The sequence below is a fragment of the Carassius auratus genome, chromosome 32, assembly GCF_003368295.1.
Source record: "Carassius auratus strain Wakin chromosome 32, ASM336829v1, whole genome shotgun sequence".
Classification (NCBI taxonomy): domain Eukaryota; kingdom Metazoa; phylum Chordata; class Actinopteri; order Cypriniformes; family Cyprinidae; genus Carassius; species Carassius auratus.
In genome coordinates, this window is record NC_039274.1 from 16,746,190 (window position 1) to 16,818,278 (window position 72,089).

At 37.0% G+C, this 72,089-nt stretch overlaps 1 protein-coding gene across 4 annotated transcripts; it reads right to left on the reverse strand.

The window, feature by feature from the left end:
* Nucleotides 1–16,846: 16,846 nt before the first annotated feature.
* LOC113051705 (peroxisome proliferator-activated receptor gamma coactivator 1-alpha) lies at nucleotides 16,847–56,333 on the reverse strand. 4 transcript variants are annotated; one of them, XR_003276943.1, is made up of 14 exons: nucleotides 55,875–56,333; nucleotides 52,545–52,724; nucleotides 38,359–38,553; nucleotides 37,156–37,278; nucleotides 35,307–36,471; nucleotides 34,442–34,487; nucleotides 34,185–34,258; nucleotides 30,240–31,263; nucleotides 29,064–29,156; nucleotides 28,131–28,251; nucleotides 24,059–24,180; nucleotides 22,518–22,669; nucleotides 22,218–22,352; nucleotides 18,300–18,387 (listed from the first exon to the last, which is right to left on the reverse strand). XR_003276943.1 is itself a non-coding variant. In XM_026215671.1 (13 exons), exons 1-13 carry the CDS (start codon nucleotides 55,920–55,922, stop codon nucleotides 18,284–18,286), a joined length of 3,444 nt encoding a protein of 1,147 aa, XP_026071456.1. In that variant the 5' UTR covers nucleotides 55,923–56,333; the 3' UTR covers nucleotides 16,847–18,283. The 4 variants fall into 4 exon arrangements, 3 of the variants coding, with proteins under 3 accessions (XP_026071456.1, XP_026071455.1, XP_026071457.1); XM_026215671.1 differs by lacking the exon at nucleotides 22,218–22,352 and having other exon boundaries at nucleotides 16,847–18,387; nucleotides 38,359–38,550; XM_026215670.1 differs by lacking the exon at nucleotides 22,218–22,352 and having other exon boundaries at nucleotides 16,847–18,387; nucleotides 55,875–56,331.
* Nucleotides 56,334–72,089: the final 15,756 nt, after the last annotated feature.

A 72,089-nucleotide genomic window follows, 5' to 3' on the forward strand; every position in this document is an offset into this window, starting at 1 on the left:
CATTCTAATATTTCATAGCCTCGGAGAAGGAAAGAATTGCTGAGAATTATTCATTTTCCGCTGTGTGAAAAGTTCAGCGCATGAATTTCTCCACAGCTCATGCGGTCGCAGTAGGAAACTATGACAGGATTTGGGCTCTCTGCTGAAGACGATTGCTGAAAGCCCATTATTTTTAGGCACAAGACGAATGCGGCATCAAGATTACATTGTCATGCAATCATACAACATTGCATTTGTCATGTAAGAATAGAGAACGGCAGGCTAATAAATAAGACCTGAAGATGCAGAAAGGATTGATGCTGAATGAATGGAGCTATAAATGTCCTGTTGAATGAGAGCTTTCAGAGTGAACTCCGATCAGTCACAAAAACCTCAACACGTATTAATTGAAGCAGTGTTGATTACTACATTTATTACTATGACAGATCATGGTATTGACTTCTCGACACAGTTTTTAAAGGGATAATTTACTGAAAACAATATAATAATAATAATAATAATAATAATAATAATAATAATAATAGTAAGATTTTTTTTTAAGTCACCACTTACCAACATGTCATTCCAATACTGTTTTTATAATATAATATAATATAATATAATATAATATAATATAATATAATATAATATAATATAATATAATATAATATAATATAAAGTTAACTAAAACTATATATAAAAAATAGGTGATTGAAATAAAATATAAATATTAAAAAAAAATTAAGGAAAGTAAAGTTGAAATACTAAAATTACAAAAATACAAGGTAAAAGAAGATTAAATGAAGGCAAAATTTAAATATAAAAAATAAACTAAATAAAAACACATAATTCAACTGCTAAAACATAAACTATATATATATATATATATATATATATATATATATATATTTTTTTTTTTTTTTTTTCAATGATTAGTTGAAGCTGCTCTTTAAGCTGATAAGTGAAAATATGTTAGTATAAAATAAATATACTAAAATGTATTTGAAATACATTTATTTAATGTTAAGTACGCTACAAATATTTTTTAATATTTAATCAAATACCCAGCAATTGTAATTTTAGTATACTAAGTCTGCTAAACAGGTACAACACATTTTATTCTTAATGCATTTTAATTGTGGAAAGTAGTGCTGCATTCCAACTGTAGAAAAAAATAACAAAAATAGCTTTTAAACTGTGAATATAAAAATAAAGGCTAATTATAAATATGAATAAATATAATAATAGCAAATATTAAACACAATAAGAAAAACTAAAATTATTACAAATATTTTTCTTTGAGTAAAACTGAAATAAAATATAAATATTTGAAAAAATTTATGTTACAAGCTCAGTTGTTGTTGTTTTTCGTTCTGATGTTTATGTATGTGTTTTGTTTTAACCTTCTTCAGGAGCTTTTTTGAACCCTCACCTAGATGTTTGGTTCAGTTTCTCTTTTGTTATTTTCCTTTGTTTTTGTTTATTTCGTATTTGCTTTGTGTTTATGTTTGTATTTTTTGTTGTTGTTTGTAGTATTTGTTCATACTTTGTAAATTCTTGTAAATATTGGTTTATTTGATTGTAGGTATCCGATACCATTTGTTGTTGTTGTTGTTGTTGTAATTTTCTTTGTCTTTGTTTGAAGCTCTAGCTAGGGAAGATAATTTTATATTTGTATTTTATTTTGACGAGGTTAAAAAGAGGGATGTTTAGACCCAGGATTGTTTATTGTTTTTTGGAAATGGGATAACAATTTAAAATATGTCTAAAACAACCCAGAAGATTCATAAAAGTGACCAAAAAAAAAAGCTAAATCGTATACTAAAATGCCATGATATAACTGACAACAGTTATAAGAGTCATGCAAAACAACATGAGGATGAGGTAATGGTGTTTGATTTTTGTCTAAATTTTAATCGTCTCACTCCAGCTCATCCCCCTGTAGAGATCTTCATCTGCATTCAAGTGTTGACATTTGAGTCTTCCGAACTTTCAAACAGAAAGGTCTGCAATGTGTCTGTGAGAGCAGAGCAGTCACATGCCAGCCATCAATCAGGAAACATTTGCTTATTATACACCCGCCATTAGTCTGACAGCCACACCTGCCATCAGCGTTAAAGCAGAGAAATGTAACAGACACAGATGTGTTTAAAACTGTCTTCATCATGCACCATGAATACAAATGATTATTATCGTGTCCTCATGAACTGTAATGGTAATACACCACACAATACTCAATGCATGCGTGCACATTGGTTCCTTCAGCTCAAGTAGGTCATGGAGAATCATCCACTCTTGAAATAATAATAGAGACTGACCCAGCTTTGAACAGGTATGAAGACTGGCCAGTGGAACAGTGGAGAAGCACACAATGAATTTAGCTTTTAGCCTTTATTTGTGATATTGGTAAAACCCTTGTTAGAAAGTAAATTATACAAATGTAGTAAGGCTTTTATTAAAAACAACTAAAAATTACAATGTGTAGGCTATATTGCTTTGTTTTGCGATCTAGAAACTGTTTAGAAATTTTTCAAATATATTTATAACATACATATTTTTTATATTTTATTTAATATTTACTTTTACTTTTCATATACTACAGGTGCATCTCAGTAAATTAGTTACAATTAGGAAAAGTTCATTTATTTCAGTAATTCAACTCAAATTGGTAAACTCGTGTATTAAATAAATTATATGCACACAGACTAAAGTAGACTAAGTCTTTTGTTCTTATAATTATAATTGTGGTGATTTTGACTCACATTTAACAAAAACCCACCAATTCACTATCTCAACAAATTAGAATATGGTGAAATGCCAATCAGCTCAAAACACCTGCAAAGGTTTCCTGAGCCTTCAAAATGACACACTTCACAATGAGTGTAAGTCACAATAATTCATTGCCAATAATCTGGCTGTTCACAGAGTGCTGTATCCGAGCATGTTAACAGAAAGTTGAGTAGAATGAAAAAGTGTGGAAGAAAAAGACTGGATTCAAGAATTTCAGTGACTTCACAAGGAATGGACTGAGGCTGGGGTCAAGGCATCAAGATCCACACACAGATGTGTCAAGGAATATGGCTACAGTTGTCGTATTCCTCTTGTTAGGCCACTCCTGAACCACAGACAATTTCAGTAGCATCTTACTTTGACTAAGGAGAAGAAGAACTGGACAGTTGCCATTGGTGGGTTTTTGTTACATGTGAGACAAGATCATCACATTTAAAAGAACCGAAGACTTCAGTCTGTGTGCACTGAATTTATTTAATACACAAGTTTCACAATTTGAGTTGAATTACTGAAATAAATGAACTTTTCCCCAACAATGTTATTTATTGAGAAGCACCTGTATATATATATACATGACATGAGATGTTTCAGATATATGTCAAATATTAAAATAATAAAGAGATGCATTGCCATCTTTTTATTATTTTTTATTCAGATGTTTTAAGGATTATAGAATATAGATTTTACTGAAAAATATGTTTATTGTGCAGTGGATATGACATATATACATCATTTATATATACACATAATTGAATATGTATGGACAGAAAAAAATAATACAAGTAATAAAAAGAATGGTTGCATGGTGTTTGTTTGTTGTGTTAAATATTGACAATAGTTTATTTTTATGAATTAGAAGATGTCTATTTATCTGCAGAGGTCAGGAGTGGAGCTTTTCTGTAACTTTCGCTTTGAATATTGTATGACTCTAAAGATTTTTATTTTATTTTTTTTAAGCACAAAAGCAAAAGTGGCCGAAAAAGTTGCAAGCACAAGCTTCTGATAGCACTCAGTGAAACAGCAGCGTTGTGTGAATCCCAGAGTTGTTGGCCTGCTCTCCCCCGTACAGAGAGTGTGTTCTCTGGTGTGATGTCCAGAGACTCGGCTTCATGCACAGTTAATGTCTCTGCTGTCTGGATGATTAACGTGGGCCGTTTCACTCTCCCATACGGGCCCCAAAAACTTGGTCCCACCTCACCTCACCTGCTCTGCCCGCTGCACTCCTGGCCTTGGTAAAAATAGACCCATCCAATATGTGAGCTGCCTTTTATTCCGCTTTCTAGGCAGGAACATACAGCCTGTTCTTACAGAATATATGATGGACAAGGACATATAATAAGGTGCATTTGATATTTAAAGGGGGGGGGGGTGAAATGCTCGTATTCACTAAATTTCCTGTTAATCTTGAGTACCTATAGAGTAGTACTGCATCCTTCATAACTCCAAAAAGTCTTTAGTTTTATTATATTCATAATAGAAAGATAGTCTGTACCGATTTTTCCCGGAAAAACATGACCGACTGGAGGCGTGACGTGTGGGCGGAGCTAAAGAATCACGAGCGCGAGTAGGCTTTTGCGTTGAGAGCGTTTGGAAGCTGTGACATTACCGTGAGGAAAAAAACATCATCCAAAATAAACCATGGCTAATAGTCAGATTCAGCCGTTTATTTATGATCCAGAATCAGATCCCGAGGCTGAAACTGAACGAGAGCAGCATCAGCAACGACTCGCTCCGAGCGGAGCTCGAACCCGGGTCTCCGGCATGGGAGGGGACTCACTAACAAGGAGGCAGAGATATTTGAAGCAGTTTTACTCACCGCCTGTGGTTCCAACACACATTGCATCATCCTTAAGAAATAAACAATACGCAAATCTGTCGTCAAACTGGGCTTTGTTTGTAAAACAAGCATTTTCGAATTGCAGGGAACAAACACAAACACTTGCACAACTCCGTTGATGCTCTGTAAAAATAAACTCCATCCACTGGTCCCTTAATGCTGTTTTTTCTTTGGTAATCTGTGCAGGGTTGTCTTGCCCTGGCAACCAAAAACACACTCCTGTGACATTTCTCGACGCTCTCACTCTGATCAGTGAATGTCTGTTGTGCTCTCAGTGCTCTGCTATACGGGAGCGATATAAATATATATATATATATATATAGATATATATACACTTAGGACCCATATAAGGAAATTCCGCTCCATCTAACGTCACACAGAGCCATACTCGAAAAAAACTTTCCGAAACTTGTGACAAACCGAGTATTTTGGGAACAAAAATACTCCTTCAAATGTACAACTTAATTTTTGAAACTTTGTCCATGTTTAGCATGGGAATCCAACTCTTTAACAGTGTAAAAAACTCAGTATGCATGAAATAGCATTTCACCCCCCCTTTAATTATACATCTAAATAGAACTTTGATACACAAGTTATACATTACTTTATGATTCTGGCCTCTAAAGTAAGTAAGTTTATAGAATTAACAGTTTTCCTGTCTAGTTTAGAAATATAAAATTGTGACTTTAAAGGATATTTATTTGTTTATGCACATTGCCGGTAAAAAGTAAGAAATATTTTTATTTTGTATTATTATTATTATCTTTTATGTTAAAATAACTCTAAGTAATCCAGCAATTATTTAACCAAAAATACAGTAAAAACTGTAATATTGTGAAATGGTATTACAATTTAAGAAGAACTGCTTTCTGTTTGATTTTTCAGTACTGAAATATATTTATTCCTATGATCAAAACAGAATTTTCAGCATCATTACTCCAGTCTTCAGTGTCACATGATCCTTCTGAAATAATTAATATGCTGATTTACTGCTCAAGAGACATTTCTGATTATTATCAACATTGAAAACAGTTTTGCTGCTTCATATTTGTCCAGAAACTGTGATTCACTATCATTTAAAAGGTTAATATTTAAATAATCTAATAATAACATAAATGTAGTAAGGTTTATATTTACAGCAACAGATATATATATTGACAGGTATTGTATGATAAATAATTTTGTCTCTTTTTGGTCGCAATTGATGCTCAGTATAATGGTACTACAATATTGCATAATGTAATTACATCTACAGACGAACTGCTCAGGAAAAAAAGACACTCCTGTATAACCTTGTCTATCAATACTAATTAGTAGCACACTCACTTTTGCAGTCCACGGTATCGATCTGACATGTCAATAGCAAGTCCCAAGCTGTAGCATTAATAAAACACTTTATTGAATCAAGCCATGGACCTGAGGGTGTGATAAAAGTGGTTTGAGGACAATTAATTTCCCTGATAGCGCAGAAACAGCGAGGCCTGCGCCTGCTGCGGCTCCGTCCTTCACACTGTCTGATCTGCTCGCCAACCGCATTCAAGTCTGATGCTAATTTGAATGACACCGATGGAAATCTTGGCTCTCTTTCAGGGGACTAGATTTGGGCTGGCCTGGCGACCTTCTCCAGAAGAACATGGAAAACGTCTTTGCTCAATATGTCACAGCGGCGGTAATAGAGGAAGACAAGAACGACGCAGGGATCATTTTAAAACTGCAGCAGGACAGTTTGGAAAAACTAAAAAAAAAGTGTGGGATGATACGGCGTATGCTTGACAGTTGTAAGATGAGATATAAAAGTTACCCTTCTTATTAAGGTGTCCTTGCTAAAGAGTAACTGTGCATTTAAGTACTAAGGTTTGGGTTGGTTGCTTTAGAGTTACTCTATTAGTAAAAATTCTAATTAATGATTTTATAATAAAAGGATTTTGTCTAAATGTTACAGCCCCACAAACAAGCAGATCAAACACAGAATTTTTTAAATCACAATTACAATTTTTATTGGGAAAATTACATTTTCAGATTTTCCCCATCCATCATAAACCAGTGGCTATATATATATATATATATATATATATATATATATATATATATATAAAATTATTATTATTTAATAGCCATATAGTTATATAATCACAAAATGATGGGCCAAATTGTGCAGCCTTACAAAAAACAAACCTGCACTTTTTTTAAATACATTTTCAATCACAGTTGCAATTTCAATAATCAAAAATAAATAAATAAATGCATAAATAGCTGTTATTACATTAGTAATTATATGTACCATATGTAATAAGGACACTGCAAAACACTATAGTGTTACCAAAGTATGATTTAATTTATTATCTCGAAGCAGCAAAAACCTGAATGAATTACTTTACCATATACAGTGAAAAGTATTATTATAAGTAGTAAAAAAAGAAAGAAAGAAAGAAAGAAAGACAAAAAAATGACAAAAGAAATGTAAAAGTACAGAGGTGCCTTTGTGTTGTCACTCATAAATAAATAAATATATATAAATGCAATAACAGGTAGTAGGTAAACACTGTCAAATTATTTTTTTTTTTTTATTATTTTTTTTTTTTATTTTTTAAGTAAAATGTAAGATTTATTGTGTAAAGTAAAGTTAAAAGCAGTAAAAGGACATTTTTACCACTGCTTGACACATCGTATGATTATATTTTATTTAAATACTTCTCATTTTCGCTTATTAATATATTTTAAAGGTAAAAATCAGATTATGGTAGATTGGTACATTATTATTTTATTATTAATAACATATATTATTATAATTAAAACACCGTCACTGCATTTTTATGGTGAATTTCTGGCAAACACACCCATTACAGATTTAACAGGATGTCTTTAAATCGCACCTGCTCTTATTGAAGCATTTACTTTTGTTTATGTATAATTTAGATTAATTTACGATTCCTTTTGATAATTCGGAGGTTTTAATATGGATTTAATTTCAAGAAATCTTACAATATAGACATTTTGCCATCACGTATATTAGAAAGCAAAGCAAATCAGTGTGCTAAAGACATAAACATCCTATGCTTTAGCACTTAAAGACCAAATTATTTTCGAATCTTAATTACATTGTGGAGTTAAATCTGAAGCAAATTAGCCTTCTAAACACAGTTGAAACAAAAGTGTTCAGAGGGGGTTAATTGAATTTTAAGCCTTGTCAGAGAAGATTACGAAGTCCGTGAAACCCCACTTAAATTATGTCATTAGCATGTGGATTAAGGTCACCAATATTTTTAACATGCAATTATGGTTTAACTGTCTATGTATTCACAGCGGTTTGTATATTATGGCTTTCTGTTTGCTGTTTTGCCATGCTAAACATTTAGCATAATGTAGAATATAAGGCTTTTTTTTTTTTTCTAAAACAACTATGAAATGACAGATCATCAATGAAATGCAGTAAAAAGCGTCTAGTGAAGTGGCTGAAACGTCAATCAAGCGCAGGAAGTCAGTGTGATATTTTCTCTCGTCCTTGGATGCCAACTCATACTGACAGAAAGCTAAGGATGTAACCATGTCAACGAATTATTCATGTCAAAGTGTTCAAGTTATGACAGTCTGGAAATATTCACATTTTTTAAAAGCTCTGCAGCATGTTGTTGTATATATGGATGGATGGATCCTCTCGGTCTGAAGCCAACTTTCATCCCGTAGTGGAAGTGAAGTCATTTGGCCTGTCATTTGAAATGCGACTCTCGGCTTTTACATTAATGAGTACTGATGATGGTTGATAATTACCAAATTAAACCAAATTACTGATGATATGGAAAATAATTGCACATCATTACATTTGCATGTTTTATTCAAGAGGAGTGGATCTGGCACCAACATGAAATGTTCCGTTGTTTGAGAGCTGCATGATTAATCAAAATAAAACCAGGATCACAATATGGATTATTATTATTATTGTGATTATTTAACTGCAAAGGCTGTAATTTCATCAAATAAATGTATGTGTGGTGTGCTTCAGAGGAAAGTGCAGCACTGTGTCCTTTTACATGAGCTTTCCATGAAAATACAACAAGTAACAATAACAATAATAATTGATTTTTAGTTTTAATTTAGTTTTGATATTTTCATAGTGTCTATAATTTTACCACTAAATGTATTATTATTAATATTTAATTTTTCTCAAATACTTATTTCTTATTTTAAAATAAAATACACTAATAGTCATAAATATTTGTGTTGTAATTTTACAGTTGTGACGTACTATTATTATTATTATTATTATTATTATTATGTTTGACTTACTCAACGTTTTATTTCACATTGAAATATTACAATAGTAATGTCACATTATACATATATAATGAAAGCTCTACCAACAAGCACAACAAAGACGGATTTTCTTTTCAAAATCTGAATCGTAACATTTCTCCAAATCGTACCACCCTACATTGTCCATTGTAGTAAATCTTTTCCTTACAATTATGATAAGTGATTATCAACAAAATTAAATCTTTAAGGGCTCCCTGCAGTTTTCCACCGGTTTAATGTTTAAAAATCAAGGAATTTAGTCAGCCATAGATATTAGTAATTTCATATTTTAGATTATAGATATATTTTTTTATTATTATTATTTACAATGAAATATTACAAGACAAATAATGCTTTTATTTAGAATTTTTCATAATTGACTACAAATATTGTTATATAACAATAATCATGACATTGTTATTATTATTACACCTTTCTGTAAATCTCTCATTCCCATCCTATTGTTCCCATCATGCTCCCTCCCTCCATCCATCCATCCATCCATCCATCCGTCCCCCATCGTGCCCCAAGGTAAAGCATCCCATCTATTAACCGACTCTGACAGCGCCGGTCCCCTCAGAGGTCCCCTCGGTCAGCAATCTGAAAGGCCTGTGTTTGCCTCAAGGCGTGATGCTTCCCGCCGCTGGACACTTCAAACCCATATGCCTATAACCCTTTTTATTTTAACTTTTAATTAATAAAGGCATCTTAAGCGCACTCAAGGTAATTAGCGCTGTGTTGCGTTGGTGCTGTGGAGCAGATGGTGATTGACAATCAAGGCAAGTTGCTCAATCAGCCGCCATTAGTCTGGTGTCATTAATTATCAAGCGAAGTTTACGTTTGGTCCCCAAAGTTGATAGAAACATTAGACGGAGAATGAAACATGAATTCATGAAACATTGATTCTCCATCTCCATCCACACGCTGCCAACGCATGCTTTAAAGAGTATATGGAGATGGAGAACGCCTTTTGTTGAGCAGCTGGCAGAAAGCAGCAGAAATCACACACTCAGCCTTTTGCTCAATACTTCACTAACTGTTTGGTTTTGCATATCGCTTTATCTGCTTATTTAACACACTTAGTAAAATATTTGATGTGGACTTAAATCAAACTTTGCCAATTTTGTCAAAGCAGTGTTATTGTTGTACTTTATTTGAATACTATTATAATTGTATTATTATTATTATTATTATTATTATTATTATTATTATTATTATTATTATTATTATTATTATTATTTAAGGTTTATTTTTATTTATTTATTATTTCTTTGTCCTTACAATGTTTTAAATGAACTTTTATTTGTAAGTTTTATTTTTTATATAGGCTACTGTGTTTTAAGTTTATGTTTTAGTCAAGCTTTTGTAAATTGTATTATTTGTAATAATTTGTTTAGCTTTTTTGTAGTACTTTGAGGACTTTTATATTATATTTAAACATTTTGATTTTTTTTATATTTTAAGTTTTTCATTTAATTCAATTTTACTTTACATTTTAATCAATATTGTCATTTTCAGTTATATATCTATTTAGCTTTAATCTATATTTATTTTTGTTTTAGCAATTATTTATTTTTTGTTGTATACTATTGTATTTTATATTTTCATATTTCGAATTTTAATGTTTTGTTTTTATTTTAATTTCTAAGTGTATGTTTTTATAAAAAAAATTATATTTTTAGGTTTATTTTGCTTTATTCATTCTTTTTTTCTTAGTAATTATACTTTAAATTGTTTCTTCAAAAATTATCTATTTTATGTATTTTTTCTTATTTCTTATTTTATTTTAATAATTTTTGACCATTTACCATTCTGACTTTCCCCATATAGTTAATAATAACAACACTGTATCGAAGAACATTGAGAACAAGTCAATCGTCCGTTCATTATCTGGCTCGGCTCGGTGTTCATCTTCAGTTCTCTCTTCACAGCAGTTCAGTCAGTGTACTGTTTGAGTGTATGCATTACTCCGGGATATTGGTTTATTTTAACTCAGAGGGAGTGTCAGCCACATTACAAAAGTGAACAGCTTAAGTCATTTGTGGATTAATGCATATTGGAGACGCGAACCGTTTAAAACAATTCAGTTGGATGTGGTGAACTGGTTCAAAAAGATCCGGTTACATCGAATGATTTGTTCGCAAAATGGATATCACAAACTGCTTTGTTTTGAACTGTTTTTACAACAGACACGGAAGAGAAGGCAATGCTGAATAAAGTCGTCGTTTTTGCTATTTTTGGACCAAAATGTATTTTCGGTGCTTCAACAAATTCTAACTGACCCTCTGATGTTACATGGACTACTATGATGATGTTTTTCTTACCTTTCTGGACATGGACAGTATACCATACACACACTTTTAATGGAGGGACTGAGAGTTTCCGGACTAAATCTAAAATATCTTACACTGTGTTCTGAAGATGAACTGAGGTCTTACTGGTTTGGAACGACATGAGGGTGAGTTATTAATGACATCATTTTAAAATTTGGGTGAACTAACCCTTTAATTATGCGAATCTGGTGACATTTCTGAAATGTTTACATTGGCTATGTTGTAAACAACGTAAAACCCTTGTGACAATAATCTGGTCCCTTGTCCACCTTAATGTGGTTTTTATTTTATCCATTAGACATCATATTTGCTACCCTCAGTGTCATATCAAAGTTTTCAAAGTTTATATTGAGTAAACATCCAACATGTTCCTCATACACTCATTTCTAAAGATCGTGATTGGCTGAACGGCTGGGGACTTGCAGCTGTAGCCCTACATGAGAAAATAAATCTGATAGACCTTGAGACAATGGAACTGAGGCACTTATAAAGTTTTCTAAAAATAACCAGAGAGAAGAAGATGGAGCATGACGCTGGGGTCAGTTTCGATGATGCCTCAAAATACCACACTGGCGAGCTCACTGATCCTGAGTATCAGCTCACTGTTCCTTTGATATTACATCATCATCATCAATAGCAGTTTCTGAACTCCATCCTAATAAATCTCACAGTGAATTCAGTTAATGTCGCCTGATTCCTGCCGCCATTATTTGTTTTCAGTGCAGCTGAAAGGAGAATATGTATTTTCAAGTAAAACACATTATAAGAGAACTCAGAAAGGTTGGGGTCAGTACAACATATATTTGTAAAGAAATTCATATTTTAATTCAAATTATCAAAAGTGACAGTGAACTTTTTTTTCAAACAAAAATTGAATACTACTAATAATAAGTTTCATCATTTGAAATAACTACTGTTATTTTGAAATTTCTACAATGTTGTTGTTAAATAACATAAATATATTAAAATAATTTCAATAATTACAATTAAGATTTATAAAATAAAATAAATATTCTGGGAAGATCAATTTAAAATAAAATAAAATAAAATAAAAGCTGGAAAATATGCCTTGGAAACTGAAATAAAAATAACCTCTCAGTTATGTATGGTAACAAATGTGTAAAATGACATTCACACAAAGAAAATGACATACACAAATGTTTACGACATATTTACTTTTGCACTTTACCTCAGTTTCGCTGCACAAACATCAAGTCAGCAATTACAACCTCTCAGACTGTACAAGTTCAAATCCTAGCGCTTTGACTTTTGCTACACATTTTTTGGGTCAATGCTCGACCAATGAACAACGCCACCCATCGCGACTTGCCAAGAAAGAAATGTGTGTTTTATGCATACGTATCAGTTATTTGTAAAACACTGCAAACTATTTTCACTGAATATCCTTAGCCTTTACAGGATTTTAAGAAACTGCATTCAGTTTGTCATTCAGGTATTATCTGGTAGACAAATAATGCAACATATTTCATATGTATATCCTATTGCAGATTTGTGAGTGTGCAATTTCAACTTACAAATACAAATGTTATTATCATAAGGTCTCACATTCATATTTTCAACCTCTCGAGTTAAGCTATTAATTTACCTCCATACTTTTCAGTTTCAAATGAATTTGAATTTGTCAGACATTTGACTGTAAGTGTAGAAATACACCATATTACAAATACAGTCACATATACTGTATTTAGGACAGCAGGTAGAAATAAATGCTCAAAAACGGCAGACATGGGGATTTTCACCAATGGCTGTGTGAAATGAAAGATGAGGACAGATTGCCGGAGTAAGTACCTGTATCACACAGAATGACAGAGGTGAAGTGAAGCTCTTGAGCTTCCAGCTTCATTGTCTGGGAAAGGGCAGATGCCGAGAGACCTCCTGCCTGCGCGATTGTGATGGCAAAATGAAAGAAGTGTCTCTTTTCTCCGAGGCTAAACCCAAGCATTAATGAAAAAGATAAATAAATAAAACCCACAGTTGAATCCTCTTCTTTTAAAATTTAATGTTCAATCCTGCCACATCTCTCCAGAAGAGAAAAGGTTTTTTTACCTCCTCTACCATTTCACAGGCTGAATAGTAATGATACAGTATTACATTTCAGCTGGACAGATGTGGCGTCAAACTCTTGGGGCCCCTTTACAGGCAATAATGTACATGCAAAACCCGTCAGAAGAGTTTATGAGAATTAAGAAACAAGCTCCACAGGATTATCATCACTCATTTTCCAGGTTCGTGTGGAGCAGGCAAAAATACGAGCATCGGCCAAAAATAACTGAGTCTGCAAGTGAGTCATCCAAAACAATGTGCTGTGATGATCCTCACAAAACAGCAGGGCTCGCATGATGTTCGTGCTTCAACGTCAGAAGTCTGGAAACATTATGAATTTTAAATGTTTGATGGAGTCTCTTATGCTCACCAGGACTATATTTATTTAATTAAAAATACAGTAAAAACTGTGAAATATTGTTACAATTTTAAAGAACAATGTTCTGTTTAAATATATTTTAAAATGTAATTAATTCCTCTGATCAAAACTGTATTTTCAGCATCATTCCTCCAGTCTTTAGTGTCACCCTTCAGAATTAATTCTAATATGCTGATTTGCTGCTCAATTATTATCAGTGTTTGGTTATTAATAATGGATCTTAATATTATCAATGTTAAAAACATTTTTTGCTGCTTAATATTTTGTGGACACTTTTTAGCAGGATCTTTTGATGAATCGAAAGTTCAAAAGAACAGTGTTTCCCTATCTGTCGGTCACTACGAGTTATGTCGACCGACAGATGGGGTCTCACTTGGGAGGCCAATCATCTCTTAATTTAGGAGAAAACGCCAATGAAAATTGGCTAGTGGATTAACATACCTGAGCCACTCCCCGTGCCAACGGGTATAAATAGGGCGACAGGTGCATCCACTCATTAGATTTTTGCTTCGGAGCCGAGTGTTTGTGTGAAAACGCTGTCTTCCGTGTCTGCGCATTCAGCACGCTGAAGGCGCGTTCGTGGATGGTTCATGCACGCACTGCGTGTGTGACCATGGCAACGCTGTGATCGCGTCTCCCCTTTCTTAAAGGGAAGGGAGCAGACCCCTCTGTCACTACCCGTTCTGGTTTATCTGTCTCGAGCAGAGGACCACCGGCTAGTGCTCTGGGAGATTTGAAGGTGACAGTGAGTCTGGATTGTGGATGCCATAACCCTGGCTTATCATGCTCAGGATGTGCCCTGTCCTTTCAGGTTGGGAGCTCACTCAACTAGAAGTGTTGCATCTTCCTGGGCGCTGGCTCGTGGTGCCTCACTGACAGATATTTGTAGAGCTGTGGGCTGGGCGACCCCTAACACGTTCGCTAGGTTCTATAGTCTTCTCGTAGAGCCGGTATCCTTCTGTGTTGTCACCTAAAACGGGTATTGGCACTGAGAGGCCCCGGTTGGTGTTGGCTTGCTTAAACTGCTCCAGAGTGTCCGTACTGTAGACCCTGTTGAGATCCTCCATCACCTTAAGTAGCCGGACGCGGCGGAACGTCCGGCGCCAGGCTTTCATGATGTGAGAACCATGGAAGGGTGGTTTCTATAGAGAGACCTATGTGGTTCTCGTATGTGAATAGTCCATGGTATAGCCTTAGAGCCCATGTTTCCGCAGCAGACTTCTGCCTTCCCAAGAGGGTTTTTAATCACCTCAATTTTCTCAGTATACTCCTAAATGGATGCTATATGTGTATTTGCCTCCGAGACCTCCTTCCCTAAGGGTACCCATGGACGTTTTGATAGGGATCACATATTCGGCGGTCACCAACGTGGCTTCAAGAGTGACCGACTGAAAGGGAACATCTCAGTTACGTATGGTAACCCTCGTTCCCGAAAAACTGGAATGCATTGCACCTGCTGCCTTCTTATACTCACGCAGTGATCAGCGGCAGCTGGATGCAATAATTGCATGCCAATGTGCATTGGCTCGTTTAGTTTACACTCGAAGTAGATTGGTCTATCGAAGCGATATCCCATATTTGTGACGTCTCCGTTCCCTCCTTCAGGGAACGAGGGTTACCATACGTAACCGAGACGTTTCTGTATGAATAACATAAAAATTTTTAAGAAATGCATATTAGAATGATTTCTGGAGGATCATGTGACACTGAAGACTGGAGTAATAAGGCTGGAAATTCAGCTTTGCATCACATAAAAAATAAATTTTTACAATATATTACAATATTAAACAGACATTTTGAATTATAATAATATTTCACAGTTTTTATTGTATTTTTTGCATATAAATGCAGCCTTGGTAAGCAGAATAGACATTAAAATCATGATGAAGCTGAAACACATTTGAGCGACTACTAATTGTATTCGATTTGGATGCACAAGAAAAAGAAGGGAAAGAGTAAATTAGACAGAATTCCCTTTATTGGCATGGTGAGGCTGATGAAACATAAAGAAAGTTCACAACAAAGATTGTACAATACGTACAACTACAAAGGCATTGGTTAGGACTCAGCAAAAGGCAACATGGACAGGAGACAAAAGAAGATAACAGCCAAACACAGTCTCCTTGACCCCCAAAACACACACACCCACACATTATCAAATCCACACACGGAAACACACACACAGCCCCATTTAGATAGATCTGCTTCTTCATGGAAACACACACACACACACACACACAAACACTATCAATTCCATACACAGAAACACACACACCGCATCATTTAGGTAGATCTGCTTCTTCATGGAAACCCTTCAGTAGTTTTTACTATGGTAAAAAGTCTCCCACTACAAAAGATACACCCCATCATGTGTTGTAACATATTGCTACAGCAATTTACAAAGCAGATTTGCAACAGACACAATGCAATGATTAAAGCCACACATAATGAACGCGACATACCCAAGCTCTGTGCAGAAAATGATGCTCTTTCAGTTCCTTAAACTGGACATTTACACTGTGAATATGGGTTTCTCATTCAAAAACAGATCAGCACAACATCAAAACCTGCCACTAAATGACAAAGAAAGGTTACTCTAAGTGTCACTGACAAGGTCCTGTTGTGGCCGTTTTGAATAATTTACAGTTCCTCTGAGGTACCTTCAAACCACAGCAAAGACAAAAATAGCTCTCGCTTTGGAAAGAGACTTGATCTCATAGATGCAATTTTTGGCTTTTTAACCCTTTATGTCATTGCTTGTTTCAAATTCTGACTTCTTTCACTCGATCTCACACACAAGCTGCATTCACAAAAAATTTCTCTTTCCAGCGGTGGTCTTTCGATCCGTGTCGAGGCACTGGAATAAACAGAGTCTGGGTAATTTGTCATGTCTAAAACCATACAACAACATGAGCTAAATACAGCTTTGTAATTAAAAAAAATAATTTATTGCTTTATTGTTATTAGCATTTTTTTTATTCACATTTTCATATTCCATTATTACTTTTCATTATTTTGAGTTATTGTGAGTAATGTCAAGTTTAGCATCATCATATATATATATTTTTACATCAAATACATTTTTGTTTTTAATATATATATATATATATATATATATATATATATATATATATATATATATATATATATATATATATTTAAAAAATTCAGGAAAGAAAATTGTAAACTTTAGTTTGGCATTCACATAATCAACAGTGTGGAGCAAAGACAGATTTTCTGTGGTACAACAAAATACCTGCAAAATTATTTTATTGCTTCATGTAATAAAAGTGTTTTAGAGCTAGAAAAACAAGTTTGGAGCAGCAAAATTCATTATGAGCCTATACAATATGTTCTTTTTGTTCTATCTCTGAAGGCATTTATAAAAAAAAAAAAAAAAAATACATTTCTTAGAACTTTTAAATTTACATCCTTTCCAGTCATTGTTGAATAACAAATAATATAAATAGCAAAATTTGTAAGGCGCATCACGTGAGATGGCTGCCATAAATATTTAGATTAGAATACTGAGATAAATACATAAATAAGCATGAGTAATTCTGTGTTAAAAGAGTAATTATCTCTTTGTGAAAGTGTATAATCAAACAAGAACAATAAAAATGATTCGTGTGCACAGAGAAATTAAATAAAAGCTCTTAATTCCTTCAAGATATAAAGGATAAAAAATATATCTTGGGGCTTATCTGTTTTTTTTTTTTATACAATAGTGAACATAAACTCTATCTTACACACTGCATGTATATAGGGAAAACACCTAATAGTTAATAGTTATTAACTTAAAAGTTAACAACTTCAAAATCAGATAAAACTTCACATGGAGTTTTGAAATGAAAAAAGAAAAATAAGAAATGAAAAACAGAGACAATTGTTGCATGCTAACCCAAAAAAGAGTGATAAATCTCCATATGTATTTTTACAATCAAATCACTTCTAAACACTATTTAGGTTATACATCATCTACAGATCAACATTCTCGATTAAGAAAAGTTCATCTTAAAAAGGCTGCATTTTACAGTGCATAGCTGTAACAAACAAAGAATGCTGATATGCACATCAAATAAAAATATTTGTTTTGTAAATAAGCGATAAATGTAGAATGTCACCTTCTGAGAGATCTTCCCCAAACCAAACCCTTCTCAACAGTGTAACACCTCGACCAAAAACCAGATAAAAAAGGAAAAAGCCCACAAAAATAAACTCCAAACAATTAAAACAGACTGAACGAGCTGAGTTTTTCACCTCTCGAAAGTGCCGAGGATGATGTGGCATGTGGAGCGAACTCTGATGAAGATTCGTGTCTCTTCCAGAGTCTCACGCGGCCCACATATCTGTGTAGTCCACTAAAGTAGTGTCCGCCACTTCACTGGCTATTCCCACAGGGAAAGTTTCTCCTCAGCGTTGCAGCAGCTAGGTTCATGTAAACTTTGCTTGTAGATATACATATATATCCCTTCATATACGTAGAGCTTTTTCATCCACATATACTCTTTCCACTTTGATAAAGTGTAAAACGTCTTGTAGTCTTGTATTCAAAGAACAGAAACAACAGTGAGGTATTGCGAATCCCTCTCTTTGCAGCGGTGCAGCTCATTACCTTCTCAGGCTATACTGGGCCTCCTGCAACAAGCTGTCGAAATCCATGGAGTCGTACTTGCTTTTAGTGGAGGCTGGATCAAAGTCCTCAGAATGGGAATCTGAAAGAAGAAAACAGCACATTTGAACATCGGTGGAAATCACGGTCGCTGGCCTCATTTTAAAAGGTGCTATTGATTTACTCATTTTGTAAGAGCCGTGTTGTATGGAAGCCTGTTTCTGCCACATGCATAACAAAACTTGCTTAGGTAAATCAAGTTATTTTTTATCTATTATATTATCTTTCTCTGCTTTAAAACACAACTTTTTGTTGTGTTTATTTGTGCTATATAAATAAATGAAATGAATTATGAGATTAAACGTCATAATTATGATTTTTTTCATAATGAATAGCTCAATTTAAACATGTCACGGTTATGCATTATCTCATAATTTTGATGTCAGATTATGCATCATATAATTTGGATTTCCAGTCAGATTATGCATTAGCTCTTAATTTTGATTTTATGTCAGAATGTCAACTATTTATCTCATTATTGTATTAAAGTAAATTTCAATTTTCTGTCATATAATTATGACTTTTTATCTCATAATTTCAACTCTTATTTTAACGTCTTATCTCATTTTTATGATTTAGTATGTCAACCTTGATTTCAAAATTAAATGAATTTTTGTCATTTTAGACTTCTCATAATTATCTGAATACCTTTGGCCTCAACCCGTGCTTTTGAAATGAACGCTAATGTTCTCATTATTTGAGCAAAAGTGCTCTTGTTCCTTTCCATTGAGCTGCAGCACCATCAACGCCACTGAGATGGATCATCCCAACGTCCTGAGCATTACACGGCCCTGACCTCACATTTCACAGAAGTGGAGCATTGCCTAAACATTGAAGTGCACACCGTTCACATAATTTATTACTTATGTCAATTATGCATTATTATTTCATAACTGACTATTTATATCAGAATAAAATGAATTTATTATATTGCGTAATGCCATAATATTGGCAACATAATTATGCTAACATTATGCTAACATAATTATGACCTTTGTCAGTTTAGATTAACTAAATTTATTTTTTTTCAATTTAGACTTGTACTTAGTCAATATATTCTTACATCATCATTTTGACGTTTTATGTCAGAATCTTGACTTTTTATTTCATCATTAACGTAATGTCAATTTAACTTGAAAAAGAAGGTAGACATTGCAACATTGGCATTCTTTTATTTAAAAATTTTTGGTGCACATTTTTTTTAGATTAATTGTAGCATGACATCTTACATATATTTTAGTTTGTATCTCCAGTGTAAAATGTTCAGTTTAAATAAATCTCTGTACCATTAGCATCACCAAACAGAACTGCATAAACAATGACTGTTTCCAAACAGGTTTCTGTCTTTGTGAAAGTTAATTCACTTTTAAGTTAATTTTCAATCTCTTTCTTTTTTTTTTTCTTCTCGATTTGACTGATACTGAACTGGAAATTGACACTATTTCTTCAGCAGAGCTTTCTTTCATTCTTACTTTTGCAATATTGATACGGTTACTGAAAAACAAAAATCTGAATAATCTAATTTGAATAATGTCACTATTGTCTTCTTTAGAGCTGCTTTACACCTGGATTCAATTTGTTTCATAACTAATGAACTTTTTAACATTGCCATTGAACTCAATCGAATCAAACATGAATGTCTACCTGAATAATGATATTATTATCTTATGTAGAGCTGCTTTACAGCTGATACAGACATAATTTTATGAGTTTACATTTTACAACATTGCTTTTTTATTTCTGTTTTCTTTTTTTAAAAACTTGACACATTTGTTTGAAACTAAAACTTTTAAAATATTTTGTCACTTTGTATAAGCATTATTCCACATTATATATTTGATATAAAAAATCAGTCTTCTAGCCCTGCTGTAATATACCTCACCACTGTCTTGAACCACTTAGTTTAATAATTAAACAGGCAGGAGCAACTTCCCGAACTTGAGAACCTTATGACCATTATACATACAGTTTGATTTGCATCCAGGATAACAAATATGGCTGTCTTTTTTGTCTTTATTTGGCAGACAGCTTCACAAATAGTGCCCCCATGTACAGCAGTGCAGTGGGAGTGTGTGAAAAATGAGAATGACCATGACGTGCAGGATATGCCAGTCGTGATCTAATACTATGGCGAAGGAGAGAGCGGTGTCATGCTGCGCACCTTGAAAGATGAAAAATGCCCCTGCGCTCTACTTAGAGCTAATGGACGGTGTCTCGGAAAACAAAGAGGAAAGAGGAAGAGAAAGGCAGAAGATTGAGAAGAAGGTTCTGAGGCTGCTGTGGCTTGGCATTATTCTAGTCGCTTGCCTCTTTTTCCGGCCATTTCCTCTCCATCTGAACCTATTGCTGTGTTTCAGCCTACATTCCCCGTTAAACCCAGAGTATAGTGAAAGGCTTTAAGAAAATGAAGGTCAAGCTATTTACCTGCCTTGAAACGGGGATAGATTCCCTACAATGACTCTGCTATATGACCCTTAACCAAAGCTTCCTCGCTCACCTTTGGAGAGCGTATTATGTCCACAATCTGAATACCTTTGGCCTCAACCCGTGCTTTTGAAATGAACGCTAATGTTCTCATTATTTGAGCAAAAGTGCTCTTGTTCCTTTCCATTGAGCTGCAGCACCATCAACGCCACTGAGATGGATCATCCCAACGTCCTGAGCATTACACGTCCCTGACCTCACATTTCACAGAAGTGGAGCATTGCCTAAACATTGAAGTGAATGCCATTCCCCAGCATCCCATTTTTCCTGTTATAATAGGAAGTAATAATCTCTCATTGCATGTTGCCGCATCTCCCCTTCCCTAACAAGTAAAGGTGCTGCCCTCAGGATTCAATTCCTTTGCCTCCTATCTCATCCCTTCCTCCAAAAGACACTTTTCCCCATTGGGTGGAGATGATGCCTATTACTGCCACAATCCTATCACAGGCATCATGGGTAGAAAAAAGCCCCATCACATTTTACAGAGGAATTTGTCCCTCACAGATCCATCAATCTGATCTACAGTAGATTGTCACCTCGGAAATCCTGGACAGAGGACTCGGTGCATATGAAACGAAAGCATGGGTGTCTAAAAAGCCTTTGGGGAAAAGGGTGATGGGATCAGCATGAAATGAATATTTTAGCATTATTTTATACTATTATATTAATTATTAATATTTTGGATTATCTTTTACATTGTCAGTTTTCGTTTTAATTTCAGTCATTTTATTATGCACTTTTGTTGCTTTTATTAGATTTGTTTTCTTTTCTTATTTAGCTTTATTTTTTACTTGTGTTATACTTTTAGTAATTTTTAGTATTTTTATCTCAAAATTACTTCATTTTAATTCTATATATTTTTTAAACCTAATATTTATATTGTATGTCATTCTATTTTATTTCAGCTTTGAAATTAACCAAAACTATTTATATTTTATTTTAAAAGTATTAAGTATTAAGTATTCTTTTTAGCTTTATTTTTTTTTCAGTTTTAATTTTGGTAATTTTAGTACATCATCTTAAATGTATTTTATTTCAGTTAGTTGCAAAGGCTACGTCTATTTTCTTAAGTTAACATTTTTTTTTTTTTTATCTAATACTAATATTTAATTTTATTTCAGCTTTGCAATTAACCAAAACAGTATAATATCTATATTATATTTTTATTTCAGCCTTATTTCATTGGACAAAAATAAGTTTAGTTCTATTTAACAGTAACAACTTTGAAGACGACACAGGAAAAGACACAAAAAATTGGCATGTATTCCAGTTCTGATTCCAGCTGGTGGATTAATCCAAAACTGCTGGTCAGCCGGCATGGCTTAGAATAGGAGAGAATAGAGACTGGACAGAGGCGGATGGAGATAAAGCTGTCTATGAATCACTCACTTGCTGAGAGAGCTCTTGCTCTTACTTCCGTGTTTTTTGTGTTTTTTTCTATCTCTTTCTGCAGGCTGCTCACTCTTCAGTGTCATGCTGAGGTCTTGCTCCTGTTCAACATCCCAGTAGTGGGCAGAAGGAAGCCTGTTTTGGGAGATGAGGCTGATGGACAGTGACCGTGCTCTCCTACCTAACCTTATTGTTTTCCCATTTTAGTTCTGCATTACGGTATTGTATTTTTTTTTTGCTTTTTTTTATCTGTTTATCTCTAGTCAGTTGTGTAGACATGCAGCCAGTCTTTGTACTTACCTAAGTCAGTGTAATTCGATTTACTGTACTGCTTTTGTCCACCAAGGCAGAGCTCAAAGTGAGGCTCATTCGACCTGCGCAAGGTGTGTCCATTCTCAAGGGCAGCGAGCGCATCACAAGTGTAGCGGTAGGTGATGAAGCCAAAGTTATCCCTGCGTTGTAAAATAGAAAATGAAATGTCAGTCGAAGAGAGTACTGGAACTATGTGTGCTTGTTTCAGCTGCCTTTCAAAATATATAAATGCAAAACTGGAATCAGTAAGGGGCCAGATTTACTAAACAGGGCAAATTAGTGTGATATTGCAGTCCCATAATAGCACAGATGGGAATGAAAGTTTTCCGGGTGATTTAATGATCTACTGACAATGTGCAAATTAACCCTCGGAAGCTTCTAACATGGTGGTCAGAAATGACAGGGTTTTTTTTTTTCCCCCAATGAAATGAATGTACTATATTTTGATGAATATCAGACTATAGTTTGATCATATATATATATATATATATATATATATATATATATATATATATATATATATATATATATATATATATATATATATGTTTTTTTTTTCAAAGCCGTGAATCAAATCATGTTGTTTTCCAAATTTAAGTCTGATATCTCAACAAAAATGCACTTTCAGTAAAATTTTGATTGGGCTCAGAACCAAACGTTTCCACTAGATGAAATTTGATTCTCATTAATTTCCAAAGTGGTCAGTTTTCACCATTTTCCTTTCTAATCATGTCCATGATTATTTGTATTTATTTATTTTCATTTTTTTCACATAGCAAGTGCCTTAGCCATAGAAAACTTTTATCAGTTGCAAACAACAGTTGATGATGTAATCTACTATCTAAACAAAACAAAAAAATAATAATAATAATAATAATATATATATATATATATATATATATATATATATATATATATATATATATATATATATATATATATATATATATATATATATATATATATATATATTATTATTATTATTATTTTTTTTTTGTTTTTTGTTATATATGGACATGATTAGAAAGGAAAATGGTGAAAACTGACCACTTATCATATATATGTATATGTATATGTATATATATATATATATATATATATATATATATATATATATATATATATATATATATATATATAATTTTAGAGTAGGGAATTTACAAAATATCAATATATATTTAGTAAATCCTGGCAGCAGTTTTTTATTAATTTAATTAATTAATTTATTTATTTTTTAATGGCAAGAAAGGGTTTGCTCTGGCACAAACTGTTATTAAATGTAACCCTAAATATGTGACTTCTCACTTTCTTGTATTCAGACATGCACCTGCATGTGCAATGAGAAGCAGTGAAGTCTAATCACCATTCAATGGCCGCAAGTACATCATTAACTAGATTAAGATGATTCCTTTTATGCTGAAGGAAAGTATTGACTCCCTTTAACCATTCGGCACACACACACACACACACACACACACACAGACACACACAATCCAGAAAATCACACAGACGCAGGCCCACAGTCTTACCCGTCATGTCTCAAGTTGACTGTGCACTCCTCAATTTCGCCGAAGACTTCAAAGCGGCGTTTGAGCTCTGTGCGTGTGCTGTCGGTACGAAGACGTCCCACATACACCACTCGCCTCTCCTCCTGGTCATAAAGGGAACGAGAGAGAAGAGATTAGTCTAACATAGTGCTTCTGCTTTCTTTTTTCCCTCTCCCCCCTCTCCTTGACTTCTCTCAACCTCACCCCATGACTGTAATTAACATCCAGCACTGTGGGAAAGCCAAGAACAGTCTGGAGGAAATGGCTGGAGGACTCTCCTTTATCATTTTCACTCTGTTTTGTGTGTGTGTGTATGTGTGTGAGTGTGAGTGGATAAGAACAAACTAAACTGAAATGTGTAAAATGTGGACTCTCCATGGGACTGTGCAAACAGGATGAAGGAATCATATTGTAGCGCTATGATACAATATAACTTTGGTCTCTGTTGATTTTATAGCAAATTTTTATAAACTTTTATAAACTAAATAGTTTTTTTGTGCTCTGAAAAAGCTGCAGACGTGTTTTGGATTGAGAAACTGGGTCCAAATCTATTATACGGTGTGTGCAGAATGTCTTATACTTGCAAGTTGATAACTTTCATCAATCTTTTATCGTCTACTGTGTTTACAAGTAGAGCTGGGTGATTCAGCTAAATAAATAAATAAATGATAATAATCTCAATATATTTCAGTCTTGACATAAATTCAATACACATCTTGATATTTTTGTTTTTGGTGCAAAATGGTTTAAAGGGTGCCTTTTTGAACAAACATCATCATTGCCAAGCAGACAAAAAAGTAAATAATGCAGTGTGTAAGAAGAACACTAGAAAAGAATGGCCTTCATGTTAAGACATCTCGCAGAATACCACTCTTGATCAAGAAGAACAAAAGGCCAACTTTTTGTTTAGACCTGTAGACATCCAGGTCTACTACTGCTTGGTTCAGGGATCAGTCATAGAAAGTACATGAGTGAACTGTTCAGTCTCCAGGCTTAATTCTCATTGAAAATATCTGGTTGAATTTGAAGAAAGCAGTGGCAATGTGAAAACCAAAGATTATTAGTGATCTGGAAGCTTTTTCAGGCGAGGAATGGGCCAAGACTGTAGTAGAGAGGTGACAGAAGCTTCTAAGCACTTACAGACAGATTTTGAATTTGTCAGAGCCAATTTGAATTTTATCATGATTCATTAATATTCCATTCTCAGAATCACTCAAAAGTGTATTTACAAACTTTCTCCAATACTTTACTGATGCCTTGTTTAATTGTAATGCATGTCAAGGGGGTTGAATAATTTTGATTGCAACTATATATATATATATATATATATATATATATATATATATATATATATATATATATATATATATATATATAATACAAAATAAAAAGTACATAAAAAAATAGTAATAAATAAATACTTACAAATAATAAAAGGTTTATAATGTTTTCCATTGTTTTTCATTATATATGTCATGTAGGTGAACAAAAAAAATATTATTATTATTTTTATTTTATTAAAAAAAAATTAAATATCAAATCAATTCTATTAAACATAATTACACACTATAATATATTAATTTCTGAAAAATGCTGTGCTAATAAAAATTGGATTCCTGCATCAAATGGACAGGAGTAACTGATTAATGTACAAACTTTTATGTTTAAGACAGAGATATATATTGTAGAGCATGGCAAAGGATTGCAGAACTATAATATGCAACTGAAATTTAATAAAATGTGTTACAATCATTTTGATATTCAGGATGTTGCTTATTTTATATGAATTATAGGACAATCCTAAAATTTTCACTGAGCTAAAGCAGTGTTATGTACAAACATGTATTTATAATAATAATAATTAGTTCTTTTTTAATAGTTCTTTCATTCCAAATAATCTAGTTCAAACCCCTGAAAGTAGGGTGTTCCAAGCAATGCATCACATCTAAACTGATGCGCAGCCTCCGGTGTGCGTTTATCATCAATTTTAGCCACAGGCTAACATCACTTTGTTCCATTTTTCAATGAAGCACAAGAGAGAACACATTGATTGAAAAAAAAAAAAAAAAAAAAAAAAACGTAAAGACCCCACCAGGCTGTATAAATAAAAATGGAGGTATTTATTCAGTTTGCTAATCTTGAGATAAAACACAAGCCTCAGGCCTTATTATGTGGCATTATTTATTCATATGCTCATGTACCTGCCATTATGTGTGACAAAATATACTTATGATCCTCAACAATAACCAGAGGTCTCTTGTAAGTCATACATAAAATTATGACACAAATCTATTGGCCCTCAACAGAGTCATAATTCACCCGTGTACATGATGTCACCGTGTCACAACAAAAACAAAAACAAAAACCTACAAATGAGCCAGATCACCTGGGAGGACTGTTTCTTTTTTTGTATTTCCTCTGAAGCTCCCCTCGTGCTTCCATCATGTACAATAGGAGACAAAAGTGTTTGCTGAATTGGTGGTTTTGTTGCTGACAGCTGATAAATGTGGTGAGGTTTTAAAGATGACACCCTGAAACTAGCGCTTCATATGAAGCTCTCACATCCTTTGCCCCCCCGAAAACCTCTTCTGACAGCTCAGCCGCCGCTGCTGGTAATTGTCTCGCTGCCGCAAAACACGGAGAAAAGAGGAAAAAAAAGAAGAAGAAAAAAAAACGTACGCTGGGGCCGAGTCATGCGTGCATTATTTGACGTGTGCATTTATCAGTGAACTGAGTTGGAAAGCCGTCTCATTTCACAGTCTGGTCAGGCACAGCGAAAGAGAACAAAACTGATATTTCATCTAAGAGAACTGCATTTCAAATATGCAAGTGCGAAATGAAACTGCTCATTTTTAGCCCAAGCATTAACATACCTTTGATTTGGGGAAGGGGGGGTATTTTAACTTTTCCCTTGTCTGGTCGAAAGCATTTAGCCCATGGTGTGATTAATAGAATCCGGCACCGTTCGGAAATGCCACAGAGATGTTAAAAATACACAACTGGAAGATAAAGAGGAAACGCGTGTAGCCTGAATGATTCAGAGCACCGTCTTTGCATGAGTTCACTTTTTGAGCGAGAGAGAGAGAGAAAGAGAGAGAAGGAGAGCACTGGGATGGCTGTGTGCTTCGAGCTTTCTGTAGGCAAACACAGTGATGGAGGCAGAAAAAGCCTGAGAGAAGGATAACGTCTGTGCTAATGTACGATTCCTGCCAGCAGGAGAGAGATCACAACTGAAAAACACCTCCAAGCATAAATAGGTTTTCTTTAAGTATGGGCATGTTTGGCCCAGTGGACTTTTAGAAAATCAACAGCTTTAAAACACACTCTCACTAGTTTGTCTAAATTGTCTACTAATAATGTCCAACAGTGGACAGAAATTTGACCAAAAACATTTAAATTTAAATACAATTTTAAAAAAAAAATGTCGTTCTGAAACATTTTATTTTTGTTGGAAATTACAGCACAGTTGCTAGTTATTTCTCTTAACTGCTGTTCATATTATGTTTTAATCTATAAAATCAATCAATGTTTTTAAATAAACATTTAGGACCACTTTAGACTAAGAAACACCATTCACTATTAATTTGTTTCTTATTAGCGTGCATATTACTAACATATTGGCTGTGCATTAGTACTTATAAAGTACAAGTATTCTGCATGACCATGTAGATCCCTTAACTGTGCCCCATACCTCAACTTAACTGCTACAACAACTACCTTACTTACTAACAATAAGCAGTAAACTACAAATTTATTGAGGGAAAACTCTTATCTTGAATATGTGTTCCCTAATCAAAAGTGATACCAAACATTTTTAGATTGAAAGTCAGGGTCATAAAATCTAAACATATACAGCATTTGAAAAGTATAAAAAGCAAGTCATAAAAGCAGAGGAAAAGTTAACAATTAAGTTTTAAATAACTTTTCTTATATTTGCTCTATTTGAAGTTTAAACATGCCAGTTTTACTAATAAACAACCCCAGGTATATAAATGTGTCCATAATTTAGGAATCATCCAATAACTAAATGAAGTATTTAGGTGAGTGTGCTTACTATTGCTTTTTGCTGTTGTTTCTCCCTCTGCTCGGCCCGCTCACATTCCCGCTTCTCATTGTCACGTCTGTACTCTTCCCGCTTCAGACGCACATGCTGGTATTCTTCATAGCTGTCATACCTGCAGTTCAAAAAAAAAAAAATTGACAAATCATATCAACTTCTTTCTAAACACAGAACTTTAAGAAATAAAACAGAGATTATCTTCAGTATCTGAATTGTTTCTCCAAGGTGAGATTAGAGAGCAGACTGAGATAGAGGTTTAGGTCTCCTGCTTCTCAGATTCTTTTCTGAAAAAAAGTCCCCAGAAATAGTGTCTCCAAAAGAGTGGAAGACAAACAAACACATTAATAAGTTGTCTCATTACATTGCAAAAGGTTACAGCTCCCAATGGCGGGACTCTTAAGGGAATACGGCAGAAATTTGGCAGCTGTGTCAGTCAGCACAACTTCACATGCCATTACTTTTTGCTTAGCTTGAACTTTACGTCCAATAAGTGCAACTTTTTTTCTACAGTAATTTGCAATAGAGGCAACATGGTGTAAAAGCACAAAATGAGCGGATTAAAGCACCATCAGGGAAAAGGTGTAGCTAGGAGGTAGTGGGTCCCTAATGCAAGCTGCTCTTGCCAACGAAAGCTTTATTGTAAAAGTTTGAAAAGTTAAGGCCTTGAAATGATGTATCATCATAACTCATCATATCAATTAGACAGAGTCAGCAAGTGACTTGCTTCTTTTGCATAAGGACATACTCTGAAAGTATTGCAGACACAGTACATTATCTTGCAGCACTTATTTAAGTCTGTCTCATGTATAATGTAGGTCTATAATATCAGCATTTATGAATTTTTGAAGCGTAAGTGCAGCATGATACATACACAGTATTTTGAAGAGTGACAAATTGGATAAGTTTTTTCCTTGCACAAGTACTTACCTGGGTCTCCGACCAAAAATAGAATGAGCCTGGGATTGAGGGCTTCTATAAATCCTGGGAATAAAAGTGCTATTGTCCATATTGTGAGGAGACCTGGTAGAAGCAGAAAGACAACAAAAGTCTTTGTAAAATGTAAAACCAAGACTGAACACTGAACATTGTCTTTACTTCTACAGGATCACGGGCAACTGAAATGTATGCATAACTTTAAATAACAGGCATGAGCTAAAAGGGAAAAACATGGAATAAAAAATGCTAATGTGACTAAATTCAGGCGTATAGGTGTAAAGTTAGACATTTGTAAGCATGAACAATTACAATGTCACTTGATATTAAAAAGGGGGTAAAAATTGAATAAATATTCCGTATTTTGTTTTAGAGTCTCCTTTATCAGTGCAATATCACTATGTATCTCAAAAGTAGGCACTGTAAATATTGTTTTCCTGGCATGCTATCTGGATGTAACCCACATAAATTGTCCAGGACTTCACTCACTGGGCGTTTCTTTCATCTCGCGGGGATGGAGCGGGCAACGCTGTTAAGCAAAACAACAGCTGCTACTAAAAACAACAGAGCCCCATCAAAGAGTGCTGGAGAGAAATTAATCTAAAATTCAAGCTAAAGCGATGAAGGTCCATTGAGGAAACAATGTGAGACTTCCATAAGCCTCTCAAGTTTGCACAAGAAATGACTCTGCTGGACTCTATTTGTCATCCGTGCTGTTTGCAAAAGATGAGAGATGAAAAACTTCTAAATTAAACTTCAAAATTCCTCTGAAGATGTTTCTGCAAGTAATAAAAAGTATTGCTATAATGGTGAGTGAATGTCTGAACTCAGGTTTGGAATGGCTCATTTGGTGTTACAGCAAGTGTGCAGATGAGAAATTTACCACCTAGGACACTGTTTTGTCTTCCAAGCTCATTTCATCTTCTGTCTCTCAAAGCCACTGTTTACTGTCTATTGTACGTGATTTTTCTCTGGTTGTGCAAAATCCACCGTAATGATTTCAGTGGCCATGCTGTGAGACCCAGACTCGCATTTCATCGCAATGACAGCCACAGAAAGCTGTTTACCTTCTTTACAGTCCCTCCTGCTGGGACACATGGATTCGTGTCCACAAAGATTGCTAGGTAAACATGTTTCGGAGACATGCAGAATTCTCAAACTGGAACTTACCAAGAGGGAGAACAGTTGTCAGGGGACTCGGAGCGGGAGTTTGGAGACCTGGAGAGGGATCTGCGTCTGTGGTGAGATGAGGAACAGGAGCGGGAGATAGAGCGTGGCCAGCGGAGGTGCTGTGGTGAGAGCTGAGTGGATGGAGGCGAGACAGAGCTCCATGAGAATGAACTGCTGGAAGGGGAGCTGGAGGGCGACCCTTCGAGGAGCAGCTCAAGTGAAGAACCTTCCCCCAAGTAGAGCAGGTGCTCCCGGCCTACCTCCAGGTCGTCAAAGTCAGGCAAACCCGGGTGTATGTAATCATTAAGAAGACTGAGGTATCCAACTCTGTCCTCTAAAGGCCGGATGCTCCTCTGTTCTCCAACTATCCTGCTATAGAAGGCTTGTGGAGGCTTTCCAAAGTGCTTGTTGAGCTCTTCCCGAATCTCCTGGTCCCTAAGTAGTTTCCTGCCAGCAGAGCTGCCATCTACTGACGTTCTGGAGCCCGAAGTGGAGTCGTGGTCCTGTCCGTGAGCATCCATGTCCGGACAAGCCCCCTGAGCTTTGGGGGAAACGCCCTGAAGCTGCCGGGCCAGAAAGGAAGACGAAGGGGAGGCGGAAGACAACGATGAAGTAGAAGCAGAGGAGGTTGGCATGTTCGAGTCTTTACATTCCACATGCCGGCCCTCCACTGGCCAAGTTAATGCTGCAGCTGTAGTGGTGCTGTCTCGTTTTGTGCTTGTAGACTGGCAATAGTCGTGATCGCCAAAGACGCGGGGCATGGGCCGCTTGCCCCGACGCTCTTCCAAGCCCCCTAGGGGCATTGTGGAGGATGCCTTGCTCAACTGGGCATATAGCTCGGTCTGCTCTGGGCCCTTTCGAATAGAGCCACTGGTTGGCTGAGGGCAAGAGCCCCCATTGCTCAGCCTGGGCCTTTTGCTTGTCAGGGCCGAGGGAGAGCATGAAGACAGCTTGTTTTTGAGTGATACTTTGAAAGGGTTCTCTTGACTGGCTTTGTGAGGAGGCGTGGTAGGTGGTGTCAGACCTGGAGGGAAGAAGAGACAAAAGATTTACCAAACGAGATACCTCTCATTCCTTAACAGTGCTTGGTCTGTCTTCAGTGATTGAACAAGCATCCACTTGAGCCTGATTAAAATATCCCCTTTCATTTAGACCTAATCCTTATCCACATTTTATTGAAACCCTGACAGATTAATGTGACCGGAGTTCGCACCATGATACAGACAGAGCTACTCAATTAAACTTCCTCCAGACCGTAAACAATCCTCGTTCATTAGAAAGTAAACAGTCAGATCTTATAATGATATTGGTGCTTTCGACAGATGCATGAATGCCATACTCCTGGGACTATGATGAAAGCACAGTGATGCAGAAGCTGTTATCATTCTCTTCATCTTTGCCACCTTTTCTTCTCATGAACCCCCAGCCATCTTGACAGATTTATGTGCCAACAGATGGCATTTATATGGGAAGTCTTGAGATGTGCTGCTTTATGGCATGGTTAATGCACTTGCACAAACAACCGGAGGTAGTTCCTCTTTTTCCTCCACTTCTCCCTCTATCTTTTTATTTCGTCATCTCTCTGATTTCTGTTTTCCTGATCCAAACACACATTACGACAGTAACCTGTCTATACATTTATTTTCAAACTATTTTCGGGAATATTTTTCACGACCACATCCTTAAAATGATAGTTCAAACTAAATACCCACTAGCTAAAGGAATGTCCCTTTTACGGAATCGCTCTTAGTCTTTCTTCATCATTCTACGTAAATCACTAAACGTAAAGCACAAGCCTGATTCGGCATACAAAACAACAGTGGCCATGACTAAATTTATCATTATGCCAATTCAATGAGCTGTGAAAAGAAAGCATGCACTGCCAAAGAAACTTCTGTTGCACCAACCAAACACCATCTGGGCATACAATGTACGAAGGGTCATAAACTAAGGACCATTATTGCCTTTACATTACATTACATAAATTACATTAACTGAACAGTGCATATTTATGTAATACTATGTAAAGGCCGCCATGATGAATGTGCACAGATACAAACACTAATCATATACGGGTGGGTTCTCTCGTCTGTTTCTGGCAGTGTGTGAATTACACAGGGACCTCTGAACGAATTATTACTTCAAGCTTACAGAACTGATCCCCATGGTAATCTTAAAATGCCACGCAAAGAGCGTAACACAGACTGACCTGGGTGTCATATGATACCATAATTAAAAGAACCCTCGCTCAAGTTAATCTATTAGAGGGATGGGGATTAGGGAACGGTATTAAATCTGGCACTTTCATAGCGCTGGCTATTCAGCAGGTGTCAAGGTGTTTTGCTCTTCGGTGTAATTCCTGGGCATTTTCTAATTCAACAGCACCATAAAAATGACTTCTCACACTGCTGTCATGATGGCACAAACCCCAAAGGAAATCTGGCTTTACAGTGTAATCAGTTAATCTGGTGTGATCGTCAGTAAAGACATATGAGTATGAAGGGTTTAAGGTAGTCTATAGAAGAGCAGACACATTATAAGAGAATGTAAACTAACGCTCATCAGAGAGTTCCAACAAATAACTTTCCCTCAGCACTCAATCGCAAATCTGAAAAGAGGGTTTCGGCTAAAAATCATTGTGTAGCTTTCTTTAGTTTTGCATTAAACAGTGCTGGATTTTGCCTCAGGTTAGTAAGCACAAGCTCATGCGTTATATACAGAGATAAATTAAGCCTTTAGCCTTGCATAAGAGGCTATAAAGGTGACCTCACATGACTCTTAACTGACATCTTCTATAAAGGGAATCAAGAAGTCAAAAAAACTGTAAAAGTCATAAAATTCCTCAAAATGTGTAACTTCACTAAACAGTTATAACATAATCCACATTTGAGCAAAAACACCAAACACAGGGTTATATTGTACTCCCAGGCTAAATCATACCTTTACACTGAGGGCCATTACACCTTGCAGTAAGTGAATACCAAATGGCCTATTCACCAAGACACATTGTGAGAGGGAAAGGACAGCCATTTTGTTTTTATTGACCTGGAATGATTAATCTCTGCATGGGGCATACAGAAATAATTACCTGCATGATTTATGCTGAGAGAAAGAAAGTGAGAAAGGGGAGGACTGCTGAAGTGTAGTGTTTCAGCCCCAGCTGACACACACTTCATTTGAGTTTAATTACTTTGGGTCATCAAACATGTGTTGAAAAAAAAAAAAAAAATTAAAATAAAATAAAAAAATATTATCAGTAAACAGATTTTACTAAGGAAATTAGCTTAATGTCTCTAATCATATTGCCCGACTGACTTCAAAAAAAAAAAAAAAAAACTAATAATATTATAAATAATAAATAATAAATAAAAGAATCCAGATAATATTGGCAAAAAGAAATTGCTTGGTAAAACCAATTAAAACAATAATAATGTCACAACTGTTTATCTCTGATGTATTGAAGCAGCGAGCTGCCCAGTCAAAAAGCATTAGAGTTTAAATGAGAAAGAGAGAATATTAACTCTTCAAAGGTGAAGAGTGAAACTTTCCAATAAATCAGCCAAAGAATGAAAAAAGCAATCAATGAAGGACTGTGTAAAATTCTGACCATGTTCCATCAGTTCACCTTGAAACTTTTGCTTTAATTAAACTATCAAATTAGGCTTGCAGGAGACTTTTCCTTTGGCCAAAGAAATGTTATATTTACTAGTCAATCATAAAAAAAAAACAATAAAAAAAAAAAAAAAAAAATGTGTTTCAAACATGATGACCTACCTACAAGACAAAAAAAAAAAAAAAAAAAAGTTAAAAAATAAAAAGTGGGAGCTTTTGTGCCATTCATCTCTCTATGATAAGTACAATTTTCATTTCATTTTCTTTTTATTATCATTATTATTATTATTTTTTTTATTTTTTTGTTACGAAATAAACCATGTGTTTGTTTACCTGGGGTTCCACAGATCTCCACACTCAGTGTGCGTTCAGTGGTTTTGTTCTCAAACGGAGATCCCTTGTGGTCACTGTAACACAAAGAGGAAAAAAAAAATCATAATAATCTGAGAACAGGGATGAAGTTCTGAAAGTGCTTGTGTGAGCTTAAAAATGGAGATGAAATTAACAAAATGCCTCATCAGTGGTGTTTTTTTTATTTTTTTTTTATTTTGTCTGCTCTACAAAAGTTGTGTAAAAACACTCTCACTTACTTTGGAGACTCTGGGGTCAAAGGAAGTGGCAAGATGGTTGGTTTGGCTGCAGAACACAAAGGAGCATGGATAATTAATTTACTAATTCACACTGTGCCCAAAATATTTCAGGTCCACATCTACAACTAAATATCTTAGACTCAATGAGTGACAGCAATGGTGTTGCAGGGCCAACCCTGCACTTAAAGGAGGGATGACTCTCCAGCCAGACATAAATTTTGGGTAAAACCAATAATTGGACTAACTTGACCCCATTGATTTGTCTTTATCTGACTGCATACTTTGTGAGGCAGGATGGAGTGATGGCATGTGTTCAGTTTCCCAACCCATCATACAGGGTCCACCACATTCCAACAGTCAGAATGAGTAGAAAATGTAAAACAGACTATGACATTAAAAAAAAAAAAAAACACAGACCTAGTGTTTCATATAGCTAAAGTTAACTCTAACAAGAAGATATTTTGCATGCAATTGAAACCAAAGCAGAGGAAGAAAGAAGAGTCGAGGAAGCGTGTGCAGTTGCCTGAGGCTGCGACCGTCTCCAACTGCAGCTAGGGAGTACCTTTCAGTTAAACAGCTATATTAAGGCAGCCTGAGAAAGAAGCTTTTCAACACAGATCTGAGTTTGAAATTGGGCGACGCGATAGTTTAAATTGTTGCAAGCATTCCCCGTCTTTCATTTATAATTAATCTACAGACAAAGGTTTATGCCGATTCAGAGGTTAATGCTTTGGAACTGCATCAGTTTTTGCTCCCGAGTAAATGTTAGGTTTGTGTTAGCACTGTGGTTAGTGTGTGGTCAAACTGGGAAGCATTTAAAAGAAGAGAGGCAAAGGAGAGAGGGCAGGGATGCAGCAATGATTACCTAACATTGGTGGGACTTGGTCATCAAGGTGCTTGCGGAGTGCCTGTTTTTGTGAGTCGGAGGGTGTGCTCTCTGGAACTAAAGAGTCTGGGAACAATGGGCTTGGCAGGCCCTGTGAGAATGACATAGGGCTGCCTATGACATCATCAAAAACATCCTCCCCAGCTTGGCCCACTAGATCATGCAAGCTGTCTCCTGTCACCTGTTCTGGCATGCTTAACCAGCTCTCTAGGTCTAATTTAAGCTGTGCTGAACACTCAAGATCGCTCTGGTCAGCCACACTGAATGCCTGCTCGTTTAAGCTAGGTGCCTTTCTAGGGTGCTCACTACTAGCTTGCTCTAATTTTCCATGGATCTCTTGGACTCTAGAAGTTGTGTCAGGTAGGTCTCGCCTTTTATTCTGGGGGACACTGGGCAACTGCAGGTGAGCCCGGTAACGGGCCGGCCTGGGCCTGGAGGTGAGCAGCTGACTGAGCATGGGGTGCTCTAGCTCTTGCCTCCTTTTCCTAATGGTCACCGTTACATGCCTATTCGCACAGCCAGCCTCAGCCAAGCCGCCTACCTCAAGGCAATGACCACAGCTGCCTGCATGACCCATCTCTCTAGGCGGGAGAGAGTAAGAGTGCATATACCTAATAAAGTGGGCAGCGGCCAAGCTGCCTGAGTCAACACCTGGCTGCAGGCCTGGCTGCCTCCCCTCTTCGCCGGAGCAGGCATGGTCTCTGTGGGACAGCCCAAAGGGTGCGGAGTGCTCCCCTTGAGTACACCGCCGCCACTTCCCCGCCCCCTCACCAGCCACACTACACGTGCCGGCTGCCTGGCTCTCACCTCGCTGGGCCTGCACTGCCAGCTGCTGCTCCTGCTGCTGCTGCGATGAAGGGGAGGCAGAGGGTGTCTTCTTTTTGGAGGTGGAAGAGGAGCAGGATGACAGGGAGGAGAAAGAGGAGGTAGACGAGGATGAAGGAGAGGAAGATGATGAGCAGGAGGATGTGCAAGCCCCTCCCCTGTCCTTGCCACAACCTGTCCAGGTGCCCTTGGCTTCCCTGGCTTTGGTCTGGAAGGCCTCGTCGCTAGAGGTGAGGTACTTGAGCAGCTCAGTGCAAGGGTGTCTCACAGACCGGTTGGGACAGGCCCCTCGTGGTTTGGTGTTCCAGGGGTTTTCTGTCTAAAGAACAGAAATCAGAGAGAGAGAGGGAGTAGAATGAGCATGGGATGCAACAGAGGACATTGGTAACACAGGGAGATTTGAACATGGGGTTAGCGCAGAGGTGGTTTAGTCTCCCAAAAGACAACGTGAGTGTGCTTTGCCCATCATCTTAATTACGAGGTCTTGGGGCAGCTCCAGAAAGATCTGCACACAGGCAGCAGGAGGAAGAGGCGGTGGTGTCCTCTGGGACCCTGCCATGTGCAGTGCTCCAGAAACAGATGAGTCAAAGTCATTATGGAAAATTAACTCCACAAAGAGAGTGGCGCATGAGCATGTTTGAGTGGAGAGGAGAGAAACGTTCACCTAAAAAATAACTAAAAAATTGTCTTCTAGTTTACAACATGATTGGGCCTGTGGAAACAAATCATTGTTTTTTGCTAATTCTATCAAGACATCTTAGTGTTTTCTTTTTTTCATGCAAATGAGATTGTGCCATTCAGAAGTCCTGAACGTCATCAAGGATAAGGTAACTTTAGATGAGACAGCCACAACACCTCCATCACACACAACACTTAATCAAGCTTTAGCTCCCTGGAGGGAGCAGACTATTTGTATAATTTATCAGAAAGGAAAAATTACATGGAACTAGCAGATGAGCTCACACACCAGGCCTTTGATGCAAGAAGTGCAGCGAGCAGCTACCTTGGCAACAGCAGGTGTTGGTCTGATCCGTAGGTTGCTGGCTGCATGGTTCTGTGCCTTGCCACCTGGGTATTGATTATAGCTGAGCTGGGAGTTAGCAGGCGCCAGGAGGAGCTTCTTCAGCTACAAACAGAGCAGAGAAACAGATCACAGGGATTACAGCTAGAATTTTAAAACTAAATGCAAATAATGCAAACAATCTCCAAACAACACTTACATTTGCATCGCATTTATGCATTTGGCAGATGCTTTATTCAAAGTGACTTACATTGCATCCGAGCTATACAGTCTATCATTGCATGCATTTCCTGGGAATCAAACCCATGATATTGGCATTGTTAGCACTCTTTGCTGTTTGTGAATATGGTCTCTTGTAAGCAAATTTTTGCCCGCATTGTTCATAGGATTCTCTCTGTAAGTTAACCAACTCATTTTATTTGATAACAGTAGTAACATGTTGATGTTAAAATTAAAATTAAAATTAAAATTAAAATTAAAATTAAAATTAAAATTAAAATTAAAATTAAAATAAATAAATAAATAAATAAATAAATAAATAAATAAATAAATAAATAAAAATAATATATGACTATTTCTATGCTTCAACATTAAACTTTCATTATTTAATTTTGCAGGCTATGAATAAGATATACTAGAGTAATAGTTCTGCAGAATGTCAAGCAGAGCAGGTGCAACACCTTTTCTGTGATGCTCAGAATGTTCTGGAGCCCGGTGTTAACGTTACAAAATAAATGCAAGGTGGCTTTCAACTTTTGCTGTTTACTGATGGTTTATTAAACAAAATGCTAATTAAAATAGTATACTTCATTAAATCTAGTTCTTTCAGCATATTTTTCATTGCTTCAGCTTGACAGTGTTCCATTTTGCAGTAATCAACAATGCAATTAGCACCTTGGGAAGACTGATCTAATTAGTTTTGCTGTTTCAAGAGCACTGTGGCAATGTTTTTGTGCTCAGACATCAATAGGAGCCAGAGCTGCTGTCTGGCAAGTCTGTACCCATTTTTGGTGACAGGCCTGCAGCATCCCCTTATCTGGTGATAGTGAAGACCAGACAGAGGGAGCAAAGTGAAACACAGTGGGATTAAGAAAGAGCGAAGCAAGGAAACTGAATGAGAGGGCCATGCTTCATGGCAAAATAGGATTGGGCACAAGGAATGCATGGACTGTGAGGGTCTCTTACCAGGGAAGGCTCCTCTGGCTCTGGGGTGCGTGGTGAGCCGTCTGGGGTGGAAGGACAGCTCTGATCACTGGCATTGGTCACGTCCCCATCTGCCAGGGCCTCGAACGAAGGCAACCCGTCTTCATCCACTGGGATACTGTCCAGGGTTTCTGTGAGCACTGCCAGCAAGTTGGCCTCATTTTCCTCATCTATCTTCTTAAGGGGTGAAAACAAATGGGAAAGAGAAAGAACAGTGGAAGAAAATAGGACATTTTAGTTTGGAGGACATTTAGTCTGTTTTCAGGCTGGGTGGAGCAGTGCTCCATAATTGCTAATAGAGGATAGATTTTATTTATTATTATTATTATTTTATTTTATTTTAGCAGCGTATACTTTTATTTCTTTATTTTTTTTTTTACTACAAATTATCTTTCTAATACAAATGGCCTAAGCCACAAGAGAGCACTGTCAGTCATACATTAAACATGCAGCTTACTGGACCAAAATAATATCTCCCATAAGAAACCCATTAACTGAGCTGACACATAGCAACTACCCAGGGAAGTAGTGACAAAGAGGTAAGAAACAATACGAGGGAAGTTAAGTTCTTCCAATCCCTAACTCAGATGTCTCAAATGGCTCATCAACCAAATTCAAGCTGGCAATCCACAGATAAGGAGCCTTATTGTGAACTGAAATAGATGCATTTTTTTTTTTTTTTTGAGCATATGAAGTGTGATTACAGAATCAAATGCTGAATGCTAAACTCTTTGATGTTCCCGTCTCTGTCTCTTCTGCAGATGGTAACGCAGGAGGGGCACTATCTATGGAGCGGTGGCTGTGGAAAAGTCGCAGGCACTGGAAGTTCCAGCACCAAAGCCCACGGGACTTAGAAATTGCAGAATATAAACACCAAAATTGCTGGGGGATGTGGTGCATGCAAGCCAACAAGAACAAATCCTTTTATGCACACCATAGGATTAGAATCGCTTGCTGATAGCATTCGGGCAAGATTGTGGTGGCTGCAGGGGGACTGTCCTCTTTAGATAGAAGTGTTGCATTGCTTAGCCTCCGGTCCCATGTGCAACCATCACCCCGATTGATCCCTTTTCTATTAATAGTTTCTCTCGACTTCACACCATCATGTTCATTTGCTCACAGGAGCTGCTTTTGAGACATCAGAACAAGGCCATTTTACTTATCTCACTCCATTTAAGAGATTGCAGTACTGATAGTGCTAACGTTTGATTAGCCACTGACAGGAAGGAAAATGCTAAGCCCAGCTTCGTTGAGTTCATAATACCCTCCTTGGGACATGTTTCCTAATTCTGCACTGGAATTGATAACAGTGCATATTTCCGAGAGATAACAAAACATTCGCAGGGGCACCTGAGTTCTGACGTAAAGCGGCTAGAACGAAATCACAGCATGTGACTTAATCTGGTTGGCTGATAATGCCCTTTCTGTGAGCTGTGCTTTTGCTGTCTCCCTGCAATTTGTCTTCTGCAACTTCATAAAAACCCAGGCAGCCACTAAAACAGAGGGCAATAACAATAAGCATTTCCTTCGAGCTAATTATAATCTTGCTTATTTAGGATAACTTCCCATAGAAGTTCATCGTTTGATTTCTAGAGGAAAGCTTTTATTCATTTGGTGATTTTATTTTCGGAAACCGTTCAGCATGCACCCAAATAAGGACTAACGGTTAGTAAAACTACTCATTATAGTGTGAACTAACAGTCAGACCTTTTCTAGCATGAAAGAATGTACTCCGAGGTTAATACGACAATCAAAAGTTCTGCCAAAAACGGCACTCCTCTTTCAACATTGGTTATCTCTCTGTATTCTACTAAACAGACCCAATAACCTTTGTCCTCCATTCAGGCACATAATTCAAAGCGTAACCAACCAACACTAGCAAACTACATCCAGCCCAGTACCAGAGCGACTGGATTTTCAAGGCAACTTTTAGAACCGTCTCCGCAGCCATCGATTGCGTCTAAAGAGAAACAGTCTGGGTAAGAAGAAAAGAAAAATAGATAGGACCTTTCCATTCCACTTAATGGACCCCACTAAATTAAACCGTTCTTAAGAATCGAGGGCTAACTGTGGGATCACAATATATTAACCTGCTCTAATTCTAAAGGGTGCCATTCATGGCTGTTTTACCACAAATGCTTCAATTAGCCATAAAACACACTGGCAAGCTCTCGGCAGTCACTCTCTATCTAGCTCCCCTCCCTCCCCCAGTACTTCAGAGGCGCACCAGCCTTCACCAGTCATTCATTATAAGGTACGCTCTTTTGTTATCAGACAGGCTTTGAAATTGTCCTTGCTTTAACTCTTTTGTTGTGTTCTGCCTAAGCCATTGTATTCCTGCCCTTTTCTTTTACTCCAATTTTGCGGCTAGAAAAAAAAATCGGTCCGATATTTTTTGAAGATCTGTGCGAATACCCCACAGGTAACGAAAAAATATAAAAATAGTAAATTGTGAGTTTTGGATTTTGATCGTTTCTGTGGCCTAGCATCTCCACCGTATCGAAGAGCGAAAACTCTGCAGTAATAAAACCTAGAAAGTCAATTACTCAGAGTGCATTTTACAACCAAAGTCTTGCACCATCGACATAGAAGACATTAAATGACCTAGAATGTGTGGGGAAAGGTTAAAGTGAAGATCGATATGTTTTTCTTTCTCTTTTTGTTCTCTCTGAAATCAAAACAGAGTTTTTCTTCTTTTCATCTGACAGGGAAAAAAATATTAATTTTGACAGCTCTAAAATGGTTTTGCTCCATTCATTATTTGTCTATAATTTTACTTCTAGCTGTGACACAAGCAAAGTTTGTACACCATTCAGAATTGAATTGAGCATGTCTTTTAAATTGTAATACAACTCCTGAATTTGAATAGAGACTGCAGAATTGCAATTAAGAAAAACGGTACATTTTAACTTGAAAAGCAAGTTGTCAAGAGCAAAGCCTCATCTGAAAATTCAGAAACATTCAGAAACATGAAGGTTTATAGGACACACACACAGAACGAAAGGTGTTTTCTCATTAGTATATTGTGTCATTAGTATCTGATTGCATAGCTAACAAATCCAAGTAATATTCTACACTGTGCTGTCTGTGCCTGGTCATGGTATTCTGGGTGGGAAGAGAGAGAACACATGTCAACAAATACATTTTAGATCATGTCACAGCATACGTACATGGCACAGCAGTCATATGTCATACTCAAAAATAGGATTCTGTCAGTGGAATCACCAGCACTATTTCAAACCCCATTTCCCTCGCAAATGATCCTGCAAGCTGGGCACCGAGGCATGCCTGCTCCGGAGGCAATGATCACGGAGAAACAGAGTATGGCAAAGATTAACTTTTCATAGCCCAGACCAACATTACCACCCCCCGACTCTGTCTGGACCAGAAGCTTGAACAGGCAGCAATCAAACTCATCAGCAACAAGTACAAGTTGTTTTTGCATGCAAATAACCAGATTAATGCATAATGAAGAGGGAGATTAAAATATAATACTGATAAATTAATATGTGCTTGTAAGTGCCCCACCCAAAAAAACAAACAAACCAAAAAATCTACCTAGAAATAATTGCTCTCTTACACAAAGTGAAAAAGCTGAAAGTGAAAAATAAAAGGCTAGCAGCAAACTGACATGATCTAAATGGATGCACTGAACACAGAGAGAGACAGAGGAGTTTGCATGCTGTTTTTTAGCTGTGTTGCAACAGATGGCCCACAGCTCTCTTTCTAATGCAATTAGAATAAACTTCGTTTTCGGTGCTCAGACATATTGATGCACTGCTTATTTTAGAAACTCACCCAATAATGCTGACACTAGGGTGCTCGGATTCCTAAAGAGCTGGAGTCTAAATATTTTAATGCAGCGGAGAAAAGAAAAACACACATCGTTATTCCTTTCTGGAACGTGCATGAAAGCAGAACTTCGCTTAAGTCTGAGGTGGCAAATCTGCAGAGGTAGGCAAACCTTTGTGAAAATAAACATATTCGGGATGGTGATCATGCTATGATGTGCTAGAAAATACAAGTAAGCAGGAGGAGGCAGATGAAAGGAAAAAGAGTCCAGTGCAGCAGGAACTGCCATATATGTGGACACAATAAAACATGGACATATAAAGCTGGTGTTTAAGCGTGTAAAGTCACCCTTTTCTCTTGTTAAAAGTGCTTTGTTATCCTCCTGATCCCCCTCTGACCTTTCAGCTGCCTGCAGGCTTATGAGCAGCACACTGGCACACCGGCCCATCATTTGTCACCCTAATTTCAGCAGTGGGACACATCATCATCGGCATCGGAGCAACAACAAAGGAGAAAGACGAAACTACAGTACTTTTTTAATAATAAAATGTTTGTTAACTGCACAAGGGTCAGTTGCGTCTGTATGAAGGCAAAGGGCAAAAAATTGCTTACAGACTGCATGACCACATGCGTGTACATTTTTTTGCAAACACCTGCTCTCAGACGAGTTTCCATGAGGAACGAGTGAGGTTACAGCATCCAATATAAAAAAAAAAAAAAAAAAAAATATGGTAATTGAAACCATCGAATGTGTGTGGAAATACAGTCAATTTGATTTGGCTGCAAAAGGTCATGCTATTCAATTTACACTCAATGCTGAGTACAGTAGCCAGCAAAACACCTGAAAGCAAATGATCCTATCAGCACCCACAGCATTGCTTTCACCCCACTGGATAAAAGCTATTGGCTGATTACTAAATAAATGCATTATCTTTTACCTTGACTTCCATCTCCTGTAGGTGAGGGAAGATCAACCAGACCTTGACTTTGTGAGACAATTATTCCCATTATGCTTTTTTTTCCCCTTATCCTTTTGAGGCTACATATATATATTATATATATATGTGTGTGTGTGTGTGTGTGTGTGTGTGTGTGTGTGTGTGTGTGTCTGTGTGTGTGTGTGTGTGTGTGTGTGTGTGTGTGTGTGTGTGTGTGTGTGTGTGTGTCTGTGTGTGTGTGTGTGTGTGTGTGTGTGATAAAGAGCCTTTTTTCACTTTCATCTACATCTTTTTACCACTTTAAATCTAAAAGTGACAATGATGCATCATTCTCAAACATATGCTCACACTTAATATTATTGATGAATATCATGGAAATGCAGGATGAACTATAGATGTAAGGAGGAATGAGACTGTCTGCAACTGGAAAACTGATCCTCAATCAAAACTTTGGGAATATATGTTACATCATTTCATTTTACCTGGCAGACAGAACTATTGAAAATGCTCATGCAAGTCTGAGCATGCAACAAATTTATCTCCCGCAATGCACCCAATCAGCTCATTCTTCATTGCAGAAAAGTAGCATTTGTTTGTTAATTTACCTCCTCCATAAAATCATGCAGTGTGACGCCACTAAGCTACATCCGAAACACTCTGTACCCTGCAGTGCATAAGCCCTAAAAGAGCCAGCGTTCCTGGAATTCAGAGATCCAAACTCCCCCTCCCTGCCATGATGAAGTATTAAATAATCCAGGAATCGCCTGTACCGGGACTCACTTTCTCTCCCGGCCCAGAGTTGAGCCAGACGCCTGGGGCTTATTGGCTTAGCGTTTCCGGCCAGGTTAGAAAGAGACAGGCCCTAAAAGGCTCTTAGAAGAGATTAACGTCCCAGACTAAAAATAGCCTACAATGGTTATCCCGCACTTACAACTGGTGACACGCTTTTCAAAATGTGAAAAATACTGTACTGTCTGCGCGCCTCTGCGTGTTTGGATGCCCGCACACGTCAATACAGTCAATAATGTTATGTTTAAAGCATGAACATACAAGCATTATATAATCCATCATTAAATCCCCGAGTAGTACTGGTTGTACTGTTCATGTTAAATTATTTACAACAACACCAGATCAGGGCACTATCAGCTAGACTCATAAAACATGATTTAAGGGATGTCCACCATGTCCAAGGAAAAGCCCATGTGTAACTTGCCCTCAGACATGGAAAAACGGTCTCATGTGTGACCACCTGTGGTGCTTCAGTTCTGGGTAGTGGCTGTCAGCTGACACTGAACTGGCAGAACACACTGTGTCCCAGAGCAAAGGAAGCTAAACCTTGTTACAGCCATTTGAACAGTACCAACATGCCACACAAAACACGGGATATATGTGTTAAGGTCAAATCTTAAGGTAAAGACAAGATTGAAGAAATTTGATCATATTTGTAAGCAGATGTAAAGTCTTGGTAAAGAATTATCGGTCCCACTTTATATTAAAGCTGCGGTCGGGAACTTTTGACGTTCTAGCGGTTAATAAACAGAACTGCTTGCATCTTGCGGAAGAACATCGTAGCCGGAACTACTTCTCTCTGTTTATGTCTATGAAGAATCACAAAGGTACTGGGTTACTCCGCCGCGGTATCCCCGAAGCAATCTAAAATAGTCAGAATATAAACACTTATTATAGGTGTACCCTAGTGATTCAGGACAAGCTAAAAACACGGTTTGGAAAATGGATTCATGGTGTACTCGCTTATTATGTTCATTTTTCTACATTTTGAACACGGACAAAGTTACGGACCGCAGCTCTGATTGGTTGGTTTTTACCGGGAGCGCATGACTTTCTGCAAATGGCAATAAGACACTGGGAGGAGCCAGAGGAGCTTGATTTTTTCACATATTATCTGTCTCATATTCTACTGTCAGGACATAATGACAGGTTTAATAAATATGTAAAAAATATTTTTTTACAAAAGTTCCCTACAGCACCTTTAAGTGGCCTTAACCACTATGTACTTACATTGGAATTTGGTTTAGTACAATGCACTTATTGTGTACTTACATGTTTTTACATTGTACTTTTTTCTTTTAAATACCTGCATGTAATTACATCTGAAATTAATTTCTGTAATTACATTTATATTACACTACTGACCCATCCCCTACACCATACCACCAAACCTGTCCCTAACCTTGTATGTATTATGTATTGTATGCATGTATGTATGTATGTATAACATGTATCTCACCTCAATAGCAGCAAAAGTATTTTGCAATACAGTCCGAAGACAATAAGTATATTGTACTTATTCTTTTGATGTAAGTACATAGTCGTTAAGGCCACTTAAGATAATTATCTATAACACAATGATGACAGCCAGAATTGTTGTGGCTGTAACATGGTACAGCATCAGATAATACTTTTTGGTACTTCTTATAGAAAGGAATTTACATGGTACCTCAAAGAATAGCATGGTATCGGTTCACTCCGAGTGACCACATTGTGTTTGTAGTGTAAACGCTAATCTGCCATCATATGCCTCAGACAACAGTAAAGGCCACCTACTCATCTGTCAATCAAGCATTGCTCTAAAACAAGGTTAATTTCATATTCAACTCTGTCTGTGCTTAGAATGAGATATATTTAGAGAGGAAGAGTTTGCTGACTTTTCTGTGCTTTTTTCACTTTATCAACACATTTGTAATGAGTGTGATTAGTGATGCACAGAAAGTTCGGGAACTGAAAAATATTTGTAGGAAACATGAAAATATTTTATTTTAGGTTTTGCTGAAATAGTTTTAGAGGGCCAAAAGCCTTTAAGTTAGCTAACAGATTTTCAGATTTTTGGTGGATGATGCCAATAAACCACAAGATTTAAACATGTTAGCAATATCTTCACACCAAAAATGAAGCTAGAGTAGCAACATTTGATTGGATAAAACATATAATACAACTGGTTTATCACCTGTGAACCAGACACGCTGAACAGCTCTATACTGTTAACCACATTTATTTACCAAAATGTTATTTTCTTTTTCCCCCAAATGAAAACTAAAAAAACTATATAAAAAAAGCATGCTGAAATTTTGAATACTAACAAACAAACAAGGCCTTTTACTTCAATAAATACCAATAACAGGCACATAAATGAATTATAATATTATTTCCTACTCTTTCTCTAGCACAGACTTCAAATCCCTTTGGAAACAAATTCTACCAATTCTACTCTCTCCCCTGCAGGGGTGTGTGGGGTGTTAAATTGGTTCTGTGATGAGCATCAGGTGGCGAAGTATCAAGATCAGCTGAGGCTACAGGCCCCCAAAGAAAGATCTCACATGCAACCACCGCTTTAGGCAGCAAGGGATGGGAAAGCAAGCATGAAGGAATAACAAAATGGCTGTGTGGACAGAGAAAGAAATGAATACAGGACAGGAAACCAGAGCCTGAGAAAAAAGCAAAATGCAAGAGAATGCAACGAGTTTTATGTTAACTTGTGCTTCTCCAAGCATGCCCTGGCGGGGACTATTTTCAAACTGCAAGTGATGTTACCCTCCGTCTTCTTTCCCCTCACACCTTTGCTTTTTTCTGCTCGTTTCATTGCAAAGTGAACATATTTGGTTATGCCCGCTGGATTTCAGACTCTCTCTACGGTAGTTTGACAAGCTTCAACACCAAAACTTCAGAGGTTCCCTATAAATGACAGGGCTCTGTCACATTTCGAGACTATTGCAACTAAGAGGGCACCCTGGTACGGCTGTGAAATTGCCCAACTCCTTTTAATGCGCTGCAAATGAGAAACAGACTTTAAAATTGTGACGAAACAGCTCTAAGCAATTTTCTGCACTGACCAATGGCGGCACCAATGCTACTACTCTCATGGACAAAAATAAATAAATACTGTACTACCTACTACATAGGTGTCTAGTCCTGTTCCTGGCAGGCAACTAACCTGCAGTGCTCAGCTCCAACCCTAATTAAACACACCGTAACTAGCTAATCAAGGTCGTCAGGATTACTGTAACCCTCCAGGCAGATGTGTTGGAGGAGGTTGGAGCTAAACTCTGCAGGAAAGAGGCCCTCTGGGACCAGGATGGAGTCGTGACATACAGCTAAATATACCTTCAGCTCATGCAACATGAGAGATACAACCAAGAAAATTCACTTAAGCATTCAGGTTCACTCTGAAGCAACAGAATAGCTAAATAATTTAGGTTTCAGGTGGATAAACATAATACAGCAAACATTAATGACAAAAAACACTATTGCTATTCTTAACTAATCCTCAAACTATTACAATCATTTGTTCGTAGCTGAAAAAAATCAAGTACCCGCAGATAATGCAGAACACGGAAAGCTATTCAAAAATGAAAACTAAAAATATCCAAATAAAAGCTGATTCAAAATATGAATGAATACTAATGATAAATAAGACTTGACAAAAAAATGACAGCAGCAGCTTTAAGGATGCTTTTGATGCGTGACAACATGAAAACTGTCTGCGCTTTGAGATGCACGGCCAGGAGAAAAGTCAAAGTATCGAGTGTGTGTGCGTGTGCAAGTGCGTGTGAATGTTCACTTGAGGAAATCACATTATACAGCACAAAATGATAATATGCTTGGCCCAGCTGAACTTGTGCAGCTAAACTGATGGTGTGCTTTCAAATGTCAGCATAAATTTGCAAATTAAAAATGAGATGCCATCAGCAGTTACCGTTAACACCATGTGCGTGTGTCTCGGCGTGGATGTGTTCTTGAACGTTTTTCTGTCTTCTAAGAGACCTAAGAGTACATTTGGCTGATCTGATCTCGATTTCTCTTTGACTGTTTGATAGACTTAACAATTACTAGACGAGCAAGAAGCAAATAGGACCTGTTTACATGGATGGGCTTATGTGTAAGTGAGAATGTGTGTACTTGGGTGTGTGAGTGATTTATTTCAGCAATTTATTTCACACTTAGATATCCGACCCACACTTTGGCTCATCTCCAACAGCTAGGTCAAAGTCTGGTCAAAGTTTTGACCGGTCATCGGTAACTGCAGTCACCTTCCAAAGCACAGCCAGTGCTTTTACTCCATGAACAAGTTGTAACTCCAAACACTCGCTGGCAGCAGAGTTTCATGTTTGGATATAAACATCACACAACCTGACCGAACAGCCCTGGCTGACCTAATACAGTACAGTCTTTAGCAGCAAGTTATTTTGACTAGGTGTCAAGTGCCCTTAAAATGAAAGGCTGCGGCAATCACTTGGAGTCAGGGAGCGTTCCATTCCACACATTGTCCATGCAGTGGAGAGAACAGCAAGAACTCTAGCCTGGATTCAGAGCTAAAGGCCATCCAAAAGACAGCATGTCACACTCCGGTCACCTGTTTATCAAGTGAGAGAGCGATCAGGACTACATCAGGACTAGACCTCTGCTCAAGATCTCTATGCCATGTTATAGGCTCATAACTGCTGGAGTTTAGGGCAGAATTACACTGAATTGATGGCTGAAAATTCAAAACTTATTTTGCAAACAAATGCATGTTAAAATATGAACATTACACAATTAACACAATTTTTACTTGCTAATCTAGCCAAAATAATGCTTATAAGTGGAAACTGTTATATTCTTCTTCAATTCTGCTATCTTTGCTCATTCACTTACATAGTGTTTTGAATATGGTATCATAGTAATGCCATGTTTGGACAATGGTGGACCTTAAAATGTGTAGTATAACTTAATAGAAATATGTTTATCTTTTTTTTTTATAATCAATAATAAAAACAACATAGGCTTACTGGAAATACGTGCCTCTACATAAATTTTTTGGACCCTTTAGATCAAGGTGAGGATGTAGATTTAGTTATAATAAACTAAAACAGCACTGGTGAGTTCAGTGGATCAGATTTGGACTGATTTGTCCACTGGGAAATTCTACCATTTCCATGCCACCATAGAGTGTAAATGTAAAAATAGCATTAATTTTCTCCATAGTGGAATTTATGTTAAATGATAATTAAAAGCCATTAATGAGAGACCAACTGTGAGTTATGAGGCTTTTAATCAATGGCACATTTTTGATAAAGTCTCAGTCAGCATTATTTCAACTTATTTTGTATTTAACATCAAAATTCCAGATTAAAAACTACACTACCTATGATTCTGCAGAGAAATCTCCAACAATCAGAGAGAGGAAAACAACAACAACAACAACAACAACAAAAAAACATTTAGCTCCCATCTACTTCCATGTCCAATTTATTTTTTTTTATTTTTTTTTGTAAGCTCAAGCTACGGTATTTATTATATCAATCTAAAAATGAAATCTTCCAATGGATTGTCCTAAAAATGCTATCTTACTTGCATGACAGGTAAGAAATCATAACATCATGTATGATAAACTCCTGTGCAGATTAACACTTATCACTGTGCATGAGAAGTAAATGTTTTATTTAGGGAATACAAGCAGCTCAATACAAATGTAGAAAAGCCCTATTCAACTGATGCCTAAAAGAGCAAATCTATTTGACTCAAAACATGGTTTTACATGTCTGAGTGCTTCTAACCTCCCCACGGCCCTGTTCCCCAGAGAGGGGCTGCTGGTGACAGGCTGACCGTGCTGTCAGGCCCTCTCCCTGGGGCAGAGCGAGCTGCCTGTCGGCCCCCACCTCCAGAGATCCATTTTAGTCCCTGAGATGGGCTTGATAACTAGGGCTGAACTGCCACTGAAAGGCATAAGCGTCACGTTCCCTTCCCACTGCAATCGCTGTCTCATCTGCCTGCTGGCTTGCCCCACACGGCCCTGCAATAATGGAACTTTATGTACAAGATGTCAGGAAAGCCTAAGACGTGAAATAATGAATCATATTTGCGAGAAAAGCTTCATGACACTTACGAGCATGTCTGTTGTGCATATCCAAATATACATATTACATAGCTTATTTGATGGTGCTTTTGTGTGTGTGTGTGTATGCGGCTGTAATTTTCTGTTTTTAAGCCTGCATCAAAGGGCTCTAAATTATCACTCTTTTTGTACGCAATCTATTGCATGCCTTCTGTCATCTGATTGATGGTACATACTGTTTTTATAAACTTTGTAAAGTATAATTAGAAGTAATATTTCAAGATGGACACTTACTGGACTGAAGAGACCTGGATACACTTGATTATCCATACATAATTTTCCCGAAAAATCATGTTAAACTGTATCAAATATGATCATCACGCTTTTGAGGAACGTTTATTTTATCGCTCATTGTGTTGCATTGCATTATATGTTTTGAAACTGGTCATAGAACTAAGCATTAAATATCATACTACGGCATACTGTTAAAATATAGAGTGACAAATTATATTTATATGCATTTTATGTAAGTAGTATGTTATACTGTACATTTCTTTGACAAGCTATCACAATTTCATCTTACTTTTTGACCATATAAATACCAGAATATGTATATATGTTTGTGTATTGTGCAATGGTTCAATAAACTACGTAAAAAAATAAAAAATCTGACTGTTAAACATGGGTTTTTAAAGTTTTTATGATGTATAGATACAAATAAAAAATGCTTAAAAACACAATGCAAAACTGTTAAAAAAGCTAATACAATGGCCTTGTGGTCTCTCAGACCCTAATCAGCACTGTGTGGCCTGCTTTTGTGTGACATCACAGGACTTGCCAGGCCACCCTTTAACTAAACTGCAGTCAGACAGGTTAAGAAAACATTACCAGGGGTTTGAATGAGTGCAGCGGGAGGAAGAAAAAGTCCTGCCAGCTAACTTTACACAAGACCTGGCCATTCATTAACCTGTCTTCACGCTGCTCTTGGGCACTGCACTGACCCACATAGGCCTGTATTGGAAATGCATATATAATACACACATTCATCACTATTGACACTGAACTAGGATCAGCTGCTTTAGCACATTGTGCTTTAACCGAAATTTTAAATCAGGGTCCACAATAACATTCTGAAACCTTCTATATCTAAAGGAATCACAAATACACTCCTATCACATGAGCAGTGATACATGTGAAGTGTTGACATGTTAATTAACACACACCCACACACAGTATTCATTTTGCCACCCATAATTCCTGGCCCTATACAATCATGCTCCCACCACAAGGTCTAGGTAAGCGTCTCACACAGTCCTTCGAAAACTCACTATCACACCGTGGCACAAAACCCAAAATCGTGCAACGGACCCTGCACAATATTTGCCAGCACTCAGAGCAATGCGGCATTATCATTTCACTTCTCTATCTGCACAGATAAGCCTTAATGAACTAGCCAGACCCAGGGCTGCTTTGTGTCAGCCGCCTCATTTCTTTTCCTCTGGACTTTGTTTCCTTTTTCAGTGACGGAGAAGCGCGAGTGCAACAGGTTTAAAGTTTTACCTCTTCCCTTTTTCAACATGACAACCGCGGGCAGGAACTATCTGGTTAAAAGTGGACCCACTAGATCAAGGTGAGGATGAAGACTAGTTGCATAATAAATGAAAACAGTAGTTCAGTTGAGTTCAGTGGATCAGATTTGGACTGGTTTTATGGTATCATTACCACCATAGAGTGAAAAAGTAAAAATGCCATTCATCTTCTCCATATTATAATTGGTTTTAAACAGTAATTAAAGGCCATTAAAGAGAGACCTACTGTGAGTTATGAGGCTTTTAATCAATTGTATATATATTTTGTTGAAGCCCCAGTCAGCTTTATTTTTAAATTGACAGTATTTAACAGTGAAATGCCTGATGAAAAACTACAGACTTGTAGAAACTATGTAGAATTTGCAATAAATGCAAGATATTGTTGAATATTGCTCCATGTTTTTTAATTTGTGTCATGCGTCACGGCATGATCTTTCTTTCCCTCATTACAGCCATGAAGTACAGTCTTGTACTGATTTTCAAATACTTTTTTGCTTCAAATCCAAGTTGTGATTCACCTTATAGCTGGCTGGTTTCGTTTATGGATGATAACTCATAAATTAATACGTTTTTTTTTTTTTTTTTTTTTATTCCAATGGGAAAAATGAATGGGAAAATTACTTCCGGAACCAAAGGAGCAGAAAAAGTGATTGGACACTGTTGCTTTCTTTTATTACTGATCATTACTCTGGAACATCAGGAGACAAGTGCATATAAACAGCCATAAATTTTAGCGCTTCGGACCCAAGATTGTAGTAAAAGGTACAAACACTGATCTTAAGTATTGGACAAAGGTTGGGTGCTTATCATTAAACCTCACCCCAGTTATCAGACAGCGTGGATAAATGCTCATTCCCATTGAGTAAAGTTTTGAACTAATAAACTGCACTGATTGACTATCCCAGCTTGTGAAGAATTCCTCACTTGCGCAATAAACTGCATGAGGCTGGAATCATATCTAATTTTACAATATACAAGCATACACAATCAGATAAGAAAACATTGCATGACCCTCTTTACCTCAAACAGGTTCGATGTTTCATTGCCGTACTGACTGGAAATGATTTCTGATTGGTCGCTGTACCACTTGAGTCCTCCCAGAAAAATATCTGCATCGAGGTCACTGACATCCAGCTCAGAGAGGTCAAGCTCAGGCAGGTCCGGGCAAAGAGGCTGGTCTTCACCAACCAAGGCAGCACACTGAAAGAGAGAAGAGATCATTGAGCACGTATTTGTTAAAATCTTAACCATCTTCATTCAGTGTTTCTGTAAAAATGAGTGCTCAGATTCCTAAAAAGCCATATATTGCATGGCTTCACACACACTATTCACGTAATTTATGATGGCAGGGCCAGTTTGAGTAGAATTGGTTCAATGAAATTCACCTTGTGTTACCATTTGTTTACCTTTACTATTCACTCTAACTTTGCAGCAGCTGTGTGATCTCAAACGCTAACTATAAATGGTTTCAAATGGCTAATGGTGGGATCAATGGATATTAAATCATTCAATGCTGGTCAGGTTTTACAACACCTTGTATCTGGACAGTGGTATCCATATAGACACGTTACTGGAATAAGCTTGCAAACCCATGTATTTAATGCAAACAAATGATGTCAAATCAATGTGAGATAAATTTGATTTAGATATATGTGAGATAAAAAAGCCACTGATATACTGGAAAACAAACGTTTCATTCTCAAACCTGTATATTTTCAAATTTTTTTCCATTCCATTTTTTTTAAGCCGAAGTCCATATTTTTTCTCCCATCGCTCTTCATTTTTAAAAATCCAATGACATGTACAACTTGGCTAATAATGCTTTGTAAGGCTTTAAAACAGTATGCATTATAATACATAACATGCTTAGCTTCCTGGAGCAACATAGGCTTGTTTTAATTTTCATTAATAAATCTGACATAATATAAAAATGAAACCTTTGGCACCATGGCATTTGAGGCAGTCTGGTATTCAATATGGGATCATTTTTAAAATGGATATTCGGTAGCAGATACTCCCACAGTGTTCCTTGAGCATATCTGTTTGAAGGCTACAATGAACTATGAAAAATACAGAAAGCAAAACATTACATTTAAATAATAATTTAAAAAAAAATAATCCAAATATTTGAGCTTCCAAAACACTTAAAACATGCTATCAGTTTAGCAGTCTTTATAGTCAAACTGATCCACATCATGCCCTATCACTTCTCAAATCTCTGCACCTGTCCACCTGTGTGTGTCTGATGTAACCAATAACTCTTCCTTCATTTGATTCATAAGGGGTGTTACTTTGCTACGTGTTTGATACCTTTGTGTCTAGCATGCAAAATATAATCTTTACACAAATAAATGGAATAACTAGTACTCATCTGGGTGGTTTGGTTATTAAACATTAAAAACACTATGCAAACGACCAAATGAAGTGAACATGAATCTAACCAGAGTGCGTGTTCAGCTGTGTACATGGCGTCTGCTGCATTTCCAAAAACATAACCAACCGGAAAACAAACAATTCTGTGATTGGCCGAGGGAGGGGAGGGGCGGTCCGTCGTGGGGAAGAGCGCCACAGCCACGCCCTCTGGTTGGTCAGAGACTGTACTTCATATTACTGAGTGTGCTGTGAGTAAAATAGAGGCGAAGCGGAGGCTAAACCAACAGCAGCTCGCGGAGAGACTGTGTGCACAGGTGGATAGAGTTTTGACAAACGGCGGAGAGTGCTGCAGAGTGATGCGTTTTGTGAAAAAGCGATACAAATATTGTACAAAATGTTACCCCAACTCCTCATACCGCTTCCCAAATCCTATTACTCTGCTCTTTTCTCTGTACTAGCCTACTGACAGAAATGTAACGTCGCAATAAGAAATCAAAATGAAAAGGCGAGACTTTGCTCGAGGGCAGCACGACACAGTTTGTGCCGAGCAGCAAAATAAATCAAAGAAGACTCTCGCGCGTCAAACTTGATCATCGGTGTCTGATTTAGTTTAGATCTATTTATGACACAAATCCCGTCCTTCCGCTGTCACAGATTTATAGACGCCGGCAAACCAGTGGTAAGCAAACGATAAAATCACATGCATCACATGCTTCTGCCTCGGCATCTTGTCGAAAAAGCCTTCCCTTTTCCACTCAAAAATATGGACAAGCTTTATCACGAGCACATGCAGAGAGGGAGGGAGGGAGAGAGAGAGAGAGAGAGAGAGAGAGAGAGAGAGAGAGAGAGAGAGAGAGACTTGTGGTCACCTGGAAATGCTATGATTAGAATTGGAACCGAGAAGCAATTTGCTGATTGTGTTTAGATGGATTTATGCTCTGACTGAGACACTTAACTAATCTTTTAAAAGGAATGTAACAATAGAGCACGTGCATAGGCTACCTTGCAACCTAGACAGGTGTCAATACAGTGCAGAGATTTGTTTTCTATATAGCCTGGTGAATAAAAGTTTCAGGTAAGCACGCTGATTTATGAATATCTGAAATGGTTAAGACTGCAATTAGCCAAGAAGCGACGAGATAGATAGATAGATAGATAGATAGATAGATAGATAGATAGATAGATAGATAGATAGATAGATAGCACTGAGTGTATGATATCCATATCTTACATTTCGCCGAACGAACACGTAAAACACGCTTAAATAAACCAAAATGTCTCGAATTGCAATGCTTCGCACTAAAAAAAAAGGATAAGCTTCATGCACAGCTATGCATTCGTTATTGATGTAGCTATTTCATTATGGAGCAGCGCTTAACCTTGCAAAGAGGTCTTGATAAATAAAAAAGTAAACGAGGATCAGCAGCTTTTCTTTGCTGGACCCCGATTTTACAGCACATAGCCTACTGTCCAATAATAAATCCAGCACGCGCTCCGCTTGCATGCAAATAGCCTTCTTCGAGACTGTATCTGTGCTCTAGCCTAATAGGAAAGTTGCAATGTACAATACCTGACGCGAGAACATAGTAATTCCAGCACATCGGCAGTGGCACTAGGCTCTCGCTGAAGCAGATACCTGTCTCATCATCACCTGCGTTTACAGCGAGCGAGCGCACTCCATCCACGGGCACGTCAACACTATTTCCCACGACAAGACATCCTAAGTAGACTGGCACTGTTCAACTCCGACACAGCTCGAGAGAAGCCGCACGCTATCACCAGATAAACCACTGCACATACAATTTCTGCCAACAAATTAGACTTTATCACCACCCGGTGTATTCCCGTGCATTCAGAGCCTCAGTCTTCGCGCATCTTACAGGATCGGTCGAATTTCACATAACGGGAACGATCAATCTCCTCAAAAAAAAAGTGTCCCAGCCTTGGAAAAAAAATAAGTTGCACATCAGTTCTCACCTCTAGTTCTCTCCACACCGAATCTTGATTACACCTGTCCCACGCCATCCAGCCCCTGAATGACGGCACGAAAAAATAAAATAGAAATCACGGGCAAAAGAGAAAATCCACTCGTTCCCTGCCGCCCCTCACTGACAATGAACCGAGGGCACCTGTCTTACAACTGCTTTCCATCACATGACAAAGCTATTAAAAGTAGGCAGGGGAGTGACTCCCCTTGGCTGGTACTCGCCAATGACGTACTCTAAGGGAGGCGGAGTCTGGCACGCGCATAGTAAATCTTTCCTAACTATAAAACCACGCGCTCCTCTCAACATGCCTCTAGTCTCGGCTAGGGTTGGGAACCAAGAACCCGTTTTGCGTTTTGCTTTATACAGTAAATATAAGTCTCATGCCTTTCTGTTGCATTATGCGTGGATTGTTCCTCCGAGGCGGACTGGAGTCCGGGTTAAAGTGCTCTGACTTTCCAGCAGCGCACCAAGACCGCTACTGAATGTACAGCGCCGAACATACAGTGACCAAAGTAGATCGATTCCCGAACGAATGACTCTTGTGAGCCAGTTATTTTTTAGTGAATCAAACGTATAACGCGCGCCCAGCTCAGTTCGATTCCTGATTGTATGTTAGATCAGAAACACTGTGAATCATTTGGAGAGGCTACTGACAACGCTACTGTTTCTTTCATAATCGACTCGAAACGAAAACTAATAACTGTTGCTGTCATTGGTGTCTAATGTAGTTAAAACGTGTAAAATAAGGAAAATAGTAAAATAGCATCCGGGACTCTATTCAGAATGAACTGACACAATTAGCTCATCGCTGTAGTTAGAAAATCTAAATATTAACAGAAAAAAAATAAATAAATAAAAAATCCTCTCTGTTTAGATACTAATATGTGTCATTGCAGTCAGAGGGATAAATATATATATATATATATATATATATATATATATATATATATATATATATATATATATATATAATATTATTATTATTTTTATTTTTTTCTCTCTCTTGCAAACAGCCTTCACATTTGATTTGGTGAACTGGTTCAACCGCTAAGAAGATCCCGTTAAATAGAAAGATTCGTTTGCGATCCGGACATCAGACACAAGAGACAAAACCAATAAAACCCATTACAAGGAAGCATTTGTTGCATCCAGTGGGGACATAATTACTGATTATAATGACTTATACTGTCTTTTTAAGCGTTGTGTTGCGTATTGCGCAGCTTAAACATAAAACCATGTCTCCATTTGTGATCGGAGAAACAACAAACAACAAGCCTCCTCTACACTGCTCAAAACTCGCGTTTGAATCATCATTGGACAATTATTTAAATATAAATATTTATAACTTCTTTCTTTGCGTAAACATTTGGGTGGCGTTATGCAAATCTTCCCACATAGTGACATAGAGATGTGGGGGCGTGTTAGAACGAGCCGTTTTAGGAGGGCGTGGAAAAGTCTTAATTTTAATAAAGAATATATCTTTGGATTTGAAACTTTAGTCTTTGCAACTTTACAGATCTTCTTCATGCACCAAGAGCTTGTAACACTCCAAATAGAAAGGAAAAATTGAAATCGCATCATATGACCCCTTTAACATATATGTGTGGCGGTATCGTTCATCTCAGAGCAATGCGAACGGAAAATAATGTAAATAAAGACAGGATAAATGGGCTGGTTATATGAGAACACGGTCGATAAGTGGTGAGGACTGTGGTGGTTCATAGAATACTCTGAATCTATAGCCTGAGGCGTTTTCTTTACTCAAATTCTCCCGGTCAGGAGTGTGCGTGGAGGTTGCTGTGAGCTCAAATACTATGTTTCATGGTATGTGTGTGTGTGTGTGTGCTGACTGAGTGGAGACTGGCTTCATTTCAAGCTCATTCGATGTCGTGTCACATTTAGCACCCCCAGCCCTCTCCCTTAACACGATTTATACTCTCAAATAATGCTCCCATACATCGAGGCATCGCAAACGAAGCAACATCATCGGCTTGACTGCTCTGGAGAGTCATAACGGCTGAAAGATAGTGTGTAATGCGCTCACGACTGATTTTCTTCCTCCTTCAGATGCCAGGGAAAAGCAGGTGACGAGGTGTACAGTGTCAGCAGTTCATGTATACGCAACACGGACAGAGAAAACCAAAACATGAGGTTTGTAGACAGTCAAAGCAAAACACAGCTCGACCACTCATGACCGCCCACTTTTGAGAGCTGAAAGCCCACTGTGTATCAGCTGCTCCTTCAGTCTTCATGACCAAAACATTGAGGAAAAGAGTTCAAAATATGTGCTTGGTGAGGTATGAACAAATAGTGCTTTGCTAGGCATTCATGATATTGTAGTATAATATACATAACCCATAGTGCAAATATAAGGCTATATGCTGTGTGTCTTATGTATTTCAGGAAGATGATCCCATGTCAGTGTAAGGCATGTGCTCTATCCACAGGCGACCACTCTTATCTCAGATGGTTCTTACATGGTAGCGTAAACACAATACTAATGCAACACAAAGATGACACACTGATGCCATTGTATCTAAGGCTGGAGCTGGAGGGATGAAAATAGTTGGTTGCTCATTGTATGGTAGTAAAGGCACGTGACTCCCTCTCTGTCCCTTTGCTTTCTGCTTCCTCCCTCTCTCTCTCTCTCTCTCTCTCTTTCTCTATCTCAATCTCTCTCTCTCTTACTCACACAGACAAGCTGCAAGCTTTATCTGATCGCTCTCTTTATGAGAATTAAGAAATTGCGAGCTAAAAATATGGCTCTGTTGTGAGTTCTTTTTAAATGGATTTTGATTTGTTTTCATTTTCTTCCTTGTGCTGGCAGCTGAACGTTTCCGAGAGATGATGTTCTTTTCCAGATAGAACTAGCATACAACCCTTCATGGTGGCATGAAATGTGTAAATGAACATCACATTTTGAACATAAAAAAATGGCCAAACTGTCAATGAACAAATGCCAAACAGCCACATTCAAATAATCCAATACAGTATAGTAGTGAAAAAAAGAAGTGGCCTTAATAGTATTAAATGTCCGTTTGTAGTGCACTTTAAATATATATATATATATATATATATATATATATATATATATATATATATATATATATATATATATATATATATATATATATATAATACTTGCAGATAGTATATTAATGAAATAAAAGGCCACCTAACTGTACTTCAAGACTGAAAAAGAGAGATTTCACAATGTCATGACTATATGCCTTTAAAAAGTGCACTTTGTAATAACATGAAATTAAAAGCTTTACTTCCAAGCACACTTTAAATCACTGATTTATTATTCTTTTGGTATACTGCATCGGAATGTACATTTATAGCTATGTTGGATATGGCTTAGACACACCAGCTCTGTAAAACATTTATAAACGTGGACTTGGAGGCAGATTTGGGGCAAAGCCCTGGGAGCTTACCTTGCAGTTTGAAGGCATCTGTGCTTATATTTGCAAAGCTATTTTTTTTTTTTTTTTGATACTTCCTGTGTGTGTGTGTGTGTATACATATATACATATATATACATAGTATTTCAAATTTGATTTAAACATGGAGAAACAAAACAAATGTGTGCATCATACTATTTTCTTCAAATATAGTATTATTTGGTTTTACAACAATGCTTCTGAATTAAAATATGCTCTAATATTCATATCTGCTTGTAGACACAGATAGATGATAGATACACAATGCATTGCTGTTATTTTCATATCTGGTAGGCAAGGATGTCTAGAAGCAACAAATGACTACATGACTAGGTTTTTTTTTTTTTTTTTACTCCAGTTTTTTATAGTACTCATCATTAGATCTCCTCTGCAAAATAAGAACACCAGATGAAAGCAACCTGAGAGATAATAGGTCCTCTGAAATCCACTTAACACTTAAGATGCATCACCTCACCGCACAACGTACCAAGTATACAATAAAACCCAAAATAAAAGCAGTAAATGGAAGACAGTTCCTCTGAAAGGAAGTCATCTTGAGAGAGGAATCAAAGAAAGCTATTCAGCCTAGTCTATCAGAACAAAAGGCTTTCTATTGACGAATTCAGCCATTTCACAGGAAGTTTGAAGTGTGGCCGATTGCTACCTTGGAGAGCCCGGTGTGTATTATTGCTGTAAATGGCATGGCGAGGCTGGGGCGTGCTAGCCAGGACTCGACTATGAAATTGGAAATAACAATGGCGAGACACAACAGCATATCCACACCAAGGACATAACTCAAGAGAGAAGTATGGGCTCAGTGGGAAAGCCCTGTGATATTTTTTTCAAAGAGAAACCTTGACGGAACGAAGCCTCCCATGCACAAAAATACCATGGTCAAGCACAAAAAAATAAATAAATAAATAAAACTGTCTCATGTTCTTGTCAGAGGAAAAATACTCCCCCATCTGAGGCAGTTATTATGACACGTTAGAATCACTATGCAGTCATGAAAGATGCATGGAGAAAAACATGAATCTGGCAAGAAGTCGAGCACTAGCAGGGATGTGTTTACAAGCTCTGAATGACATGCATTCGCATGTGGGGGAGATATTTTTATGACTTTATCATAATCATGATTCAAAGGACGGTTCTAGAATAAGTCGAATTAAACTGATTGAAGCCATGACATCAAAACAGTCATACTTATTAAACGGAGGAGTTAACGGAGGCGTTCTTATGTAGTTCTGATATGATTAGAACTCAAACTCCCTTTGTAAGGGAAGATGAGTTTGCCTCTTGGTCTCTTAACAGCTTCGGCATGCTTGGGAAGAATTGGGTCACTATTTGAGTGGTGCGCCTGCAAGAAACTCCACGTTAAAATTGTATCATGACATGGTGAAAAATGGGGGAGGGGAGGCGCACCGGTAGCAGGTTTTAGAAATGTTTCTGAAATGTGGACAGTCTAATTGCTCTTAGAGCACATGAGGGGATAGGAAAAATCACATGTGAGTTGTTGGCTTGCATACAGGTAAAAGCCCTTACGGCATCATAAAAAAAGAGTGTATCATCATCTCTTTTTTTTCCCCTTACAGAGGGAATTTCATTTTTCCAAATTGCCTCATCTTACCTGGGCTATGAGTGAAGACATGCAGATTTACTGCTTCTTAATATGCATACATAGATCACGGAGACATAAAATGAGATGAATTCACAGATGGTCACAACGGAGAGACTGATGGTGTTATGTGGAGGTGAGGGAGGAACTCAATCGCAGACAGGAATCACTGCACAGAGGGTTTATTACAGACAAAGGGGAAAACAAAACCCACGAGGAGGAAAACAACGACTAGGGCAGAGACTAAATGACTTAACAAGACTGGGTTTACACAATAAACAAAGACTCTTAACACAAGAACACCAACTACAGATAAACAATCACAGGTACCACAACGTCTTCTTCTAAGTGCAACAAAGAGTAACAATATAACACAAAGAAACAATGAACCGCACAGGACAGTGAACACAAGGGTATATAAATAGGAAGACTAATGAAGACACAACAGGTGGCACAGGTAAGGCAATCACGACAAAACTAGGATAACAAGGGGGCGGGGCAAGGGAACGAGACAACACAAGCACAAGGCCCAACGACCAGGCCATGTGCTTGCACACACAACACGGGCCTGTCATGATCCTGCCTCAAGACTAGAAGAAAATCAAGGACACGAGGGCAGAATCATGACAGATATATAAGAACAGACGGCATCAGAGCCAAACAGTGGATTGATAGAGTTAAGGAAGATTCGAAACCAAAACATTGATGCTGCTTTTGCATTGACATGGTCCCATGGTCCCTGACTCTCAAACCGTTCTGTGTGCATCCATCACAGAAAAGGATTGGAAAACAAAAACTTGCTCACTTACGTAGGACTTAAGTACATCTTTATATGTCCAATTCATTGTCTTTGAAATATGGTTCAAGTGTATGCATTTATGGAAACATATCGTTTTTAGGTCAATACTGTGTGTCATGTATTTACATGCATTTTTTATTACATATTTGTATTGATGCAGTTGCAATTTAGTACATTTAAATTTATTAACGTTTGAATAACACACTGCAGATAAAATGATAATCAAATATTTTGCATGTACTTTAATATGTTAGTAAACACATAAAAATGAGTGTACTCTAAATGATAACAAAATAAAAGTATATAAAAAAAAAAGTATATAAAAGTACATATGCAGGTTTTTGGGGCATTTCAAACAAATTCTCAACCCAAAACATTTTCAGTCTAGAAGTCATTATCATGAAAAATATGTTACAAACAGATTTATTAGATGGTCAATTGTTGTGATTTCAAGTAACAGTGTTAAAAACACGAACCATTCTAGAAGAATGCATGTATGAATTACTACATGAGCCTGCGGTTAATGTTAAATCTTTCCCAGAGTGGTTAACCACAACATTTTCATAGTGAGATGTGCTAACTTTAACTTTAGTTTCGTTCTACACAGCAGTTCCCATGCCTTGGTTAACAAAGTATCTCTCAGACAAGCCACTAATGTTGTGATACATGAAGTCTTTGGAGGATAGTTTGGTACATTAAAGTAGTGGAGGAAAGTGTGGCGTCCAGCTGGCCTTAAAAGCAGTCATGCAGTAAAGTGCCAGCTCTACAATTCCTGTGTAATTAAGGTAGAGATGGTTTAGTGATTCAATGCTAGTAGTTTTCATTGAATTTTTTTGAGCTGCCAAAATGAAGAGAGCTCAAGTGAACAGATAAACCCAGGAAATGTTCTTAATACAGCACTTCTGTGATCCAATAACAGTGACATTTGATACCTAGATCTATCATCTACCTAGAAAGTAGAAAGTAGTAAGTTTGCTGATTCTGGTCAGCAAACTGGATATATATTTTTTAGATATGGTACACTCTAAAAAACGCTGGGTTGTTTTTTCAACCCAACTGCTGGGTTGAGGCCGTTGGATAGGACTTTGGGATGTTTTAACCCAAGTTTGGGTTGAAAATAACTTTCTTTTTTAACCCAGCGGGTCTGGGTTGAGGACGCGGACGTGAAGGAGAGCACGCACGTCACGTCAAAATCGTACGTCTCCAGTGCGAGCAGCCGCCATTTTCTCAGCGTGATAGAAGCGAGAAGCGAGTGAAAGACTATGGTAAGTAACGTTAAATATTCAAAATGTAAAGTTATCTTTTATTGTTTACCCGGTTGTATGAAAGGCGGAAGGTTTTATGAAAGGCGGAAACAAAGGAGCTTAACGTTATATATATATAAAAAACGGACGCGGTTTTCGCCTCGGACACGGAGGTCTTGCCTCATGTAACGTTACTGAACGGAGGATGTACTTTTAATATAACGTCTGTGAATGTATTTTGTCATATTCACATAAGATTTTACATTATCTGTTCTCTTTGAGGCGTTAACAGACGGTTATGGTCACGGTTACGCTCATGTGAATTTGTCTTTTTTTTCGCGGTTAAACTGAATGTATGTTTGTCTCCTAAAGGAAACGGTATTGTGTAGTAAAGACTAGCATAATTATTTTGAGGCTGTTGAAGTGGTAACTGTTAAAAGTATGTTTTACATGTAATATTTCAGACTTGTCCAGCTCCTGTCTTCATTGTCCTCGCGCTGAGAGTTAAAGACACAGAAGCTGTTTGTGTGAGGAGTCACAGACCTGTGTGAGGATGAGGAGGAGGTGTTCTTCTGAAGAGAGGGACAGACGGGTTAAGGAGAGTAAACTTCAGAATAACATCAAGTTATCTTTATTTTGACTAAGACTAAAATAATGTGTGTTTTTTTTAGATGTTGCAATCCAGAGACAAGATAACTTCATTCTTTTGAGACTGATGTAAGTTAAATTATTATTAATATGTTTCTGTTGTGTCCTGCCTGTTAACTTCACATTTTTATGCAAAAACAGTGTGATTTTATATATGTATGTATGTATATGTTAATATTTTATTGAAGCCATTGATTCCTCTCTTTGCAGAACTCAAACTAACTGGAGTTAAGGACACACAAGTCTGCTTGTGTGAGGAGGAGGTTTTCTCAGCTTCTTCTGAAGAGAGGGAAAGATCGTTTAAGGCAAGTAAACTTCATAATTTCATGTTATCAGTTGTTGTTGTGTTTAACTAAGAGTAAAATAATGTTTGTTTTTTGTTTTTGTAGATGTTAAAAGCAAGAGACATGAGAGAGCATCATTCCTTTGAGATTTTATGTAAGTTATTTTTAGAAAATAAATTTTTCTGTTGTCTCCTGCCGGTTTACTTCACATTTTGATGCAACAACAGTGTGATTACGTGCTCATTTCATTAAGACCATTGATGTCTGTGTTTTTTATTGCAGAAATCAAACCAACTTTGGATTTGTCTGATTTGGAGAGTCATTATTCTTGGACTTCGCTCTTAGAGGTAAAGTTCACACAAAAAATCATTTACTTGCCCTCAAGTCATTCCAAACCTATAAGACTTTTGTCTGTCTTTACAACATAAATTAATATATTTTTAGTTTTCTCATAATATTTGTTAATCCATTTATTGTTTAGATAATCAGTATTTTCAAGCTTCATAAATATAGAGTTATTGTAGAAGTAAATTCTGATATTTATATATGAATACATCTTAAATTATATGATAGCAAACATGTATGTTCAAAATAAAATACTGGTCTCCCAGACCAGCAATGGAGGACACAAAAAGAGAATATTAAATATATTCATACGTTTTCCAAAAAATTTGCAGATTTTGTATGAGTCTGGAAAAACATGGGGAGAGTAAATTATGAACATTTTAATTATTTGGTGAACTAACGGTTTGAAGAGCAGCCCTCCATGTACATGAATATTGTGAGGTATGTGAATGTCATGTCTGTTTTAATGTTTCAGTAAAGAAGCTTTCTGAAAGCGATATTTATTCAAACAATATCACATGTCCTCACACTAGTGCTGTCATTATAGCCTCCTGGAGCGCTGTGGTGGACTGAGACATTAAACAACCGCACAAAGTGTTGAAACTTTAAAACCGATTATTTACCTATCCTTACGGATGTGAATGCACCTCTACCTGAAAATGGATAGTTTAATTAAATGTTTAATTTTTTCAAATGTGTTTCTCTTAGGCCACTGATGAAGAACAGGTGGTGACTGGGATGAATCCTGGTCAGAGAGGAGAATCTTCTTTCCGCCTAAACTGATGCAGCGGTGGTTTTAAAGGAGGAAGCTGCCCTGGATGATGTAGAAGATGTCAGATGCTGTGCTGATGGGGTTTCTTCATGATTACATCAGTTATGCTAAAGAGATCATGAAAATTGACCGTGATGCATGAGCTGTATTCATGGACTTTGAAACAAACTGTAAGTGTATAATTTGTTAAAAAAAAAAAAGTTAAATGCTTTTTCTGCGTTGTTTAGTAGAAGAGTTTACACTCTGTCATTCATACACCTGCTCACATTCTTTCACACACACACACACACACACATGCGTCTGTTAAATGTTATAATATCAAAGTTAATGTTGTGATTTATTTGTGTACTGTCATGCCAGAATAGTTGGAAAAAAACCTAACTAATTGTAAATTTATTGTATGTGTTTTCGTATATTTTTATACAAAATATACAATTGAACAAAGTCCAATTTGATCTTAAGTTATATTCATCAAATGTTCAATGCTTTGTTTATGAACTCTGTAGCTGTTAATGCCATCCTTTTCTGCATTTCTTCTAACATGTTACTTTTTGACTTTTCTCTTGTTTTTAATAAATATTTTCCTTTTGATAATTATTATTTGTGTGTAAAAGTGATATTTAAAATGAACAACATTGGTAGGTTTAATGCCTAGCTCAATTTGGGTTAATTTTAACGTAGAAATGCATTGTTTCCCCACATGGCTGCACTCTGCGAGTTTATTTTCTGCCAGCAGGAGGCGCTAAGAGCGGGAGAGGTAGGTTTCTCCGGTAACGGCTGCAGAGCGGTGCTGAGCTCACAAACGCTGCCTTATCAAGCACATGCGAAATGATATCGAACATTTTCTAAATACAGTAGTTTTCCTTCTGAAATACACTGATAAAAAAACACCCGCTCTGTTTTTTGAAACCCTGCGATATAGTCATTTTAAACCATAAAAAAGGCAACCCAGCAGGCTGGGTTAAATATGATAACCCAACTGGTTGGGTTAAAACAACCCAGCGCTGGGTTCGTCCCTTTTTGACCCAGCGCTGGGTTGTCAAAATAACCCAAATTGGGTTGTTTTCAACCCAGCAGTTTTTAGAGTGTAAGGGAGGATTTAGAGTGAAATGTTTTATTTTAAATAGTGATGACAGTTAATGGCCGTTTTTAATGAAAGAAGTCAAAAAGCAGGCACCTATGTTCCTAATTTAGGCTTTTCAGATAAAGCTGCATGCCTACAAACTGTGAATATTTAATAGCCAGCCCATAAAACAGTACCAAACTCTATAATACAGTCATTGGCTTGGTAAAAGCTATATTCAGAAACAGTCCCTGCTTGATCTCCAATTCTCCGTGTCCTCTTTGTGGAGGTCCATCACTTCATCCCTCTCTCCAGAGACTGCGGCGACCACCGGGAGGCTTGTCAGTACGGTAAACAGCATTTATCAGCCAGATGACGCATGTAATTAGAGAGTAATTGGCACATCATCTGGACACGAGGAAAGATGATATATGTTCAGCATAGATATGCAAAAACAGTTCCAATGAGTAGCGAACACAGAAAACAATGGTAGCACTTTACGAGAAGGTCTGATTTGTTAACATCGATGCCATTTGTTAATGTCAGTGCATTAACTGACATTACCAATGAGCATTGTACTATATTAAACACAGAAACCTTATTATAAAGTATTACCGTAACACTTTTAAAGTGCAAAAATGTTTCAAGACAATTAATTACCTGCTAAATCCTCTTGAAACACTTTAGCAACCAAATAGTACCCTAGTAATGCATTTTGCATGGCCAAGTACTAATATTTTCTTCCAAAAATTTCAAATCTAGTCTGTTTTATTTGATGCAGTTCAAAGCTGATGGGTGTAGAACTAATCTGTAAGTTCTCGCTCCTTTGAAATGCAATAAGTAGTTCATCTTATAACTCATTCACTCGCTCATTACTCATTCTCTCGCTCGCTCCCGACTCTGTCCCGTTCCTTTAAGTCATACATTTATTCATTTATTTACATACTAAGCTATTTATTTGCTCTCCCCTCCACACTTGTGCGCCCATTTACATACAAACTCACTTACATAAAATTTTTTATTCATTTATCTCTACTTCTATTTACTTTCTAATTCACTTATGCTCCTGGTCACTTACTTATGCTCTAATTTGCGTACTAAATGACACTTTTCCTTTCAGTAACTTTCAGTAATTCTTGATTGCCAACTTTATTTACCCACTTATTTAGCCACTTCCCTCGTTCCTCGTGGCTTATACAGCTCTTAAAACAAAAGGTCATTAGAGCAAACCTCAGATGGCCTCCAGTTGAGGGCAAGCAGTGTGACAGTGAATTAGCATATAAGAGCAGAGCCTCAAGCGGTTCAATCAGACTGTGAACATGGTGTTAATCAGAATAAAAAATGAACAGTGGGGAGCCGGCTATTCAGCCCTGGACATTCAGAGTCACATTTAGTATACATGAAATAGACTGAAGAAAAGAAAATGGTGAAGAAGCAGTTTTCACTCAGAAATTAAACCAACAATTTACATATATGTGTGTGTGTGTGTGTGTGTGTGTGTGTGTGTGGTTTTAAATATATTTTTCAATATATATTTTTTCAATTATAATATTTTGAAGTTATTTAATAATGTCAAAATTTTTGAAAATACTTACTGAAACACACACACACACACACAAACACAATAAATAAATAAATAAATAAATAAATAATGAAATAAAGTATTTTTATTTTATCTCGAGTGAGTCAAAAAGTGAGGCCTGGGATCAAACAGAACTGAGAAATACTCAGTCTAAGGGGGGGATAAAAATAAAATGTGTTCCTACTTCACTGAAGCCAAAGCAGAAAAGCCTGGACAACAGAGCTCTGGAGGCTCAGGGCTGAATTTTCTGGAAGGGGGTCATCGTTGTGAGGTGCTGATAACCTATGATAGCGACGGGGTAATTTGCACCGGGTTCCCCATCGCAGTGGAGGTCCAGGGACGTGTTTGGAAGCAGACCACATAGCTGAAATATCTGGCAGAGATAGGCTGGTTGTTTTTTCATCATATCAGTCAAGAGAGAAAGATAGAAACCAGGGGGGCTTGGGGATTAAAAGCGAAGGAATACTTTATTTCAGGACCGCTTTCTTAACCTCCCAGTGTGTATGGCACAGTCGGGTGGGAGACTGAGACGGCAGAAGACGACGGAGGAAAGGGGGAAGGGAAACGAAAGAATAATTCTTTAGTCAGAGCCCATCAGTGGTTGGGTTTATGTGTGTGAGGGGGAAGAGATAGCAGAGCGTGAGTCAGTGCGAGAGAGACCTAGAAAAATGTGCATATGTGCTGGTGACGGACAAATTAGGTCAGGGCTTCTTGTTATTTACTGGAAGCATTGCGATGCAAAACATCCCATTCACTTGTGCTTTATAGTTCTGCATGTTTATTTTGCATTAGTATGTTAAATTGGCACTATGAACAAACTCTATCCGATTTCAGGCAAAGAACCCTAATTTAAAGGTGAAGTGAAAAGAAGCACATGAATCCTCCCGAGGGACATTGTATCTTTTTGTCTCTGCGTATGGAAACAGTGTCGTCATTCCTTGACAGCGTGGAAAAATAAATACCTTACACGAGGGCATTTTTCCTGCCTATTTTTAGCAGCTTCATATCTTTGGGAGAATCTGTCATGCCATGTTCCTCTTCAATGGCATCACAAACTCTCGTGATCCCCTCGTCTGACCCCTGCCAGAGTCCAACGTTTTCCCTTTCACCGACTGTCTGTGAATCACTTGATACCATCAGGTCTGAAAAAGCTCTTGCAAGTTCATTGGATCCCTTGTGCTAAAGAAGTACACTTTAGCATACTTAAAAAAATCTATGTTCTAAAAAAATCTATGTATCTATGTTAATCATAAACTGTAGAGCTGTTTACTTAAGGGCAGAATGAATGTAATGTTTGCAGACACGTAATGGCATGTTATTTGCATACTATCTATCTGTCTGTCTGTCTATCTGTCTGTCTGTCCGTCTGTCTGTCTCTTTTTCACAACGGATGTGCTCTTTATCTGTACTGGAAAAGCTGCTTTTGAACTCTTCTTCAAAAATAGCCTCAGGAAATTTGTTTTCGCACTTCACAGTTGTTTTCCATTCATCAAACAGCAGCTACCACCATTCCAGGCAAAGAAATCAGAAAATCCCATTTGCCATTTTCATGTATAACAGTGATGGAGATGTGTCAGTAGGAACTTCTGGTGGAAAAGTCTGTCAACAATTTGTCATAAGCATAAGTCCAAATGGAAGATGCGGATTTGTTTGGAAATGAGGATTGTGGTCTCAGTTATAAACTATATCCTAATAGCTAACTTATACCAGACAAAGGACAATTTTTTTTCTACAAATGCACCCTATGTACTGTGTTCAAAAGTGATGTGCTACAAATATAACGATGGCACATTTTTAATAAGCCCACATGTGGAATGCACTACTGTGTTTGTTTATTAATTCCCGCTGATTCCTATATGAAAACTGTTAGGTTAATGACACCGGCGTTTTATGTAATTGGATTTTTATTACACCTCATAAGCGTATAGATATTTGTTAGCAACAAAAAATTAAGCTCACCATACACCATCACAGGACAACATCAATGATTCCTTAAATAATTCATAATACAAGACATTTCTGGGATTTTTTTTCTTTCCCAGCTACACAGGATAGTGTTATAATTCAGTGGATGTAGCACTCAAAAGTACACTGCTTTGAAGTCAAAAGATCAAATAACCTAATTTCTTGTGAAAGTTCAAGCAGAAAATGTACACTTTTAAAGTGCTATAACTGCTCACAATTAAATAAATAAAGATTAAGTGAGAGAGAGAGCTGATAGGAAGTCATCCCTATTCAAGAAATACTATCAAATAATAGTGGAAAGATTTGAACGCCTGTCATGTTGAAGCTTGAATCTAAAGTTAATCTTCCATTCAGGATACAGTCATTTTGAAATGAATAGTAAATGCGAAGCCAGCAAAAATATCTCTAGACTATACAGTCATTATGATTCAAAGGATGGTGACAAGATGAAAAAAAGAAAAGAAAAAAAGGTGATTATAAAAGCAAAATGCAGATTTTTGTCATCATGTGACTACTTTCTGTGCTAAAGTCTTTTATGCTAATTCTGCATAATTCATCCATATGTTAGGATGGTCCATAGATATTCTGAGCCAGTGGACACGTTGGGTCTTTTTGACTTCTACCGCTGACTATCAGATAATAATTTTTTTCAGTATGTATTTACTTTATATAATAGCTATGGCAGAAGTTTCTGCCGAGAATAAAGTCAGAATTACGAGATAAGAACTGTAGCAATTCTGAGAAGAAAACGTAAAATTCAGAGATATAAATTCAGATGAAAATTTTGTTTTTATCACTGAATTCAATGATGAACTGCCTTTAACTATAATTTTGCATTATTGAAACACTGTTTTCCTAATGAATGTTGTTCAGTTGCTTTGACGCAATGTTTTTTGTTTAAAGCGCTATATAAATGAAGGTGACTTTGATTTTGACTTGATCCTGAAATGTTGCTGCATGTACAGGGTATGGCTGTTGATCCCGTTAGCAATACGTAAAACAAAACTTTTATTCAAATTCTGAATTGGTTATAGCCTCTAAAATGAGAAAATAGCGCTCCATATAATTAAAAAAAATCTGTCATTTCAATTTATCGCAATCTCACAATGTTCCGTTATAATCAATGAAGCTCTCTAAACTGCACATATAATATCTTATTTACGTTGAGTCTACCAGTGTTGGGCAGTAACACATTACTTAGTAACACGTTACTGTAATTTGATTACTTTTTTTAGTAACGGAGTAATCTAACGCGTTATAATTTTCAAAATAGTAATTAGAGTATAGTTACAAGCCTACATTACTGCCGTGTTATATTGCTAACAGAATGCAGTGTTTTATAATCTAGAGATTGTAAAAAGGATGTAGCACATGCACTGGCAAGTCAAGTGCCAGTGGATTAGAGACCTACTCCTGTGGGACCCGGCGCAACAGAGTATGACGCGGGACAAGACTTGATTGCGAGTGCAGAGACTCGTGTGTGTGCTGGATTCGGGAGAATAAAATGATTCAAGGGACTCCAGTAAAATATAAATATCTAAAAATAAAATATCTAAAACAAATAAATTGTTATTCATCTATTGCACAAAAACAACATAAACTAATATAAAATATAAACGATTAGCAGGTGCAAGTGTATGCAGAGTTTCTATTTAGGCTATAACACGTGTTTGCAGCGTTGAGCAATGCAGTGCTGAAATTTGCATGCTCATGTTTCCTCTCATTATAACACACAAATTGTAGACATTATGAAACAATAATTATGCATACATTTATTGTGTTATAACAGAGAAGTGTGAAATTGCGATGAACTGAAATGTCTTTTAGAGATTTTAAATGCAGCACTCTTTGCTTGCATTCTGCCAAACCATGCATGCAGCAGCCGCTTGCTTTAGTTAAAAATAACAGTGTTCTGTGAATGCTGATGCTGTAATAACAAATATTTATGGGGGGTGTGTATGCTGGACTTTCATAAATTTCATAGAGAAAAAAAGTTATGTAACTAGTAATGTAACTAATTACTAATTACTTTTGAAATAAAGTAATCAGAACAGTAACGTGATTACTTTTAAAAGGAGCAATCAGTAATCAGTAATTTGATTACATTTTCAGTGAATTCTGACTGTATCATGCTAAACAGATTCTTTCCATTGAAACGTTGTAATGCATATGAAGATGCATTGCATGACCAGCAGGGCTTTACTGGGCATGTCAGTATAGTTGGCATCACGTGGGAGCCAGCTGGCATCTCATTCTGTGCCAGTCTCTAAAAACCTGTGTGGAACAGATCCTTAACCTATATGAGAGTAACCTGGCAGCTTCAAAACCCATTATAAAAATACCAGTGCTTTGAGTGACTGTTCTATTTAGTGATATTTGCCTTGCACAGTGTCTGTAAACCAAGGCAATGAAAACAGCCACATTAAGCTTTTCTGGGCTGGACA

Excerpts from the sequence above, each read along its gene's own strand:
- LOC113051705 (XM_026215670.1), bottom strand. The coding sequence starts at position 55,922 with ATGGCGTGGGACAGGTGTAATCAAGATTCGGTGTGGAGAGAACTAGAG. Across the intron at positions 29,157-30,239 it reads GACAACTGTTCTCCCTCTTG|GTCTCCTCACAATATGGACA; the intron begins GTAAGTTCCAGT and ends TGCTTCTACCAG. Across the intron at positions 18,388-22,517 it reads ATCGAATTACACTGACTTAG|ATTCCCATTCTGAGGACTTT; the intron begins GTAAGTACAAAG and ends TTCTTCTTTCAG.